The sequence below is a fragment of the Quercus robur genome, chromosome 10 (assembly GCF_932294415.1).
Source record: "Quercus robur chromosome 10, dhQueRobu3.1, whole genome shotgun sequence".
Taxonomy (NCBI): domain Eukaryota; kingdom Viridiplantae; phylum Streptophyta; class Magnoliopsida; order Fagales; family Fagaceae; genus Quercus; species Quercus robur.
Genome location: NC_065543.1, coordinates 19257374 through 19329462, shown reverse-complemented (window position 1 = coordinate 19329462; position 72089 = coordinate 19257374). Strand labels below are relative to the sequence as shown.

Genomic DNA, 72089 nt, shown 5'->3' with positions numbered 1-72089 from the left:
AAAAGTCTTACATGGCAAATGGAGAGCATTGGTGGCATGTCAGATGCTGATGTGGCTAATAAAATAATATTAAATAATGCCACGTCAATAAAACCAAATATAACATGAAGACCTAAACTGAAACCAATCCAAACAAATATCAAAAAACTTGATCATATTTAATGCACAAACTAAAAAGCTAAGAGAAAAACATAACTTAAAGACCTAAATCAAAACTACCCAAGCAAATATCAAATTCTGATCTTATTTAATGGACAACCTTAAAAGCGAAGAGAAAAAATTACTGATATATGATCATATTGTTAGTTGTTACTACTTCTAGTTATGCTTGATTAACACAATTTTGTTTATAACTTTGAAAGTAATCGAGTATATGATAATATTGTTACTACTTCTAAGTTCTACGTGAATTTGTTTTTCCATTTTACTTTTTTGTATTCAAATGACTTGATTGAATATCCTATATTTAGAATATTAATGATTATTTTTTTTACTTGTTTGAAATATATTATTTATATTTATAGTCAATTTAAATTATGAAGTAGCTTAAACATAACAACTATTATACTAATTGTTGGAAAAAAAATGATTATACTAACTATAATACTGGGATTGAAATAAATAAATTGAAACCAAGCACGGAAAGAACAAATTATAACTTCCATTTACATTATATTTTTGTAAATTAAGTAATTTTTTTCTCATATTAATAAATATTTTTCGAATGAATATTGTCTTCAATATTTTATCTTAATGTTGTACCAACTATTTTTATGGTTGTTCTTTTGATCAACAAAAGTTCATTTCGTAACATCGTTATCCATTATTTTTCACCTCTAAAATGACAATATATTTTTTTAAATCCTACAAAATACAGTGATCTTCATATTCTAATTGCCATTGACTATAATTCAACATAATTTATGCAAAAAGCTCGTACCTAAACAATTTAGTATATATTATTGTTAAGCTAGCGCATTTGACCGGAGAAGCCAGATGACTATTTCAACCTAATTCAGAAAAATAAATAAATAATGAAATCACATGACCTTTATGAGTCATGAAGGCATGAAGCTTGCCTTCTTCTTCTTCTTCTTCTCTTCTTCTTCTTCAGGCGGTGAAACTTGAACGGGTCAATTGAGAATTGAGACCAAACAACCCAGCCGAAACAATTATCAAAAGGCAATTATGTTGTATCACTTTAATTTATCCATCTTTGCAATTATTTAAGAATAATACTACGTCCATAATATTTTCCATAATATTGGGAGGGAAATAGATTGTACGTCACTTTTCCAACGTTGGACTGAATAACATACATGACCAGATAAATTTGCGTTGGGGACTTTTCATTTCTCACACCATATTATAGTCATAGATATCAATCCTGCTCTGATGACTGATCCTTGACAAAATGGGACGTGATTTAACACAGTCCGCAGACTCCGCACTAACTAAAAGTTTTCTTTTTTTTTTTTTAATAAAAAATTTAAGTATGATACACGCAGAAGATATCATATTTCGGATCTATATATACACTACCTCTCTTATAATATGTGAGGGCTCCACGTGTTGAGAGAAAGTTAAGTGTATATACCCGAAATTTGATATACACTGTTGTAAATTGTGATATATGCAAGTAATATAATAAATATATATATATATATATATATTTTTTTTTTTAATATAGAATTTAGGAGAGAATATGACTCGTCTCTGTCCGGCGTTTCATTTCTAGTATTTTTCTAGAAGCAATAGTCTCTCTTGCTTACTCTTATTACAAAAAAAAATATTATAAAGTTCTCTTTAGCTAGAGAATATTACTTGAAAAAATAAATGAAAGTAGGTGAAGAAATTTCAAGTTCAATAATACAACGCCAGCAATTTGGCAATCTCACTTTCAACAACCCATTTGTACATATACGTGGCTGAAGGTTCAAACTCGATGGCTATACTTTTGACATTGTTTCTTGCTTTTTCTTTCCCAAGGCATAACTTACTTACTATGGTCTTGTTTTGCCTGCTCTTTCACCCGTAATAAATGGTTTTTTTCTTCTTCTTTTTGCATCGAACTTTAAATGGATGAACAAACAAGATAAGAGAGAGAGAAAGAGATATCAGGAAGGGTACTATACTAGTCTAGTCTTTTACTTTGTTTGTTTTTTTCTGTGTCTCTTTCTCTCTCTCAGGTCTTTGTGTCACGAAAAGAGGAAATGTTTTTTTCAGAATGTCTATCGATTTGTCAACTAATTTGTTCAAAAAAGAGCACATTGAAAATAAGAAAAGTTGGTCCAAAATAGTTGGTCGATATCCTTTAGCTAGACATAGCCATCACGCCCGTTGATATCTAGTTGTGCGTGGATGAGGGGTTAAAGAAACTTTTACTCATTTACTACTTTTTAATAATTTATTTCTCTGTTCACAGTTTACTTTTTGATCTAATACGTTGAAAAGGAAATAAATTAAGATTGTAATTGAAGTTAAGAATCAATTTAACAAATTTAAGTTCAAATGGATCACCGCTCACTCATTATTATAGGACAAAATTACTTTGATGTTGATAATAATAATAAAAATTTGATGCTCACAAAATTATACAACAACAAGCTCTATAATCCCAAATTTTTAAGATTGGCTACATATTCTCAATAAATTAGTTAGGACCGACTTTTTTTTTTTTTTTTTGGCTAAATTAGTTAGGATCGATAATATGAATTTTTTTTCTTCCATTCTATTTTATTTTAAGTCATGCTCTTTGTTACTTTATTAATTAACAAATCATTTTTTATTACTTATACTGATACTATTTTGAGATTTTTTTTTTTTTAAACTTTAAGTTGCTCACAAATTTATAATAAGTTAAAAGCTTTAGTAAGAATAGCTTGTTTATTGAGGAGGGGGGAGAAATTTTCAACTTAGGTAAACCGAGAAAATCCTATCAAATCTGGCATGATAATTTACATTAAAAGGCCATTATATCTATATCAGATATTTCTCCAACAATATTGCATCATCTTTTTGTCGGGTTTGAAATCTTACTTTGAAAAGTATAAGGACAGAGGAAATATTTTTTTAGCACTTGCATATGTCAATTAAGTTGTTAACTTTCTTCAGAAGAATACCTTAAAAATTATACGTAGAGTTTGTCCAAAAGAGTTGGTTAATCCCGTGGCCTCCACCCCCGTTCATACCCAGTTGTGTGGATAAGAGGTTAAAGAGACTTTAATGGTTTTACCCGTGTACTCTTTAATAATTTATTTCGAACACTCTACCTACTGGGTTGAAGAGGAAATAAATTAAGATTATAAACGAGCTGAGATTCAATATGAATTGTATTATCACAACTGAATGTGACTTTTTTATCACTCGCTAACCAATCCTTGCTGGACAATATTATTGAAGATGTTAAATGTCTACTGACCGGCTTGGAATATGTATTAGTCAAATGTATTAGTAGCGAGGTGAAATAAGCCAGCTCATGTTCTTGCTAGACATGCTAAATATATTTTTTGTGATTTGTATTGGTTGGAAGAATCCCCACCGCCAACAGTAAATGCTCTGTATCATGATATTCTAAATTTGCATGAATGAAAACTTGCTGGTTTGGTTCTCAAAAAAAAAAAAAAAAAATTGTGACTTGGTAGTAGGAGTTCTCGTATTGTTTCACAGTTGAGTGATACACGTGGTATTACCCTTAATATCTAATTAAGATGCAAATTAAGAGTATATAGAATATGTAATTCAACGGTGTAATTTTCAAAATATAAATTCAATAATAAGTTATTGGGTAATGTAATATTACTTAGAATTACATTAAATGTAACCTGAACTCAACTCCAAGTGAATGAACTATTTGTAGCTCTTGGTGAATATTTTTACTTGAACATTTTGTAAAAAAAAGATGTTAAAAATGGTAGAGGTTTTATTTAGGGAAGAAAAAAAAATTGACTTAAATAAGAAAAACGTAGAAAAATTGTAGAGAAAAATGGATGACAGTAAAAGGCAGAGAAAAATGGATGATAGTAAAAAACTTAATAAGGAGAGAGAGAAAAAGACATAAGATCAAGAAGTATTTAATAAAAAGAGAGATAATGAGAATGCTATTAATTAGGCAATCATTTAATGATGTAATAGGTAATGGTGTGTTTTATTAACCGTTTAATCTTTGAAAATCTATGATTTGAAAAAATGTGTAACTTCACCAAAGTTGTAACCCAATTGTAACTCTTTACTAGATAAATTAAATTCATGGGAAGTTTTCACCAACTTTCTAGGAAACATTGTAGGAGATTAAGGGTAATAGGGTACACCATTGTTATGGTTTGATCCCACTTACAACACCATCATCTCCCACTTGATCACACTACAACAGCAGGTGATAATAGTCAACGCGATTTCTTGGTAGTTGGTACCAATACTTTGCCGTCATACTAAAAATTACCTAAAGAAAGGACTGCTTGGACCACTTTTGGGCAACCAAGTCACAAAATGACTACAAATATACCTAAATGATATAAGTGATTATCATGAAAGAAACAAAATTAGAAGATAATATTTACCATTTAATTAACAAATTCAATTGTATATAAAATCCAAAAGACAAACAATAAAGTTATTTACCATGAAAAGGAACAAAATATTATTCACATGAATCACCTATAACTTTAGTAACGGTGAATGTAACGTATATATAGTGGAATCTAAAAAAATAAGGAAAGTGATTATTTGGCCCTAAAGAAAAAATAATCTTGATTCACATGAGCTGCCTGCAACTCTAACAAACAAAGAAAGTAACGTCCACATAGACATAGTGGAATCTAAAAAAGGAAGGTAATTATTTGACACTAAAAAAAAAAAAAAAAAAACCTTGATTCACATGAACCACCTATAATCATAATAGGCAACGAAAATAATGTACGCGTCAAAATTCTGGGGTTTAATTATTCCGTTAACACCAATATAAGAAGGAGAAGAAAGAACACGCCTATTAAAATTCGTTTAAACCTGCCTATTAAAATTCGCCTATATGGGGGCTGTTATAAATTTAAACCCTAGAATTTCAGAAAAAACAAATTAAAGTTTGAAATTTTGAAAAAAAGTAACAAATTGAACCCTAAAGCCAAATGAGGTACAAGTGTTAAGTTAAGGGTTAAGTGGTATGTCATTGTTTTGAAGTTGAGTTAAAAATAAAAATAAAATAAGAAGAAGAAGAAAGAACTCAAGAGAATTATGAGATGTAAAGATTGAGAGAGAACTTGAGAGAGTTCTCCCTGTGCAGTGTTGGCATCGCTACGAAGAAGAAGCTTGTACGTTTTTAGACCCCTTAGAACACAATCAGATTAACCTAGTTAATTAGCCAATTAATTACTTAGTCAAATTATCAAATCTAGGTTAACACAAATATATCATATCATTGTAAAGTGCAGAAAATAAAGAACACAACAATATGATAACTCAGTAAAACCAAACCAGTAAAAAACCTGGGGATGATTTAACTTAACTATCCTCAAGGTAAACCAAATCCACTAGGAAAGAATTGAAGTTTACACAATAGCGACTTAGACCTCTAACATCCTATTGCCACCTCGAGTAGGAAAATTACTGCCACAACCACGTGACAGCTCCAAGTCCATTGACTACTTCTTTCTTGGATTCACAGCAAGCACAAGCACTCCCGTTTGTATATCTTTAAGCTCTTGAAACAGCAACTGAATTGATCATCAAGTTCTTGACATAATCTTGATTCTTGATAATCCTAAGTGTATGTGAAGGCAAACACCTCTAGATCTCACAGAAGATTCACACACACAGCATAAAGAGCAACCTCTAAACGTGACTAGAGTTTTCCCTTTTATATTTAAGACAAAACATAGAACCCTACACGTCAAATGGGCTTGGGTTGAGTTGGAAAATTTTGCAAAAAAATAATTTGCACGAGCTTCAATCGATCGAGCCAGGAAGATTTACACAGTAAATCCTACAGAACACTCAATTCCAACTTTACATATTAACACACTTTGAGTAAGTCTAAAACAAGACTAAAAACGTTTTGATTATGGTTTACCAACATTACAAATTGAAGTTCTAATACATTAGTTCCTATTTCCTTAGAACCTAACAAACTCCCCCTTTGGCAATCTGTGACAAAACACAAACTTAAACAAAATGCTCAAAGTTACATAAAAACAACCCATTACAAAAATATTGCTCATCATAACAAATTCAACCTAACTATTATCTATTAGTTGCAAGTGTAGACAGCAGCACGACTGAATCAACCTGTATATTCCTGAAACACTTAACAAACACATAAACACATGTGTGGAAAATACAAGTAACACACAATAAATTCTTGATTTCATATAACATAAACTACAAGACATTTTTAACATGAATAACCTCATAAATATAAATCAATAATCAATGTAGCACAATGTGAAACAAGAAACATATATAAATACATCATAATATCTCCCCCTATCATGGACAACCCAATAAAAAAAAAAAAAAATACATCATGAGCCAAAAATGTAAATACAGAATGAGCACCTAGATACAATCTAAAAGCTCCACAGCTCCAAAACATCAAAAATCTCCCCCTAACAACAAAATCTCCCTACATATGTACTCCCCCTTTATATGAAGAATTGCCAAAGGGCAGTCACTCATCACCAAAAGGAGGTGGCGGATGCGACTGTCTAAAGTGCTCCAAATCTGCTCGTAAGGCACGAAGTTCATCAAGCATGTCCACCAAAAGCTGGCCATGAGCCGCTTGAACGGTCATGACAGTCTCCAACGTATGACGAATGTTTGAATCATCCGAAGTAAAAGGTGGGGGAATAGCATCAGTAGCAACAGCAGCAGGATCAACAGATGCCTCAGCAGAAGTATCACCTGTAGAGGAGGGAGGGGGAGGTGTGATATCGGAAGACTCAACCCTAGGTCGTTTAGAGCTTGCTCTCATCTGAGCAGCCCTCTGCATAAGAAAGGTGGCACTGATAAGAGCAATGATATGAACAGGCTCAGATGCGGGAAACTGCTCTAATCCTAAATGCAAAAGAATCCGATGAATGAAAACCGAAAAGAAAAGAGCATAAGCGGTAGAACTACTCCTATGAATCTCAATCAAAGAACGAATGAATAGATGAGGAAAGCTCATAGAAGCGTCTGTGGCAAGGGCATACAAAAATGCATATCTCTCCAAAGGAATGGTGTGCAAATGAGAGATAGGCCAGATCAAATGACAAGAAATCCGAAAGAAAAGATAGTGAATCTTGGTTAACTAGTGAGAGGTGATTCGAGGATCAGAACCCCACTGGATAGAAGTACTAGTGATGTATGACATGATATCATCTAAAGGAGGAGACTCATCATAAGGGTAAACCGGATGCTGGACCAGTGGCACCCCAAGAGCAGCAGCCACTACCGAAAGAGTAATGATGTACTCATCACCCCGTATCCAACTTCTCACAAGAGTGTTGGAATCATAGGAGTGGACAAAGAGGTTCAAGTAAAACTCTCTGATCAAGGTAGCCAAAGGAGGATGATCAACATCCAACAAAGGTAACCAGCCCCTACGGTCAAAGTTTCTCCTAATCTCACCATTTAGCTCGTCTAACAAAAAATTTCCTCTCAACCCAAACATTCCTACGAAGGTTCAAATTCTCATATGCTTCCTGGTTTTTCTCACTCAAGAACCTCTCACTATCAAAGGTGGGGGAAGAAGTAGAGGTGGAAGTCCTATGGGCTCTAGTTTTCCTAACCATGATGCTAAGGATCAAAGGACAGACACAAAAGAGAAAGAGAGAAAAAGAAAAGAAAAACCAAGGGCAGACTGCAAGTTAGCACAGAAAAATATAGAAATAGCAATTCTATATGATGCGTGAACAATATCAACACATGATGCATGCTCTAATGCAGTGAGAATAAGCTCAATTGCACTTTAAAGTCACAGAATTGGCTTGAGCATAGAGTTTAAATCAAAAACTCCAAATTTGAAAACCAACTTTCAAAAATCCAACAAATTGACCAAATTGATCATTACACAAGATAGATAACATAAAATAATGATCAAAGCAATCAATCTCACAAGCCAATTTCATCAAATTAAGCTCAATTGAACAAAATCTCCAAATTGGGTAGTTTCAAGCCCTAGAAATTCCAATTTTTCACAAATCATCAAATTGATCAAATTAATTCACATAGGCCAGTTGTATATCATCCCACAACAAAAACCCATTGATCAATTTCTAAAGAAAAGGCTTAAATCAACAAAAATCCCAATTTCCCTTAGGTTCGAAATTTCCCTTTAATGCATGGCAAAAATGCATGAAAACATGAAAATAAATGAAAAAGGAGGGGTATAAAGGTCTTACTTGCCTTTGAGGACAAAAACCCTTGAAGAAATTTGAGGGAAAACAACAAAAATCTTGCTTAGAATCTTAGACCGATCGAAGAGAGAGAGAGAAAAGCTTTTGAAAAGTTTGAAAGTGATAGAACACGTGAAAAGCTTAAGGATGACCAATGAAGGTAGTAGCTCAGCAAGCACAATTATGTTTGATAACTAATATAGCGAAGCGGTTAGAGCACTAGGAAATTAAGCTATCATAGAAGGGACAAGTACAACACAAAGAGGCGACACACCAGGCAGTGCTCCAATGCAAGTGTACGCATCACGTCAATTCCAATGCATTGGAGTATTAGAGGTAACCTGAGTCCAAGGACGAAGTCAGGATTTAGAGTAAGGGGGGCGGCTTTGCTTCTAACCATGGCAGCTTTGGCCTTCATCTTTGCTATTGCTTGGTTGCTGAAGTTTTTTATTTTTATAAATAATTTTTGGTGTCTTTAATACATTCAGAGTAAGGACAAAATTATTTTGTTTAAAATTATAAAAGGTCAGGTTGTTTGTTTTATGTAAAATTGGTTGATTGGGCTTTGGGTGAGTTTGGTTCAGCTTTTTGTAAAAATGCATAATGAAAAAATGGAGTTTTCAAAAAGTGCATAATGAAAAAGTGCATTTTCAAAAAGCTGAGTGTTTAATAAAAACTGTTAAAAAGTGCTTTTTGAAAAAGCTGAGTGTTTGGCTAGCACTTATAAAAGTGGCAGTTTGAGGGATAAATTACCAAAAAGGACAATGTATATATAAGAGCATCTCTAGCAGGTTAGACAAATTTTTGTACTATTTGGACAATCAACAGTGACATTTATCTTTTGCCTAACCCACTTTTTTAATCTTTATTTTTTAATTAAATTTATTCTTTTTTAATCTTTATTTATTCTTTTTCTATTCATTCTTAACAATTATATTTTTCAACAAAAAATGTTATATCCACAATATTTTTTGCAATACTTTCACAAGAATCATAACAAAATCTTATATGGAAAGTTGTTTCTAGTTCTAATTTGAACTCATTACTGAAATTATATTTTTTACTCACCAATATTAATTAATTACTTAAAATTTATTGTAAAAATATTGTGGTATTATTTTTAAATTGTGATTTCTTCTTCTTTGCCTTTTATTTCATCCATACGTTTCCCTTTTTTTTTTTCTTTTTCTTTTTCTCTTGCATTTTGTCAACCACACATGTATACCCATATTAGTACATCCTCTCCCTTTTTTTTCCTTTACTTTCACTTGATTCTAGAAGCTCCTCACTCTTTCTTTCTCCAGCTCTCTGAGGTCTTTCTACTCCCTTTTTTTTTTCTTCTATCAGCTTCTATTTTTTTTTCTATCAGCTCCTCACTCTTTTTTTTTTTCTTCTATTGGCTTTTTTTTTTTTTTTTTTTTTTTTTTTTTTTTTTTTTTCAGAAGCTCCTCACTCTTTCTTTCTCCAACTCTCTTTTCTTATATCGGCTTCTATTTTTTTTTTTTTTCCAGAAGCTCCTCACTCTTTCTATTTGTTTTGATTTTAGATTTGTTGTTTAAATTATATCAGTTTTATGAGAGCAAGAATTTTTTTTGCTTTTATTGTTGTGGTTTGATTAATTTTATTGCGTGAGTGAGCTTCAGGTGAGATGAATTTGCTGAGGCTGTGCGTGATCTGAAGAAGACACCTTGCCCTTTATTGAAGGGCAATTTTGGTAATTGAAGTCACCCAACGGATATATATCAAACGCCCACACCAGCTTTTACAATTATGGACCGAAACACGTCCATTTTTCAAACGCGCATTTCTTCACAAATATAAAACGCAACTTTAAGCAAAAAGTTGTGTTTTATACTCACCAAACACTAAACTTGGGCTGGCTTTTTTAAAAAGCCAACTTTTGGGCTTAAAACGCCCAAACAAACAGGCCCTTAATGGCTTTTGAATTTGCTACTTGTAATTTTTGTTGGGTTGTTTGTTTCATAAATTACAGATATAGTGAGTAGTTATTGGTAAGTGGTTATTGGTAAGTAAAAAAAAAATGATGTAAGTGATGGATCTAGATGCAAATAGTAAGAATTTATTAACTCAATAGTTTGTAAAGCTATTATAAAAAAGTTTGTCAATGTAGCATTAATATTAAAAGAATCAATGATATTGTTAAGGGGGCAAAATGTAATTTTATTGAACAAAATTGCTAAAATTAGTATCTATATATATATTAGTATTTTTTATTAAAAAAATTAGGGGGGGCCATGCCCGAAATCGTAGGGTGGATAGGTAGGGTCGACAAGAGGGGGAATAGCGGAATTGTAGGGTGGATAGGTAGGGTTGACGAAGACATGATTAAGTGAAATCTCTCACTCTCTCTCTTTTACTTTTTTTTTTTTTCCTCTCTTTCTCTCAGGTCTTTGCGTTTGTGTCATGGACAGAGAAAATATTTTTTAGCACTTGCGTATGTCAATTAAGTTGTTAACTTTCTTCAGAAGAATACCTTGAAAATTATACGTAGAGTTTGTCCAAGAGAGTTGGTTAATCCTTTAGACGGACGTAGCCTCCACCGGTACCCCCGTTCATATCCAGTTGTGTGGATAAGAGGTTAAAGAGACTTTAATGGTTTTACCCGTGTACTCTTTAATAATTTATTTCGAACACTCTACCTACTGGGTTGAAGAGGAAATAAATTAAGATTATAAACGAGCTGAGATTCAATATGAATTGTATTATCACAACTGAATGTGACTTTTTTATCACTCGCTAACCAATCCTTGCTGGACAATATTATTGAAGATGTTAAATGTCTACTGACCGGCTTGGAATATGTATTAGTCAAATGTATTAGTAGCGAGGTGAAATAAGCCAGCTCATGTTCTTGCTAGACATGCTAAATATATTTTTTGTGATTTGTATTGGTTGGAAGAATCCCCACCGCCAACAGTAAATGCTCTGTATCATGATATTCTAAATTTGCATGAATGAAAACTTGCTGGTTTGGTTCTCAAAATAAAAAAAAAATTAAAAAAAAAATTGTGACTTGGTAGTAGGAGTTCTCATATCGTTTCACAGTTGAGTGATACACGTGGTATTATCCTTAATATCTAATTGAGATGCAAATTAAGAGTATATAGAATATGTAATTCAACGGTGGAATTTTCAAAATATAAATTCAATAATAAGTTATTGGGTAATGTAATATTACTTAAAATTACATCAAATGTAACCTGAACTCAACTCCAAGTGAATGAACTATTTGCAGCTCTTGGTGAATATTTTTACTTGAACATTTTGTAAAATAAAGATGTTAAAAATGGTAGAGGTTTTATTTAGGGAAGAAAAAAAAATTGACTTAAATAAGAAAAACGTAGAAAAATTGTAGAGAAAAATGGATGATAGTAAAAGGCATAGAAAAATGGATGATAGTAAAAAACTTAATAAGGAGAGAGAGAAAAAGACATAAGATCAAGAAGTATTTAATAAGGAGAGAGATAATGAGAATGCTATTAATTAGGCAATCATTTAATGATGTAGTAGGTAATGGTGTGTTTTATTAACCGGTTAATCTTTGAAAATCTATGATTTGAAAAAATGTGTAACTTCACCAAAGTTGTAAACCAATTGTAACTCTTTACTAGATAAATTAAATTCATGGGAAGTTTTCACCAACTTTCTAGGAAACATTGTAGGAGATTAAGGGTAATAGGGTACACCATTGTTATGGTTTGATCCCACTTACAACACTATCATCTCCCACTTGATCACACTACAACAGCAGGTGATAATAGTCAACGCGATTTCTTGGTAGTTGGTACCAATACTTTGCCGTCATACTAAAAATTACCTAAAGAAAGGACTGCTTGGACCACTTTTGGGCAACCAAGTCACAAAATGACTACAAATATACCTAAATGATATAAGTGATTATCATGAAAGAAACAAAATTAGAATATAATATTTACCATTTAATTAACAAATTCAATTGTATATAAAATCCAAAAGACAAACAATAAAGTTATTTACCATGAAAAGGAACAAAATATTATTCACATGAATCACCTATAACTTTAGTAACGGTGAATGTAACGTATATATAGTGGAATCTAAAAAATAAGGAAAGTGATTATTTGGCACTAAAGAAAAAAGAATCTTGATTCACATGAGCCGCCCGCAACTCTAACAAACAAAGAAAGTAACGTCCACATAGACATAGTGGAATCTAAAAAAGGAAGGTAATTATTTGACACTAAAAAAAAAAAAACTTGATTCACATGAATCACCTATAATCATAATAGGCAACAAAAATAATATACGCGTCAAAATTCTGGGGTTTAATTATTTCGTTAACACCAATATAAGAAGGAGAAGAAAGAACACGCCTATTAAAATTCGTTTAAACCTGCCTATTAAAAGTCGCCTATATGGGGGTTGTTATAAATTTAAACCCCAGAATTTCAGAAATAACAAATTAAAGTTTGAAATTTTCATAAAAAGTAACAAATTGAACCCTAAAGCCAAATGAGGTACAAGTGTTAAGTTAAGGGTTAAGTGGTATGGCATTGTTTTGAAGTTGAGTTAAAAATAAAAATAAAATAAGAAGAAGAAGAAAGAACTCAAGAGAATTATGAGATGTAAAGATTGAGAGAGAACTCGTGAGAATTCTCCCTGTGCAGTGTTGGCATCGCTATGAAGAAGAAGCTTGCACTAGGAGTGCCCATGAGTCGATCCAAGTTGTATTTGTGCTCAAGCCACACCTTGACCTGATCTAGTCAAGTGGTGGGATTCAAACAAAATTGGTAATAGTATAAATATGCAGAGTAATGGCTAAAATCCTCACCAGATCCGATTGAGATCTCATCAAATCTAGTGGATCTCCACCAAATTTGATTGGATTTGTCGATGAAATGGGTGGATCTCCATCGTAATTCATTGGAAACGTCGTTAGGCTTGGTGGAACTCGCCGGATTTGAGGTTTTTCATGATTGGATTAGGTTGATTTTGATCTCGAAAGAGGAGACCCACCACTTGACCCACCGATGTAGGTTTTTTAAGGTGGAGATCTGTCGTCAACTGCCAAAGATAACCCTAGCTTGCACCATTGGAGAGAAATGAACAAGAAGCATAAGACAAAGCCAAACTTGAAGGACCTCAAAGTTGGAGAAGATGAAAAAGGCAAGTTTTTTTTAGTTTTAGGGTTTGTTGTATTTAGGGATTTGTTTTTTAATTTGTTGATTTAAGATTATAATTGGTTAGTTTTTTGTTTCTCAAATAAAATTGAAAGGAAAAAAGTTGTAATATATCATGTCAAATTAAATACAATCCACGCTTAACACCAACATAGGTGGCAAGGATGACCAATGAAGGTAGTAGCTCAGCAAGCACAATTATGTTTGATAACTCATATAGTGAAGTGGTTAGAGCACTAGGAAATTAAGCTATCATAGAAGGGACAAGTACAACACAAAGAGGCAACACACCAAGCAGTGCTCCAATGCAAGTGTACGCATCACGTCAATTCCAATGCATTGGAGTATTATAGGTAACCTGAGTGACGAGTCCCTCTTTGTGTTGTAATTGTCTCCTTTATGATAACTTAATTGTTTGGTGCTTTAATCCATGCTATATGGGTAATGAGATAGAATTGTGATTTCTAAGTTATCTTTATTTATCATTCTTGCTACCTATGTTTTTCGCAAGTTTTTTTATCATAAAACTGCACACTGTACTGTACAGTGTGGTGCGGTTACTCCATTTTAAGGCGGTTTTGGTCGTTTTGAGTGTGGTCATGCGGTTTGAGTGGTTTGGTGAACACCTACTATTACTTTTTTTTTTTTGAACTTAAAGCAAACTGCCGAAATTTCATTGCCAAGAAGAAAAGAAATTACAACAAAGCCAGGAGAGAAAAGCTCGAGGCAATGACCGGGTTACAAACTATCTTCCTGCACAATTTGAATCAACCAAGGAGGACAAACTCCTTTCCAAACCTGAGATGATTCCTTTTGCCTCGCATACTGAGCCAACTAGTGAGCTGCCTTGTTGTATTCTCTTTTCACATGCTTGATTTTCCAGCTACTAAAAGAAGCAAGCAAACTATGAATTCCCTGATAAATATGGCCAAGACAGCCACCATTTTCAGCTGCTAAAACACTAGTGACCGCTGTTAGAGCATCAGATTCCAAAATAATTTGGGAAAGCTTTTGCTCTTTGGCAAGAAGAAGACCACATTCCATAGCCAAAGCTTCAACTTCCTCCACCAAGTATTGACCCTGAAGATATTTACAGCAAGCGGCAACAATATTACCAGCTGAATCCCTTATAACAGCTCCCACACTAGAGTTCTTTTCACAATCCGAAGTAGCACCATCAACATTGATCTTGAATACACCTGGAGGAGGCGCTAACCACTTTCCTTTTGACCGAGACAAACTTTGAGCTCAAGCTGTTGAAGCATTTTTGAATTCAAAAATATATTTCCTTACAAAACCCCAAATATGATCAGGGATTTGACTTGAGGACTCATACACAATTCTATTTCTATTGTACCAAATTGCCCATGCAGCCCCAAAGAAAATCTCCAAGTCACTGGATGAACCAGATTCCAAAATCTCCATAGCAATATCTACAATATTTCTATTTACATTCAACAACACATTCGGACAGTCCAGCCAACAACTCCAAACCCTCTTAGCTACTTCACATTTCACAAAGACATGACAATTCGTTTCAGGCTCCATACAACACCTACTATTACTAAGTATGGATTATATTTAATTTGACATGACATATTACATTTTTTCCTTTTAATTTTCCTAGTGAAATATGAAATTAACCAATTATAATCCTAAATTAACAAACCAAACAACAAATACCTCAAATACACAAACCCTAAAAACCAAAGAACTAACCTTTTTTTTGTCTTCTCAGGTTCTCAATTCGTTTTCTGACTTAGAGCTCCTTCAAGTTTGGCTTCATGTGTGTTTCTCTCCAGAAGTGCAAGGTTCTCCTTCCTCTCAACATCAACGTATACAGGGAGAACTCTCTCCTTTTTTCCTCACGACGTCGTATGGGGAGAATTCTCTCAAGTTCCTTTTCAGTCTTTGCATCGCACAACTCTCTCAATTTATTTCATCTATTATTATTATTATTTTTTTTTTTTATAAAAAAACTCAAAATCAAAACAACGGTGTACCACTTAACCCTTAAGTTGACATCATGTATCTCATTTGACTTCAAGGTTCAATTTATTAATTTTTTGAAACTGCATGGTTTTGTGTAATTTGTTACATCCGAAACTCTAGAGTTTAATTTGCTACAACCCCAAACTATAGTGTTTAAAATGTAATTTCCCCTAAGATTTTTTTATGCATAATACATTGTTTTACAAACATTTGTAATTTGAGTGGAAACATTTGTACACATTTGGTCATTTATAAATTGTAAAATTTAAAATCATGAGGTTATAATAATATTATAACAACTGAAACTTTTTGATTTAATTAACCACGGTGTATATAATTTTAAAAAATATTTATATCTAATGCTTTGAGAATTACCTTTCGTTCACACACACTCAGAGATAGAGAGAGATTAACAACCACCTGAGTAAATTTCTCAGGTAATCCTCCGAGCACAAACATTTAAATATTGGCAACAATAAGGGTAATCTACAAGAAATAAAGCAAAATTTACACAAATTGAATAAAGAAATTTTATATACAACCAACCAGCTCATAAAATCTTCCAGCACAAACCCTACCCTGCATGAGAACCTAACCAATTACAGCCCTTTCCTTTCTAAATGTAAGGTATTTCTTGTTCCCTAACAATCCTCCTTTTTCAGAAAAAAATTGAACCATGCTTAGAATTCCCCTGGGACATCTTCATCGGGTGAAATCACAGTCAAGAGAGAATACTTGACTCTTACAGAGATTTTACCCTTATCAACTGAAAGCTTTGCACCAGACACAACCCAGTACCCAGGTGAGTCCTGTGGTCCTCTTGTCATCTCTGTTGTGTCAACAAACCTTAGAAGCTTAGGTGTCTGGGTTGGCACTGGAGGGCCCCCCGGATAGACAGCAGAGTTTATGTTCACATCAGCAGGCCGAGGAGGCGGTTTTTGAGCATTTGAGAAACGAGTGCTGATCAGTGTGGAGATTATTCCAGATTTTTGTGCCAAGCCAGGGGAACCATCCCATTCAGGAGCTTTCACAGCAATGGCACCAATGACTTTAGAGAAATTAAGCCGTAAGAATAAAACTTTCTTCAATCCAGAGTCTCCTACTTCAAAGTATGCCCCAGTGACAACAGAGAGATCATCATCAGACTCAACAGGGGCTGTGCAGACATGAGAAAAGCTCTTCCACTGAACCTTCTCATAGTACCTGCGATCAGATGAGAGATAAGAGGCATTGCCATTAGGTTCATCCAGGAGTTGAAAGGTTTTTGGCTGTGAGGAAAGGTGCTGCAAGTGGATCCCTAGGCAGTTGCTTCGTTTCCCTTCCAAATAGAGTCGAAGTCCAGTCACTGGCTTCTTACCCGCATCAACCTGTCAAATAATTCATCAATAAGAGTAAAAGATAATCAATACAATATACAATTATTCCACCCCAATAGAGTAAAAGAAAATCAAGAATAATACAGCCAGAAGACATAAAAATCAGAAGGCTCCACATGAAGTGATGATTTATTTTCTTTTCATCCTTCTATTGTTCAATATAGATGTCAAAGGGCATTGAGAGGGAACTTAAAGAGTCAAGACTGCAAGACTTCTTCCAGTTTGTCAAGACTACTGCAGATGGAAACAATAGGAGGTAAACTGATATAATACTACTACCACCCAACCTATTCAAAAGCAAAGGCGTCCTATATGAGAAAAAAGTTGTATGAGAACAGAAATTCCAATTTCTGATGGTTGACATTCACTAAGCATGCATTTCTTTGTGGCCGCAGCATAAAATGGCAATCAGGAGTTTCTGAACATGAGAAAGTTGCACGTGGATATAATAACCTTGTGAGAAAGAAAGATGACTTTCATCAAACAGGCTACATTTCAGAACCTAATAAGAAACTTGAGTTTATTGAAACAGAATGCAGTATCATTGTTCCTCAGTTCAACAGAATTCATTGCTTGACCTGTCCACAACAGCCTTTTACTACATCTTAAAAAAAAAAAAAAAATTCCTAAAAAACAATATAGGAGAGATTTTCTGAACTTTAATATATGTCAATACCAAAGGTTTAAGCGGCAAGAACAAAGGAGTGAGAATGAGAAGGCAAGGGAGAGGCTTTCCTGATATAACAGGTAACTGATACACTTATGAGCCTTCTTTTGAACGCTCTAATAGCATCTCATAATAAAGTGCCACACTGGCCAAATTTTATCCAGGAGAAAATACAGGCCACTTTTCTGCAATAACCAAGCAAAGTGACACTCTACTAGCTGTTCGAACATCCAACCCAAAAGCTAAAACTGTCAGGAAGTGGACCAACAATGTCTATGGAGCTCAAACTAGTATAGTCAAAAAGGGGGAAAAAAAGACCCTCAATCCCTCAATGCTCGTCTTCAAAACCAAATTCTCTGTGAAATTCAGCCCCTCTTATAAATCCCACCTTGTCATAACCAATCACCACTACCCAAAACTTAGGCACCAAACTCTCCTTGAACACCATGGACGGTTTTTACAACCTCACCTGGTCCAAGTCCCATTAGCCCATCATAATTGCTGCTAGAACCACTCCCTAGATTCCCCAAGAAGTCCCCAAATCAGTGAAACCAATGACCAAAATGAGGTTAATGGGGTGTTTTAGGGTTTTCACTCAGGCCGCAAGTGACTTTTACATTCATTTTTTAATAGTTGTAATTCCAAGTCTTAATGGATTTAACCACAAATTGGTGGATCAAATTCGGCCTAAACCACAGGAAAATAAAATGTATTTTGTCCAATAATATATATATATATATATATATTAATTCATTAAAAAAAAAAGAAAAAAAAGACTAAGAGCATTACTGGAGTTGTGTTAACATAGAGCTTAGGACCCATGAAGCTGAACTGTAATGATGCAGTACTCTGCTTCCTATCTGGACCAAGGGGAATGTCACCAAGTACTGGTGCCCATTGCCTTGGAAGTTGAAACTCCAAAAACTGATGAAGTTCCTGAATTGGTGGTTTATCTGCATTCATAAAACATGTCAAAAAGAACAATGGTTTACATTTTCCTACATAACACAATTTTGGGCTAAAAAATATAAGCCACATTAATTTTAAAGTAGCATAGCCATTCAAAATAAGTGCTTATCTGATATCTGTACTCTTAGGAACATGGGCTACCACCTAACAGTTAAATAAGAGGCATCACCCAGAAGCCAATGGACCATGAAAATTACCTTAAAGGGCTTCAAAAATTGGGTGTTTATTCATTAATAATGTGAACAAAAAACTCTACATGACTACAGGGATATCTATAAGTACACTTCCTTGCATAAACTTAAGAAGAGTGTTTGGCAAACTACAAAATTGGGTCAGCCAGGAAAAAAAAAAGAAAATATATATATATATATATATATCTATATATATAAAAAACAGGGTATTGTCCTTGCAGCAAAGAATTTCTCAACATATCCACTGAGTTGAATACAGATGAAACTGTAAAGTATATTTATAAGATGGGCTGATGTAAAGTGAGTTATATTTAACAACTAAGCAAAACTTGTGAACAAACATGATAAAAATAAAAAATCAGAGGATGTCACCTGAAAAATAAAGGGTAAATTACACTAACCTCCCTCAAGGTTTGGGAAAATGTCAAAACCTCATCCTATTTCTAAAACTGAAACTTATCTCGTGGTTATTATTTTTATTTTACTTTTAATATATATATATTCTTATCATATAAACAATATGGTTAGTAAGCATTATTTTGAGATTATTCAAGATGAGAGAACTTAATTTGAAAAATATGTATTTTGACTTAAATTGTAATGGACATAAGTGGTCGTAAGAGGGTTTTTTTTTTTTTTTTTTTTAATATAAATCAAAACCTCAGGGAGTAGAGTGTCATTTATTAAAAAAATAGGAAGATCTTGACATTTCCCCAAACCTTGAGGCAGGTTATTGTAACTTACCCAAAAGTAAAACATGGAAAAAGAGAACATGGCCAAGGATCAAAGACTTGAAAAATCTATGAACTCACTCTTAAGAACATAAACATTTTCATGGAAATAACTGCAATATTTAATGAAATACACACATAGAATACTGCAGTTATTATTAACTCACCATGAAATTACCATTCTCATAGCAACAAGCCAACAAAACAGAAAAGTTTTAGAACTTGTACAAATTCCTTATTTGACCACCCCCCCAAAAAAAAGAAAAAAGAAAAAAGTGACAGCACAATTTCTCCAGAACCAATTCCTAGAGTTCCTGACCATCAGGCTTACTCTCCAAGGAGCTAACAAGATATATAAGAGGCTACTAGTGAAATTAGACCTCACTGAGAAAGGATTGGCTCTTATCTTCTCTAAGTTGATCTTAAAGGCCAAGGCAAATTTATATATATATAAAAATTAATCTGAGACCAGGAGTTCCATTGATGGCAAGGATTGTCTCATAGACCAACTAAAAGCTAACAAACCCCTCATTAAAAGATTATATGAAATACATGTCATCAATCTAAATGCGGCAATTTCTGAGAGGTCCAGGTTTTCAATAAAATGAAATAAATGCAAAAGGAGACTATGCTTAATACTTACAACGGAGGTACAGATTAATGGCATGGCTCAAAAAGCCGCTACCATTTATTCCATTCAACAATGACGTGATTGGGACAAATGACATTGAGATCACATCAGGTTCAAACTGAACCGTCTGACACCAGTCATTGTGGGATAGAGTTTTATTCAAGCTTCCCCCTTTCCTCTTGCAAGCGAATTTAATATCCTGCATCTGAAATAATTAAGCTGTAAGCTACTGAAAGCTGTGACAATATTTAGAAGTCAAAAACTTGACAGAGGACAGCAAAGTGCTACAACGAACATTCACCATATAAATGACTGGTTTCAATAAATATTCAAAATGTGCCCAAAGTGTCAAATGTAGATCTTTGCTGGTACAGTATAATATATTATTCAAGCCTTAGAATCAAAGAACATAGTAAGTTCACTTATAAACTGTTGTGAGAGCGAGAGTAACATGTACTGTAGAGAAGTACTTTTACTATTTGGTTTCATATAAACCATAAATACTAATGTTAGTGGGCTGAAACCAGTTTTCTGAAAACTGGACTAGACCGGATGGTTGAACCAGATTAACCCTGTGTGGAGATTGGTTCAGGCTGCCCTTGAAGCCAGCAATCCAGTAAGACTAGCCAGAACCAGTCAAATAGACAGTTCAACCACAAATTGCTCATCACAATTAAGGTCCTAAAAAACTGGCCATTTTTTCAAAAAATATTGATTACTTTTAAAAAAATAAATAATTCTGTAATAAGTTTTGTTGATGAGATGGCTTGGACCCAAGTCTATTTGAAAATAATTTGATTTAATTTCTCATATAATTTTATTTTAAATTAAACAAATAGGTCTATTTAATATTTATTATGTCATCTTGGCAACATGATTTGACTCCCGTTCGACCACGATATGAAATCTTAAGGTAAATATGATTATCTAAATAAATGCATTTAATATTATTTCAAAATTTTTATTTCAAAGACCATCGGATATCAGAACATTGGCTGAAACCAAAGCACCACTTTCCAATGTCTCATCTCTCAGTTTTCTCTCCCTTCTCTTCTGCTACTCTTTCTTACAAACCCAACATCACAACAAGGAATTACACAAACAAATTAATGTCCCATGTGTTAGCCAAAGATTCTTAATGAAAGGAAAAAAAAAAAAAAAAAAAAGTAAAAAGCAAAAATAAAAATGCAGATGGTTATTGCAAGGAAACAACAACAACAACAAAAAACTATTACAAGGAGCCAGAAGAGTTCACTTACAATCAATCTTTAGTGCTATTTAGGACCATTTTAACCACTACAAACTTAATCGTTAGTTAAGATTTTATTTGCTGAAAGTGTACCTCAGTATAGTAGTAAGAACCTGATTGAATTGTGTCCATGAAGGGAAGACCCTGTGTAAACTGAAACAAAAAGTATAATACAAATTAAGATAGCTGGATAGTTGCCTAAACTTGCATTTCATCTCAAATAGTTAACAAAATATTGGTAAAGAAATCAATCCTCATTCATGCTGCTACATTATAACCATAAGATAATATGACCAGCTGAAAGTGAAGCTTAACAAGCGGCAACTCTTTTTATCAGAAAGTACAACGGGTTCACACCTCTAAGCAATACTATGAAGTTACAGGAATTATCAAGGTATGGTTGATTTATATAAGAAATTTCAAAAAAGATTTTTCATGAAAGAGAGATTCTTTAAGAGAGCAACATTTGTGACCTTGTATTGAGGCACCTAAGATCCCTTGAAATTTGGAACACCAGGACAGCATGCAGCAGAAAACTTCAAAATGGAATCAGATTAAAATTTATGATGCAAAATGCAGCAGCCCACAGTTGATATCAACTAGACGTGGCAAAAATATATCAGCCGGTGGGAAAATTATTATAATTGACTGATCAGGAGTGCATTGGTTTGTGGTATTCTATTTCTTGATATAAAATGTTGGTTCATTCCAAATAGCTAAAGCTTTTGAGAAAATTGGCTCTTCAACACAGCTTAAATACATTCGAAAGGACAAGAATGAACCTTTCTTTCAAGCACTGGCTCAAACCAAATAATAACTAACTAAATATTAAATCCACTAGCATATATATATATATATATATATATAAAATTAGTTTTATTCAAAAGAGGAAATAGATCAAGTAAATCCACTATCCTATATTTAAACTTTAAATAGCACTCAATTATATTGTAGCTATAGACTTCATTGCAGGGGCAAAAAATGTGCTCAAACTAGCAGTTGGTTTCAAGAATATAATAAAAAATTTAAACTAATACTACAAATTCATCACTTGAAGATATGAATGTTCTAATTATTATTTTCTAATAATGACATGAATATATTAAAAATTTAAAACTAACACTACAGATTGAGCACTTGAAGATATGCGTGTTCTAATTATTACTTTCCCCTCTGCTAAAATACCTTCTTTTTATTATTTCAAAACAGGTGGGGAAAGTGCCGCATGCCTCATCATCAAAAGTGGATTTATTAGATGAGGAAAACAAAAACAGCAAACAGAGGGATAGATACTATCTTAAGAGGCATCTTCCCCCACACACACACAAAAAGATTTTTGAATTGTTAAAACTATAACTCAGAATATAAAACTCACTTTATAACAATAGAACTGAAACTAAGGTAGAAATCAGAATTGGATGCCAGTGAATACACAGGAGACCACCTTCATTCTGCTAGATGATAAGGACTAAAAGGGATACTACTGGCAGAGTCAGGTCTAAACAGATTCAACAGGGAAATTCTGAAATTGAAGAGTCTTGCTTCATTCAAGCAGCTGAGTGTTGGAAGCAAGCTATTCTCTTACTTGCTCGATCTGTTCAATTGCAACCTTATAATGCAATCATATTCTTTGTTCCAAGTGCAGTTTTTGTTTTCTGTATTTTTTATTCACTAGGGGATGGACCATAAAAGGCACCATCAGACTAGTGGAAGGACAGAAAGAACACCAGTTCTGGCTCTACAAGAACACATGTTGGCCTATTGCTAAGAAGAATGTGTAGGCTTAAAAAAAGAAGGGTATAAAATAGAATACAAGTGACCACCCTAGACTACATCCTTCCAAACATAAATATTGCTCTGCAATAAATGTTAAAATTCATGGGGAAAAGCATAGACAGAATTCCTTCAAACCTTCGGCCTCTCATTTGAATACACGTTGTACTGTCCAGTCCCATCTACAAACATTTTGTCTGCCATATCTTTTAACTTTTTCTGTACATCAGCAGGTTGGAGACTTGATGAATGCTGTTGCTTTGCATATATTAAATCCTTTCCCCCAATCTTCACACCAACTATGATATGTGTACCATACTTCTCAACAAACCTAGAATTATCAGAACACAACATTATTTTATAACATTTTCTGAACTTAGTACAATTTGATTAATAACATACAAACAATGAACATAACTTGATTATTAGGAACTGCTAAGAAACATTAATTAAAACAAATTTTACATAGAAAAAGAAGACAGATCTCCTCACTCTTAATGACATCTATGAGTACTACCTTTCTATGAAAAAAAAAGACACCTATGAAGCAACAATATATGTAAAGATTGAGTTGAAAAGTTGTATTCTACCAATAAATCAAATCCAGCAACAAGGAAAAGGAAGAAGCCTCATTAGAGGTTATCTGAAATTTATAATAATTTTTACGTTTTAGTCAATCATGGTATTTTAGGAATTTAGTAAATATCGGGAATGGGCTCACTTATGGACTTTCTTTATTATGGATTTTATGTTTCTTAATTAGGCCAGGGTTCCTTTTTCTCTTTTGGATAAGTACGTTTGGGGAGGGGGAGAAGAAGGGTTTTTTTTTTTTTCTTTTTATGGGTTTGATTAGATCCAAGATAACTTGGGGATTATAAGTAGGCGGACAGTTATAAGTAGCATGTAATAAGCAGTATGGCTTTCAACCATGAAATTATGAGTTTACTTGAAGTTCAGTACTCTTTATTGCCAATATGCTTCTCAGGAAAACCCTTTTTGATTAGGGTCATTTCTCTTCTCTTTTGGGTGTTGTCTATAATACTGAGTTCTCTATTGCAGCAACTTACTCTTTGTGATCAAAATTTCCTTTTTGCAAGTTTTCAGTTCAGTTCAGTTTTATAGAGTGGAAAAGCTATCATTTGCGGTTCACCTTTGTTTTAAGGCCCTAAAGACTTAAACCAAACAAAACCAAATTTAGTCTTCCAACATGTGGCTTACCAAAATGTTATCATAGCCCTCAAACACTTAGAACTTTGCCCAGCAACATATCACAAGTGTTGCACTTATTTTCATTCTTTGCACCACACAGCCACCTCTATTAATCTGTCACACCCTCTTCTTCCTTTATTTATCTCCAGTCAGCCCCTCCGATAAGTTGAGACTTACCCCTCTCTCTCTCAAGCACCCCACCCCCCCACCCCCCCAAAAAAAAAAAAAAATGAAAACGAAACCTTTCAATCTGAGTGATGAAGCAAATCAACTTCATTGATCATTTCCACATCTTTCGATACAACTTCAAGGACAGGATGCTTCTAAAAGAGAAAGTGATCACTGTGAATCTCCCTAGATCATTGATATTTCCTCTCCCTTTCACCTGCACCTTAGCCTTTGTGGAAAATCTCTTTTCTTTGTGGATGAAAGCAAGAGCAGTGTCAGGTGAATATTTGAATTACTACACTATTAATAGTGTGTGGGATGAAACTGAAGTGATTTTTTATCTCCTTTTTGCCGATGATACACTCATTTTCTGTGATGCAATCATGCAAACCCTGCTCAACTTTGCCATTTGAGATGTATCCTCATTAGTTAGGCAATGTCAGGCTTGAGGACTAATTTGAGCAAAGCCAAAATTGTTCCAGATGGAAAGGTGTGGAATATTGATAAATTGGCAAGTAATCTTGGATGTCATATTGCAGGTGTGGAATATTGATAAATTGGCAAGTAATCTTGGATGTCATATTGCAGCCTTCCAATGAAATATTTGGTAACCTTTGGGAGCTTGCTTCAAGCTAAGGCACATACACTATCATTGAGATGATGCATAAGAGATTGGTTGGTTGGAAGAAATTGTACTTATCAAAAGGAGGGAGACTTTGTCTAATCAAAAGTATGTTATCTAACCCTTCAACTTATGTCTAATCTTTAATCCCATTGCTTGGGGAAAAAAAGAAAAGGAATTTTCTCGGAAGTAGTTTGGGTGAGGAGTTTAAATTTCATTTAAGTCAACAGGAATGTTTGTTGCACCCCAATTTCTAATGGAGGTTTGGGGACTAAGAACCTAATGCTTTTTAATCAACCTCCTCTGGGAAAATAATTGCAGCGTTATGGGAAAGAAGAAAATGCGTCATGAAGGAAGTTGGTAGATATAAAGTAAGGCACTACTTGGGGGAGTTGGTGCTTTGATGAGATTAGGAGACCTTATGGTGTGGGCTTATAGAAAAATATTAGAAGATGGGACAGCTTCTCACTCTTTATCAGATATGTTGTAGGTAATGTATATGGAATACAGTTTTGGAATTATTTGTCAAATGACCAGACCACCCTTTAGGAGAGCTCCTAGCCTCTTCCTCATTGCCAGGTACAAAGACAATAAAGTGGTGGATTACTTAGAGAACAGGAATGGGTGCTTTTGTGGGAATTTGTTATTCATTAGAGAGGTGCAAAACTGGGAATTAGAATACATGGTTCAATTACTGGATAATGTATACACTACAAAGTTACATCACAGGGAGGAAGATAAATTGGAATGGATGCCTTCAAAGACTCAATGCTTCCAAGTGAAGAGCTATTATAAGGAATTGAGAGGAGGTAGGATCCTTTTTCCTTGACAGATTATTTGGAAAGCTCGTGTACCATCAAGGGTGGCTTTTTTCACATGGTGTGATTGTTAGGTAAAATCTTGATTACAGATAACCTTAGAAAACGAGGGTTAATCATCATAGATCAGTCCTTTATGTGCAAAGTAAGTGGCTTGTGAATTGTGGTCTCTTACTTTCTGTTTATTTGGTGTGTCCTGGGTAACGCCTTCTTCTGTATTGGAATTATTATCCTATTGGGAGGGACATGTTGATGAGAGAAGCAATGGGGAGATATGGAATGTTGTTGCTCTATGTTTAATGTGGTGCCTTGGAGAGAAAGAAATGCTCATTGCTTTGAGGGGAAAGACATGCACATGACAAAGTTGAAGCTTTTATTCTTGAAGATTTTGTATGACTGGACTTCGAATTCTCATGCTTTTTCCACTAAGGATTTTCTAGAGTTCCTGGACTCTGTATTGTTGCTGTTGTTTTTTATTTTTATTTAATTTCAATTTTATTGTTGTTTTTATTTTCTTTTGGACTTTTCCTTTGTATACTTCCCGTGTACTAGGGTTGTGCCCCATTATCTTTTTCTTTTAATTAATGGACTTTTGTTACTTATTATAAAAAAAAAAAAAGGTTGGTTGTTGGTATGGATACTCCCTTAAAAGGGTGGACACAACACATGCATCTACAGCCTGCTTAGATATGACTTTCTCATCAATTTTCTTCTATATGGGAGAAATGATGCATCAAATAATGCTGATAGATCAATAAAAAGGTTAATGAGTTGAATTAATCTGAAACATTAAGTAAACCCACTTGCAACAATTTTATCATACAAGTTTTTGTTTAATTATTTTTATGGTTTTAACGGAAATATGTCAGAGGATAGAAGAGGAAATAAAGAGTGACTCATGGAGGCCATGAAATTAAACAATATAGGTGGGGATGAAAAGAAAATAGAGAGAATTCAATATATAGCTGAAGCCATATAACTTACCTTGCCAATGCAGCAGGATCCCATGATGATGGGACAGCTTGTTTAACATGATCATGCAATACCACATGTGATTTTTCTAGTGCAATGTTGTAGAGTGTGACGGATACACCATCAAATGCAAGGGATTTAGTGTTGGCAGCATCTTTCTGCCAGCCTCCAGTGAATTCAAATGCAGCATTGAAGTGACCCGAAGGAATTTTACCAGAAAGAGACAGTTCCTGGTTAAACTGCTCAGACATCTAGAAGCATAAAACATACGATGATTAATCTTATGTAGGTTTATATACAAATGTTGATACTGAGAAACAAAGTACGTTTGCAGGAATTACTTCAATGAGATTTTACCACAGAATTGACAATACTTTTTTTTTTTTTTTTTTTTGAATTCAGTTAAAAGAAATAATATGTCAGCATGGTTAAAAAATGAAAAAGAAAATTAATCAATATCATTCCAATCTTATCAAATGGTTATATTTGTTTTTAGTTTTTGTCTAGGCACTCCTCATGCTGTTCAGTTGCAGCCAAGTCAATTTCAAGGCTGGCATGGACCTTCAGCCCCATAAAAAAAAGCTTCTCAAAACACACTATTACTTTTTCCACAGCATTTTTAATTCCAAAGTCCAAACCCATCAAATTGCTCAAAACTTCAAAAGCCATCACTAAAATTCTCTTCCTTAATTGGAATGCCATAACTCCAAATATACTTACCAAGAAAAGCCACCACTCCAAACGTTCACCTTTATTTGGTACAAAAATTATATATAGAATTTCCAACTAACTTTCATTAAAAAAAAAAAAAAAAATCAACAAGGTAATCCCATTAATAGAACCCACAAAATTAACCAAAATTGATACAAAAATAGAACCTCAAATGACCAAAAAAAAAACTTGCATAAAACCAACCCTACTTTAGTTCTTGCATTTCATTAGAGTTGAGTTGTTCATAGGATTAGTAATTCTCAAGAATTCTATCAAACGACTAACTAAATTACCCGAATTCTTGACAATTAAATTCCTAGATACCGAAAACACTGATTTTTACGAAAGAAAAAAACAAAAACAAAAACAAATAAACTCATAGACAGACAGACAGAAGTTGTGTAATAGTGCCAAGAGATACCTGTTGAAAAAAAAAAAAAAAAAAAAAACCACAATTATTTTTTTCTTTCTTTCATTTTTGAGGCAAAACGCTACAAATTTATCACTTAAAATGCAGAATTCTTGCATATTTCATGAGAATTGAGATGTTCATAGAAATACTAGTAATTCTCTACAATTAAATTCCTAGGTAACAAACACACTAAAATTTAAGGAAACACAAAAAAAAACAAAAAAAACAAAAAAAAAAAACCAAAAAAAAAACAAAACAAAACAAAACAAAACAAATAAACAGGTTGTGTAATAGTACGAGGAAGAGGTTACCACCTGTTGAAAAGAGAGAACATCAGAAGCAAACCTAAGACGCTCGCCTTTATCACACTTGACGGACTTAGGAACATTTCGAACTGCAATTCCAGCCGGGACCACCAAGTCACGAACCTGATCATCGTCGATAACGATCAACCTCGAGCTCCTCTTACAGTACTTGAGTTTCAAATCCTCCGCCAAATCGTAGCCCAACCCAACCGAATCAATCGCCGCCTTCACCGCCGCCTTCTGCGCTTCCATCTTCTTATTCTTGCTACTGCTCATTCTTCTTCTTTGATCATTCAAATCAAAAACCGCTCCTCAAAATCACGGACTAATAGTTTTTTTTTTTAGTTTCCTCTCTTTTCATATAGGTAATACAGGTAAGAAGTAAGACCAAGAGAAATGAACAAGTCTTTGTTGTCGTTGTTTGGTTTATTAATTAAATGAATAGAGAATTGGAGTTGGAGGATGACTGGTCAATACTCAAAATAGCGATGTCTTCAACGGATGCTAATCAAATGGTAAATTCTGTTTGGTACGCACCATATTTTTTGCGTATGAACTGAAATCGTGAGTTGAAGCCACGGTTAACACGGCCCTTTTTGACTACATTGTAAGAGTCTTTTTCTTTTTTTAATGTTTTGTGTTGGAGAGAGTAATGATTTTTGTGGGGTGGTAGGTGAAGGCAAGTGTGAAAGTGGATTTGGGAGGCTGAAGTCAAAGCTGGAGTGCTGGCAGCCTGGCTGCGAGTTTCGTTCTCAGAGTCTCATGCATTTGGCAAGCTCTACCCGCTTCGGCGTCCTATTCGACCATTGATTTTTTTTCTTCTTTTCTTTCATTCCAGTTTTAACTTCTAGCGCTTCGCATTTATACAAGACAAAGTCAATCACGGTTGAATCTTTAGTTCAACCATGCCTATGCCTGGGATTCGTTGATGGTTTACTGTATTTATATACCTTTTTTTTTTTTTTTGAGTTACTTTTGTATTTATATACTTGACTTCTAATTTTTGGCAATAATTCTTTTTTTTTCTTTAATTCTATAATTATATTAGGAGAGAAATTTGAACTTTGTATATTTTACACTTCGTATGTTTTGAAATAAAATATTTTTTGGAAAATATTTTCCAATTTTTAGGTATTTATTTACATGTAATGTGATCAAACTTGTAAAAGTAAAATCATTTATAAAAAGTTGTAAAACATTTTACCTTTAAATTTTGATAAAATATTTTACAAAAATAGCTTTCCCTCACCTTATTTGGTGGCTAAGTCATTGGTCTAGTGCGTGGGTAGCCGGTGACCAAAGCCTCCATTGTGCAATATTGGCCAAAGTCGTCACTCTAATGATCAGTGCCAATAGTCCAGTGGCTAGGAGTTGCCGCTTTAATAGTCAGTGCTAGCGGTCTGGTGGCTAGAGTTGTCACTTCAACGACTGATGCCAAAGCTACCGCTCTAATGACTTGTGCCGAGGGTCCGATGCAGGAGCTGACGTTCAAATGAGCAATGTCAGTGGTTCGGCGGAGACATTATTCCTACAATAGATGCCGAATGTCTTATAATCGAAGTTGTCATTCCAGCCATCGATGCTAGCTGTCATTCCAGCCCCTAATGCTAGCTGTCCAATCACTAGAGACACCACTATGGTGCGCAGTCGCTAGAACCACCATTTTGGCTAATGGTTTTGGCAGTCCAGTCATTGAACCTCTTGCACCAACGGGCCTGGTGTCTGTGCCACTGGTTTTAGTGGTTTGCTTGAAAAATTTTACTTGTCATACGAAACTCCTGAAAATGCTTTGCATGTAAAATATTTTACATTTAAGACTTCAAAATAAACGAAGAAGTAGAAACACCACGAATTACCATCCAATTGAGGTACAAGAGTCTTTATTGTTCCTTAATTCTTGAGTACTAAGCAAAAGTCTTGTAATAGTTCTTAAGCTTAGGCAAGAGTTTTTGTGAGCGAGTGAGATTATTTGATTTCCTTTATAAGGAAAACAAGTGTTATAATTTAAAAAATAAGATTAAAATTGAATTATAAAATTAATTGCAATCTTCGACCTAATTTATAGGACAATTTTAAGATGTCAAAGCCTACATCAAAAATTTAGTCAACACCTTAATTTGATATGAATTTACAATGTACACAACACCAAAGTCATTACCTACCTACAAACCAAGGGGTGACATGACACCTACCCTTAAATGTTAAAAAACAAAAAAAAAAAAAAAAAAAAAAATCACCATCCCAAAGATCAACCTTATGTGTGTGTTGTCCCCCCCATACTCATAGGATTATACGGTGTGTCAACTTGATATAAACATGCTTGTGCGCACATCCTTGTCACCATATGTTCCTTGGCCTTAGCTTCATTTCTCGCAAACCTGTCCATGACATATCACCATTCTTGACCCACTTCCAACTGATCTAGAGTCAGATTGCGACAATCATCAAAATAAGAGTTCACTTAAAAAAATGTGAATCTTACCATTGCAGTTATGGGTAAGCGGTGTACACCCTTGAGTACACCATTGAAGCACTCCAACAGGTTAGTTGTCATTGCCCCGTATCGGCGTCCGTTGTCGTGTGCAAGTGTCCACTTTTCTTTGTCCACAGCTTTAAGATATTCGTATGTCGGCTCCTTAACGTTGCAAATTAATTCCAGTGTGGCTTCGAACTTTCTGACTTGATTTACACTTGTTACCCTCCATACCAAGTTCTTTAACTCTGGAATTTTCGATTTAGTGTTAACATTATTGGCTAAAAGATGGAGATAGTACTGGTAATAGGCCTTGGGAGGCTGCAAATAAGTACGACTAGTATCATCAAAGCAAGTTTTTATTCTAAAATGTTTGTCAGATAAGATGCAAAGATGGTCTTGGTCTGTAACATATAATGTTAGGCATGCCAAGAACCATCCCCAAGTCTCCATGCTCTCTCTCTTGACAATGACAAAGGCAAGTGAATAAACCTCTTTGTTGCCATTCGTTGCTATTGCTAGTAATAGCTTCCCTTTATATTTTTCATAGAGGTGGGTTGCATCAATGCTTATCACAAGCTTGCAATGCTTGAACCCTTCAATACATGGACTAAAACCCCAAAATACATAGTTAAACATACTAGTTCTCGGCACACCACGGCTGTCCACATTTGACTTAAACATTGTACTTGAATCTGCATCTTTTAGTGCCATTAGAAATCAAGGCAATTCTGCGTATGACTCATCAAAATCCCCGTAGATAGTGGCAACGACCTTCTGTTTTGCGACCCAAATCTTGTAGTGAGATACTTAATGCTTGTGCTTCGCATGCAAAAGACTATGTAAGCATGGTACAATTCTTAAAATATCTTCCTGTATATATGTCTCAAGTGTGACAACAACGAACTTTGAATTCATCATCCTTCCATCAGGCTCTACCTAGAGCAATGAGTAAGTGTGGGGACCCTTACACGTTGTGATCTTCCACAAGTTATGCTATTTGCTGCAAATAGCTCAAATTGACCACGGATATGCATTGTGTACACAACTCATTACCAGCCTATCAAAGTCTAACTTGATGGACTTATATTTCTTATTATGCTCCATAAAGAATATAGTATGCATGTTGCACCGAAGCCTTATTTTTTAATAGCATCCCTTTAGTCGGTTGGTCCCCTTCCTGCCTACTCATCAGACGTGTTTCCATAGAAGGTGATGGGTCATGAATATTATCCCACATGTTTGCTGTGAACCATTCGGGTGTAGGGTTCAGAATGGGGCATGTGTCTACATTGTGTTCCACTTGTAGTTCATCAAAGAATTTAGGATTGTCCTTTGCACAATCATTATCAATGATCTCTTCGTACACATCTCGACCAGCATCAATATCGAATGCCTCATTCACATAGGTTTGAACATGTTCATTTCTTTGACTAGATCCCCTACCTCACGTGTGTGTATTGCTGCTAATACTTCAATTGCTTCAATATTATCCATATCAACTTCATTACATGGCTAAACGTTGTAGGGCAATGAGGTGTCTTTTATAAATGAAGAATATACATCAACCGGTACTGAATGTAGCTCTTCGACTCCACTAGTATGCTGTGAACCTTCGCCAATATTAAACTCAACAGTTACACACAAGTTGGAAGTTATGAATTGAGGTGTCCGCTTAATCATTGCTCACATCATGTCCACATCATCGTCACAAAATAAGTGAATTGAATTTTAGAAAACTTAGGTCTTCACCGGTTGTTGAGGAGCATGATATACAATAGATATGTTATGCGAATCCTTGTCCAACCCCAAAGCTATCATTATCTTCCCTTGAAATTTTTTAATGCGTATCCTACGTTTCACTTTAATAAACTTCTACTTTTGTGAAGGACCTCGGTATGACAACCCATGCGAGTCATAATGATATGCCTCCCCATCATAGTAAACATAGAAATAATGCGAACCCATAACGAACCTAATGATAAACAAATATAGTTATCAGGTAGTAGAATTGATGTGAGTTATATTGATGCAATTATAATTTTTAAGTACGTACATTCAAACTCGGTGATGTATTCTTCTTATTGAAATAAATGTGTACAACATATGCTGGGCCCATCTTGGAAATTGTGTAAATTTATCATTTCATATCTTTAGAGATATAGGGTATATCATCAATGTTGTGCTACCATGGGGATTAATTTCCAATTAGACACTGTAAACCAAATGAAAAATTAAGGAATTATAAACCAAAATTTTATTATATTGCAAGTAACATCTACTACATGAGGACCCAAAGAGACAAAATATTCCAAATACATAGCTACTAACTTCATCCCCCAACTACATAAAATTTTCTTATCATAAATTGTACTTCACGTGTCATAAGTTATTACCTGTACGAGTAGATGTTGATGCAACAATGAAGATGTGGACTCAATAGATAGAAAATTTTGCTGAAGTTGCTAACATGAAGTAGAAAGTGGCAGCAAACAATGCTCAAATGGGGACCAAGAGATAGAATGGGGTAGTTCAAAGGAGAGAGAACCTAAAAATGATCTGTACTCTTGAGCTTTGAACTACACTCAAAATTAAATAGAACTCAATTTATTAAAAATCGAGTATTGTATTTCATGTAACTCAATTTTTGTATTTTCGAGTTACATTTAATTAAAAGGATTGGGGCAGGAGGTTCTTAATTGAAACTCAATAATCCAAAAATTGAGTTCTTCATTGCATGTAACTCGATTTTTAAATTATTGAGTTTTGTATTAATACAGCGCATTCATGCAACAAGATTAAGATTGAATGGACATAGAGGGAACAGGGTCTAGTTAAGTTTTCAGGGTGAAAGCCTCTCAAAAAAGGCTTAGCCATTTCCAAGCAACACAAGGCAGGCTAGAAAACCAAAGGAATTGGAGGAATCAAAGCAAATTGCGAAATCCCAAAAAGGGGGAAAGTCACCCGCATTGCCAAAGTAAACTCCAGTTGGAAAGCTAGGATTAGAAGCAGTTCCAACACCATTTTTGGGTCAACAAGACAAGCCAAGACGTGTACGCCAGGTTGTTGTCTTAAATTCATTCTGCAAATGCGGGATGGGAACATTTTTAACTTAACTGAATTGAGAAGTTGTTGAAATAGAAGTTCAAATGATTGATTTTCTAAAAATTAAGTTCCAGCTGGATTTTTTAATTCACAAAAGGCCACGTTTGCTCGGTCCAGCGTGGCACAAATTACACTTAACTTGAAAATGTAAAAATGGAGTTACATAGAAGACTCAATTTTCTAAAAATAGAATTTCAAAACAGAAACATGATATTAAATACTTTGGTAACAAGGATAATTTGCTAGATATTTTAAAAATAAAGGACAAAAGCCCATTTTTCCCAAAAACATGACATGTATGATGTATATTGTGGCTGTCTTACTCTTGTCCCTCTTTGTGTAATGTGTTTCCCAACAAACAAATTAATTAAAGTGTGTGAGGGACAACCACTTCTTCAAATCTCACTCACCTTCTAACCAAACTGATAATTTGCTAGATATTTTAAAAATAAAGGACAAAAGCCCATTTTTCCTAAAGACATGACATGTATGATGTATACTGTGGCTATCTTACTCTTGTCCCTCTTTGTGTAATGTGTTTCCTAACAAACAAATTAATTAAAGTGTGTGAGGGACAACCACTTCTTCAAATCTCACTCCCTTTCCAACCAAACTGCACCTCCCTAGGTTGGATTTCAATGAGTTGGACCCAATGCAAGCTTGGGCCACCTCATTTAGGTTCTTGTTTGTTGGGTAGGCGTGCATGTCTGCATGTACATCTTAGGCTGTTGGTGTCAGACTTGGAGCCACTAATCTTTTCTTATAATGGCCCCTTTTTGTTCTGCTGCATTGGACCTCCATAGCATGGCCTAATTATATTACCCAAGCTTTAGTAGCTTGTAGATATAGGGGTTTACTTAAAGCCCAAGGAAAAAAAAGGATCAGCAACACTCTCAATGCCCCAGCCTAAGAGGCTATTTGGATGGCTTGTTTCCATAACTTAATTCTCTGTTTCCATAACTCATAACTCAAAAATGGTTGGACCTATAGCTAGAAGTCCGTTTGGCTGCACCATAACTCTGTTTTCAAAAATCTGTTTCCATTACTCAATTCTAGGGATGACAATTTTTCCCCACCCCTCCCTGCTTCGCCCCGGGCGAGTTTTCCCCTCCCCGCAAAGGCAGTGGGGTGGGGATGGGGCAAGATTTTAGCCCCGCACCATGGGATGGGACGGGGATGGGTTTAGACTTTTTAGACCCACCTCGCCCCGTCCGGCCCCGTCCCCGTCCCCGCCTGGCCCCGCGTTACTAAGGGTTATAATTGTAAATTTTTCATACCTTAAAACCCTACTATTTAAACAAACATATTAATATTAGCATATTTTATTCTACCCAATGTGATTCTTTGCCTTTATTTTGTTATGTGTTATACTATGAGATTTTTATTTTTATTTTTTATTTTTTATTTTTTATGATTGTCTTGTTAAGCACTTGGATATATTATTCAAATTTTTCTAAAAATTGATTTAATTTGATGGGATAAATTTAGTTGTAATTTCAAGTATATTTTTTATTAATGAAATAAGTTTCATTAAAAAAATTGTACTAGTTGTAGGACAAATTAACAAAAAATAGAGTTTTATAAGGTGGGGCGGGGCTTCACGGGGCCCCAAGGGGTGGGGATGGGGTGAGAAAATATTCCCCGTCATACGAGGTGGGCAGGGATGGGGCAAGACAAAACCGTGCGGGGCAGGGATGAAGACCCCATCCTTCGGCCTTGCCTCGCCCCATTGTCATCCCTACTCAATTCTCTAATTTTTGAGTTATGAATTATGGAAACTGAAAACATATTTTGGCTGTTTTCAGTTTCCATAACTCATAATTCAATGGCATTTTTGTAATTAAACACACATGGGACCCACTAGTCATAACTCAGCTGCAACTTTTGGCCAATCTACCTTTTTTTTTTTCCTTCTTTCTTCTTTCACTGGGTTCGATCTTCAGTTCTTTTTTTTTTTTTTTGGTTCTTCTTTCACTGGGTCAGTCTTCAATTCTGGGTTTCTTTTTTCTTTTCTTTTTTCTTCTTTCACTGGGTTCGTTTTTTTTTTTTTTTAGTAGGTTCAGCGAGTTTGGGTACTTGAAAAAAAAAAAAAAAAAAAAACTGCACCAAGTGACAGATATGGGGCCTACAAACAGTGTGAAAAATATTGAGTGATGAGTAATGAGTAATTGTGCCAAATGGATAGGGTATTTTAAGTGATGAGTGACGGAAATTGAGTGATGAAAAAAAGTGATCCAAACAACCTCTAAGTTCTTCAAGGGGATAAACTTAAAAGCCCGTTTGGTATATATGTTTAAATAACAGTTTTTAGTTTCTTTAGAAGGGTGAAAAAGTGTGTAAATATACGTGTAATATTATTTTAAAACTAAAAACATATGTTTAAACTTACGTACCAGACGTGACCTTAACCAAAAGTTGAGAGATTAAATTCAAATGACACTTCTTTCTCTCATAAAAAGCAAAATATGGGTGAAAATATGGATACTTTCGCCTGTATAACTTGTTACTAATATATTTACATATATATAGCCAATTGCAAATGTGATAAATTACCTCTACCCAACATACTCTAAAAGACGAGCCGAACAAGTTTCATAAGCCATTCAAAATATAAATTGCAAAGATGTGAACATGTTTCAATCCCCCATCTTTTTACTTTAGGGTGGGAATTAGATGAGACTTTCCATTGGGAAACAAAAGATTAGACAAAAACACAGAAACAGGACCGGGTGAAGAATAAGAAATCCTGTCACATCTTACTACCAAAATAATGATCCTTATTACTATTATTCTTTTTAACTATATTATTGCTCATGCATGAAAATGCAAGCGTCATTACACAATACACATTTATAAACAGTGCAGAGCATTAGACGCGCAAAATAATTTAATTATTTACTTCACCTAAAGCAAAAAAAAGGTGCTCTTGCATTATAACGAGGCTTGAAAAAATCGATCGTTTACTCCAGCTCTATATAACTGTAATTCTGATTCACTTTCAATGCTAATCTCAGTGTTAGCAGGTGCAAAAAGAACATCTCCTTCAGTAACTAGCTCACCTTTGAATGATCCCGCATGCATAATTCCCTCCCCAGCCATGACAAGGAAAATGGAAGGGCCTAAAACTGCTGGAAAAACTGTTGATGCCCCACGGGGAAGAATACATCGATCCACCTCAAATTCATCAAAAGGTGGCAGGTACCTTCTTACATATGAATTCAGAGGAACTCCTTGCAGGATTTCGGGAAAGCCCTGCAACATAGACAAATATCAATATTCATATATTTGTAATTTGCGTCTGATGTAGTAACATCACCAAGAGAATCCATAAAAATAACAATAAAAAAATCATTTATTAAGAAAATATTAAAATAATATCATTTTTTCTTGCACCAACAGTGATGCACAATCATTAAACTCAGTCTAAAATGGGGACCAATATATGTGTGTGTGTGTGAGACAGCATGTGAGAAGTTTATCCACTGTCAGGTCTGTCAGACCATTAATTGCTATTTATTGGTTTCATGCTATGCAACAACCAAACTTTTGGCTGAAATAAACACATAGAACCCATAAAAGACCTCACTTGGAGGTTAACAATACAGATCTCAAATTACTAGTGGAAGTGGCTAGATGAACTCCATGACTACAATGTTGCCAAAGGAAAGATGTATTTCCTTCAAAGCAAACAAAAAATCCAATAAAAACTAGATTAATACCTGAGAACATTCATTACCTGTTTGTACGTGAGCATGGAACAAAGAGTTTTGACATCACGGTGCTTGGGAGTAAGGCCAGCCCGTACAACATTGTCTGAAGTCGCCATGCATTCAATGCACTCACCAGATACATATGCATGAGGTTCATCTGCCCCAAGATACAATGCTTCACCAGGATTAAGCTTCACATAATTAAAAAAGAATGCTGATATGACACCAACATCAGCTGGATATTGCTTTTCCAACCGCAACACCAGTAGCTCCTTATCTGTTAATTTCCTCACCTGACGCAAGAGGGAAAAAAAGGTCTTATCAATCATAAAAAATATGAGGAAAAACAAAAGCAGGAACATTTTTTTTTTTTAATTGTCCTTGTGCCTGTCATGCTCAATACCAAGTTAATCAGTGACCAAATGCCATCACATATAGAGATGAAAATTTAAGTTTATTTACGTAAATTAGTGTAATTTTAAGGATCCGAGAGCTACTAGCAACAAATTGATTTTAATAATTGGCAATTTAGCACACATAAGGGATACATATGGTGTAGTTGATCCAACTGTGGGTTCATAAAAATGCATATACAATAAGCAGTAATTAAGCAGTGCATATATTGCTCAATTTAAATTGGAACAGCTTAATCCTCTCTCTCTCTCTCTCTCTCTCTTGATCTATATATATATATATATATGCGCGTGTGTGTGCGTGTGCGCGTGCACTCCATAATTTCACATTTAATCAAATCTGGGTTCTAACAGTTGAACATGACAGAAGTTTTTATTACACGGTGGCCATTATGTAGTAGGAAGCAGCATCTTCTCAAAGGCTAAATATAACAATCAAATCATCCTACAAATAAGAGCATAAAGCTCTACAAGAACAATCTTACTTATAGAACTACAAACACAAAAAGGAAAGTATTAATTGCAACTGACCTGACTTTCAATTTGCAGACGACTTTTTATGTTGGATAACACTTTCATTATCATCTCTTTGCTAGCCAACATGAGCTTGGTGAAAATTGACCGCAAAATATATTTTACTTTTTCCTCCCCATCCTGCTCATTAACATGCAAGATTTGGTTTGCATATGCACTACCAACCATATCTACAATCTCAGGAACATAACAAAGTACACCCTTAAGCTCCTGGTAAGAAAATAGCAAGTTGCTCCAAGTAAATGATACTGAATTAACAAATCATGTGAGCATGCACTGAATACAAGAAAGCTTAGCTCGGCCACTACAATTATCAAATGTTCTACCACACCAGTCACCTTGTACACTTCAAATCCATAATATAAACATCCAGTGAACCTCAAAACAGTACTTCTAAAGGAAGAAAAAAACTGTGAACCTGGCAGCAAAGAGAGGGAAATATTACCCCGTTTCTCCTGCACATGCTCAATTTATGAGAAAAGGGATGCCTTTAAAAAAGTCTAGTTTGTTTCCAGTTTTAGTTTTATTATTGTTATTATTATTAGTAAGTTACCACACACCCAATGGGTTTTACATTCATGACCTTACCCTCCATGCAATGTTGTGGGAGGAAATGCTATTTGAGCTAGATCTCATTAGCAGTTTGTTCACAATTTTCATGAATAAAACTCCATCAAAGCTGCTGCACATACCTCGATAGTTAACAAAACACAAACACACACACACATGACTAACAATCCTCAGGCAGCAGAATCCAGTTTTCAGCAAGGAGGGGAAGACTAATTTTTTATTTTCTTTTATTTGTCTCCAGACCAAAAACTACTAGGAAGTCCAACTTTCGTATATAACTGAGATCAGTCAGAGCAAAGCTGGCTGATGGTTAGGGATTAGGGATTCATCTTGTGAGCTGAAGTGTCATGAGAAAAACCCAAGGGAACTACAAAGAAGTTAATAATTCTCCATTAATCTCAACAAAGAAATTTACTAACTTTGCCATGGTAGTGTGAATAAAGGTTCAGCCAGTTGATAAACTTTTAAATCAGGAATTAAATGGGCATCACAATAGTTATGAGTTAATCATCTAATAGGTAGAGGTAAAATTAATTAAATGTGCACAAACATGAAGGTAAGAATGAATTATATAATAAAACTGGGTGCCAATCAGAATTTTAATCAATAATAAAGGTACAGTCTTATCCATTTTGAACGCAGCGACAATTTCACAGATTGCTTTCATCATCTATACTGTTTAACAAACAAGCAATTCTAAGCAACCCATTCACTTATCACACCTATATCAGATCATCCACAAAACTCAAAGTTGAGCTTGGATCCACAATACCAGTCAACAAAGAAATATCAAGTAAAAGCTTCACATATACAAAGCTACCTCAGAACTCATAATACCTCAAGACTGATAAACCCACAAAGGGCCTCAAACTCTGTTATTGCCAAAGCCATCTCAGGCTTGTGATTGTCGTCCTTATACACATCTGGTCGTGCCTTATGCAACACCCTTGCCAACTCCTTATTGGGATGAGCCTGTATTGACAAAGCTTTTGCCACAGAAAGTACCTATTTCCCACTAAAGAGTCAAAATCCCACAAAACTCTATATAACCAAAAAATAAAGATTCACACAAAACCCATCAATATATAACAAAGAAAACTCAAATTCCTGTCAAATCAAACCCATAAACTCAACCATAAGCTTACAGCAACAAAGACAAAATTGTATAAAAAAACATAAATTTACACACATAAACACATGCATCCATATGCGGGACCTTTCACAAAAGAACAGAAAATCACACTAAACCCATGAAGTATTTAACATAGAAATCTTAAATTCCAGTCAAATCAAACCCAAAAACTCAACCAGAATTTTACTACAACAAAGCAAAAAATTTACATAAAAACGTAAATTTACACACCCAAACACATATATCCATAATATAAAATTCACGAAAAACCCATCAAATATTGAACATTTAAGACTCAAATTCCAGTCAAATCAAACCAAAAACTCAACCAGAAAATAGACTACAACAAAGCAAAATTTTATAAAAACATAACTTTACACACCCAAACGCATATATCCATAACTTAAAAAATTCACACAAAACCCAATAAATATTGAACATTGAATACTCAAATTTTAGTTAAATAAAAAAAAAAAAAATTACAAAAACAGGCTCATAATATCAACATGCAGGAACATCAGTTGTACTCTCCACATAAGAATATTTTTAATAAAAAAAATTCACACTAAACCCATCAAATACTTAACATAGAAATCTCAAATTCCAGTCTAATCAAGTCCAAAAATGCCACCAGAAACGTACTAACACAAAGCAAAATTGTACCCAAAAAAGAAATTCAAATTCATAAACACAGACACATACTGGGAAAAACATTGAGCAGAATTGGTATATTGTACCTTAAACAAGAAAGGAAGATCACAACCCCAGTTGTGTAAAACCTTATCACCAAGCACATTAGGATTCTCCGAAATCCACTTCTTCAAGCTCACACCGACGTCATCGTCAACGTCAACGTCAACCGACACGCCATTGGAAGCGCGTGGGGCCTGGACCACAAACGAGGGTCCAGACTCGTGGGTGCCCATCCATAACTCCGCGTATGGGCTGTCGGGTCGGGTCTCGGACCCCGAGTTCCGGGCATAGAGCCGAGCGACCCGAGAGTCGTGACCCTTTAGACCCCAGTCGTAGTTTTGGACTGAGCATCGTAGCCTGAGAAGATTCTTCTGAGAAGGTGTGGAATCCATTAGAGAAAAATGCAGAGTTGGGGTCTAGAGTCTAGTGGTATTGGTGGCAGTGCATGTTGGCTACTCTGGTTTTATGCTTTTTGAAGCGCCACGAGAAGAGAGGGAAATAAATAGCTTCTTTTTTTTTTTTTTGGAGTGTTGAGAGAAAAAGACGAACGTAGAGACGAAGATTGTCTGAGACACACGATGTACTCATGTACTCTCTTCTTATTTTAGGAAGCTTCTGCATAAAGTTGGAAAAGGAAAAGGGAATTTGATTTTTCAGATTTGGGACCGAATAAAACGGAGGAATTACGGAATTATGTTTTACATTACGCTTTAAACTTTTTAAATGTATATTTTATATCTTAAACTATGATTTTTGTTATACTTTATACTCCGATGTTAAGTTTATCATTAACTTAGATGATAAAGTATGACACCATATAAAAAAAACCTAATTATCCCTTTTCTCAATCTCTTAAAAACAAAGAAATTACACTTTATTATCCTAAATTATACTCAAGGCTATGTTTGGTTGCCGTAAAACGTTTTCCGGAAAATATATATTTTCCGGAAATGCTAATTTCCGGAAAAGGAAAATATTTCTGTGTGTTTGGTTGCATTTCAAAAAATTTTCCGAAAAATATTTTCTGGTGTTTGGAAAAGAAGAAGGAAAAGACAAAACCCAGAAAAACACTTACAAAACCCAAAAGAACCGGCGCGATCGACGGCGGCGAAGCACCGTTCGCGAGATCGACGGCGGCGAAGCACCGTTCGCGAGATCGACGGTGAGCGAAGCACCGTTCGCGATCTCGCGAAGCGTCGCTCGACGCTCCGCGAGATCGCGATCGACGGCGCGATCTTGCGAAGCACCGTTCGCGTCGATCGCGAAGCGTCGCTCGACGCTCCGCGAGATCGCGATCGACGGCGCGATCTCGCGAAGGGTGATTCGCGCGCCGTCGATCGCGAGATCGCGCGATCTCGCGAACGGTGCTTCGCGCACCGTCGATTGCGCTGTCGATCGGACCGGTGCTTTGGATCGACGGCGCGATCGGAGCTTCACGATTGACGGCGTGTCTGTGAGCTCTCTCGTTCTCCCTTGCGCGTCCCCAGTTCCGGAAATCATTTGAAGTGAAAATAGGAACTGAAATGGATTTCCGTGGTCAAAGGGGAAATTTGTGGTCAACCGGAAATCATTTTCCGGAAAATAATGTTTTCCGTGACAGCCAAACGCATGCATTTTCCGGAAAATCATTTCCGGAATCACTTTGAAGTCAATTCAAACGCAGCCTTGATTACACTTTGCATCTTAAGTTTTAGATTTCCATCCAAATTAACAGCAAACTTAATGTCAGGGTACAAAATGTAACAAAAATCATAGTTTACGGTGCAAAACGTGTATTCAAAAAATTTATAGTGCAAAATGTAATTTAAGGTATAGTTTAGGGGGTTAAAGTGCAATTTTCCTAATAAAATGTGACCACATTTCTTGCAGTTGTAGTCTTTAGTAATATGCGTTTCTGACAGCCAAAAAAAAAATAAATAAAAAAAAATAAAAGTAATATGCGTGTCTATGTCAAATCTCACCATTTTTTGTAGCTTATTTACTAAATATAAGATTAACAAAATTAAGAATTAGTTTTTTGTTATTAAAAAAAAAAAAAAAACTGATTTTAGAGCTTTTAAAAAAAAAAAGTTAGACCAAAAAAAAAAATTACACTTTGCCAAATGAACCATTTTTCATCTCGTCCAAAATACAAAAAAGGCATAATCCCCATTACATGAGTGAAATATGTGTTACATTCAACTTAAAGGCTCCATATAAGTACCAAACACTACCACACCTAAGTATGAGAGAAATTCTTGAACACCTTCGTGCTTGATATTTCTATATTGTGAGTACTAACTTAAGTATTGGAGGAGCCCTAAGTGACATCATATTGGTGTCCCTTTGAGCTAGTGTGTTCATTTTTGACAAATCTCCTAGAGCTCATTTGGATGAGTGGCCTATTGAGATTCTTTGCATAATAAAAAAAACTAACCCATAAATTTAAAATCTAAATCATTTCTACCTCCAACTCTATTGTCACCCTAATTAAATGCCAATTCACCTACAAACTCTCTCTGTGCAAAACTCCTTTTCGACGATAACAAAGAGTTTTTCCTTCTACATTCTCTCCACCCCCACCCCCTCCTCCTCCTCTCTCCCATGTTCATTTCCTTTTGACACCTCTCCGCCATCGTAGGCCTCCTCTTTAGTCCCTTGCTCTTTGAGTCTAGGCCTTCCTCAGCCTCATTGCTTCCAACCTTAGCAAATGTTGTCATTTGCCACCATCTTTTTCACATTCACTAATGAGTTATCTAGCTCATCGTCATCTCCTCCTTCATCATCTGTGGCTTCATCAAGACTAGTTTAGGGGATAAGATTGCCACCTATTTGGTCAAGTGGTTGGGCTACGGCACCTTATTAGGATTGTCCTACGACTTGACCATCAATAAGGCTTTTATTTGCCCCTGCTACGACCACCACCACGATCAGGGCTGACAACATTAATCAAGGATTTTGACCATTTCGGGTTACTAAACCAAAAACATACAAACATAGTTGCCTTCACTTTAAAAAAAAAAAAATTATTCTTATAATTGAAAATTTTAAATTAACTATCAAAATATATTGTATTTTTTAAAAACAAAATTATACATTTTTCAATCCCTTTACACATTTTGTAATTAAGAAAATAATATCATATTGATAATGATTAATTCAAAATTTTTAATTTCTCAAAATTAATCACACACACAAGAGTGCATAGAAGAACGAGGATGAGGGCCCTTGCCTAATCAATAACAATGCATTGAGGCTCTTGAGATACAAAAGGTCATTTGATGAGTTGGAAATACCTTTTAAGGTAATTGTTGCCTTCAATACAGCAACACCACTTGAGTTTAGGGTTTTATTTTTAGTGAGGTTATATTTAGGTTATTATTAACTTTTTTTTTTTGGGTGTTTAGGAGGAGAAATTATAAGATCCTGATGGGAATGACGAGAACACATTACCTTGACGAGGTCAACCTAGTGACGAGGTCACCTCTGACGACGAACAAGCCATCACCGACGAGGAAAGGAAAGTCATTCAATGGTGCTAACAAGTAACCTGGTCAGTTACGAAACCAGCAAAACAGACTGTTGGAGCCTAATAAAAGCCCCATAATTGGGCTGGAGGCGTTACAAAAGAGAGGCATTAACACCCCAACGGCTAGCAGTCAAGATCACATATATAAAGTCCTTACATTGGCAGCATAAGGTACATAGATATTGAGACTCTAAGAAAATACCTATTACTTTCTAGTTCTGTGAATTGCTTTACTATTTTAACTTTGGCATCGGAGGCGTTGTGGTAGGCACCATACCGGTGACCCCTTTTTGAAGATACACAGGTGCTGACGGGGAGTTCCATCTGCCTACTACGACTGACGAGTTTACACTTCATCAGTTTGGCGCCGTCTGTGGGAAACGACATTCTCAAATTCATATTTGAAAATGTAGTTTCCGTCAACCCTCTACATTCAGATGGAATCCAACCCAGATTCAGCAGCCTTGGCCCAACAAGTCCAAGCCCTTGCAGCCACCATTGAAGAACTCACCAAACAGAACCAGGAAATGAAGCTACGGCTCCAGCAGGTTCAACAGGCTCAACAGGAAGAAAACCGGTCCAAGGGCAACCTGGAAGGAGAAGGAGATAGTCATCGGAGAGGAACCCCTCAGAGGCCAAATACTCCAGACGAGCAGAACTCGGATCTCTTTCAAGAAATGAGGAAGGAAATGGACGAATTGAGGAGCGCCATTAAGGAGAAGACGGACCGAAGCGTAGACAAAATGGTAAGGGCTACGGATTCACCCTTCACCGCCGCAGTACTTGAATGCCCTGTACCGTCAAAGTTTCGCTTACCTCAACTCGAGCCATTCGACGGACTAAAAGACCCATAGGATCATCTTAATACCTTCAAGACGACTCTAGGTCTTCAACAACCACCTGACGAGATACTGTGTCGTTCCTTCCCAACGACTCTCAAAGGAGCTGCAAGAGAATGGTTTATGAAGTTGCCAAACTCGTCCATAGACAACTTCGATCAGTTAAGTAGTGCCTTCTTGCGCCATTTCATAGGGGGGCAACGCCCAAGGATGCCAGTAGACTACTTACTCACCATAAGACAGGGAGAGAAGGAAACTCTGAGGTCGTATGTCAAACGATTCACCTAGGAGACTCTGGAGGTGGACGAAACTGATGACAAGGTGCAGCTGACGACCTTCAAAGCGGGGCTAGGGTCCAGAGACCTCGTGGACTCCCTCTCAAAGAACCCCCCAAAGACAATGGCGGAAATGCTCCTGAAGGCACAGAAGTACATGAATGCTGAAGATGCTTTAGCTGCCATAAAAGATGCTGAGAAGCCAGGAGACAAGGCCAAGAGGAAAGACGACCGTAGGGGGCAAAAGAGAGATCGACCAGACCGTCGGAATAATGACGGGAACAGGAGGAAGGATGATAAAAATCCTCGGACGGTAAGATTTACTCCTCTGGTTATGCCTGTTGATAAAATTTTCACGCAGATCAAAGACGAGCATTATCTCAAATGGCCCAGGCCATTACACTCATCCCCCAATGTCCGTGACAAGAACAAGTATTGCCGGTTCCACAAAGACCACGACCACCACATAGAGGATTGCAGAGACCTAAAGGAGCAAATAGAGGAGTTAATACGGAAAGGGAAGTTACAGAAATATGTGAAGAAAGGAGAATAAAGCAAGTTCAGGGACGACAATAAAATCCAGCATGAATCCTTTTCACGGGATGACGACCGTCCGTCCCAGCCTCCACACAAGGTGATTGGGGAGATAAACACGATCACAGGAGGACCGTTCTTAGGAGGATCGTTTAAATCACTCAAAAAGGCATACCAGAGACAGGTGAACAGCGTCCACGCCATACCTTCGTCCAAGCACCGACGAACATACCAGGACATATCTTTCAGTAAGCCATGGGAGTGAAGCAGCCCCACAACGATCCCCTGGTCATAATGCTGAATATAGAAGGGTTCAATACCAAAAGGATCCTCGTTGATAACGAAAGCTCCGCGGACATCATCTACTTCCCAGCCTTCCAGCAGCTGAGACTAGATCCTAAAAGACTTCGCCCTTTTAACTCTCCACTCGTCAGCTTCAGTGGAGACAGGGTCTACCCCAGAGGCATAGTGACATTGACGGTGACGGTAGGGACCTACCCAGTACAGTTGACCAGACAAGTAGACTTCCTGGTGGTAGATTGTCCCTCATCCTACAATGTCATCATTGGGAGGCCCACCCTCAACAAGTGGAAGGCGGCGATGTCAACTTACTGTTTGAAGGTGAAATTCCCAACAGATAATGACGTCGGTGAAGTGAAAGGTGATCAAGTCCTAACAAGAGAATGCTATCAAGCTGTCCTGGTTGGGAAGGAGAACCACACATGGATGATTGAAGAAAAAGAAGAAGATGGGATAGAGGCCCTGGAAATAGTGGAATTGGTAGAAGGAGAAGCGAACAAGACGACCAAGATAGGGACGACGTTGAGTCCCGAGATAAGAACAAGACTCATAAGGTTCCTTAAAGAGAATCTAGATGTCTTTGCATGGAGTCACGAGGACATGCTGGGCATATCTTCAGAAGTCATCCAGCACAGGCTGAATGTGGACCCAGAACGGAAACCCATTCAGCAATGACGAAGAACCTTCGCTCCAGAATGAGATCAGGCAGTTGCAGAGGAAGTTACCAAACTCTTGACGGCTGGATTCATCCGGGAGGTGTATTATCCTGAATGGCTCGCAAACGTCGTCCTGGTAAAGAAAGCAAACGGGAAATGGAGGATATGCATAGACTTCACCGACCTGAATAAGGCATGCCCAAAGGACAGCTTCCCTCTACCAAGAATAGACCAGCTCGTGGACTCCACAGCCGGGCACAAGTTACTGACATTCATGGACGCCTTCTCAGGGTACAACCAGATAAAGATGGCTGAGGAAGACCAGGAGAAGACCGCCTTCATCACAAGTCAAGGACTCTACTATTACAAAGTAATGCCTTTTGGGTTGAAAAATGCTGGAGCTACGTATCAGAGATTGGTGAACAAAATGTTCAGTCAACAAATTGACAGGAACATGGAGGTATACGTGGACGATATTCTCGTCAAGAGCAAGGAAGAGCTCACACATCTGGACGACTTGAGGGAAACATTTGCAACCCTCAAAAAACACCAGATGAGGTTGAATCCAAGTAAGTGTGTTTTTGGGGTTGCCTCAGGAAAATTCCTGGGATTCATGGTGTCCCAGAGAGGAATAGAAGCAAACTCAGAGAAAGTACGAGCCATCGTCGACATGGCCTCACCCAAAACCGTCAAGGACGTTCAAAAACTCACAGGAAGGATAGCGGCTTTAAACAGGTTCGTGTAATACCCCAAATTTTGATTTTATGATTATCACTGTACCTTGTCAATTTTAATATAGAGTTGAGGTACCATATGTGTGTGCACAGTAAGATGGGAGTCAACAATTTTGTGGTGCTACAAATAGATGAAAAAATTAAAGTTTTAGTGTATACGATTTAGTGGGGCAATTAAAATAAATAAATAAAAAGGAAAAGAGGAAGATGTTTTATGGACTCCTTGCAAAATAAAGTGATAAGTTCAAGTGGGTTTTAAAATCCAGCCCACTACCCCACCAAGCCCACATCTCTTTTGTGTTAAAATATAAGTTGGAGGAAAAATAATTAGGGTTTTGGGATAAGAAGAGTTTCATCACTAAGGAGGCTAGGGTTTTATCAAAGAGGCTAAGAGGTTTTTCCTTGGAGTTTAGAAGAGATACATTTGAAGAGGCAACCAATTGTTCCAGGTATGATTTTCTCACTGTTAGAAACAAGAATTAAAGGTTTAGAATTTTATCATGGAAATGTTAGTGGTGTGTAGATTGTTAAAAGGGGTATTTTCCTAGAATACGATTTACATTACTAAGTTAGTTGCCTACGGTTTGTATTCAAGAACAAAAGTCATGGTTTTAAATCTCAATTCATGTAGATGGCTTTTTACGTTTTCATTAGGATAGATATATTAAATCCAAAGCTTGCCACACCATGTATTCATGAACGAAGGTTATATATTTAGGCGTTATTCACGAAGAGATCCGATTGTTATACTCCTAAGTTTATGGTAGTTTTGTATTTAATATTGGTTACCTGTTGAAATCGAGGACCTTGGGTCTAACAAAGCATGATATATATATATATATATATATGATTAAATCTTTAATGGTCAGTACATGATCTCATTAAGTTGCCTACAGACTTCAAGATTATAACTTTTAATTTTAAAGGTGGCTCTATATCCTTACGCTTTCAATGGGAATGTTTAATCTAAGGTCTAGAATATTTCGGCTACTGCTTCTCTAATGGTAATACGAGATTTGACCCAATGCAAGGAAGCATAATTGGCCTAGAATATCAATTGTGGTTATAAAGATTTGTTTGAACTCCTTTAGTACAGATTAGTTTTGGGGATATATTGTTGCGGTGGGACTTTGATAAGGAATAATAAATTGCTTAATTCAATGGTATATATGAAAGTAGTTTTCATACCTGATTTCTGTAGGACAGTAGGAAAGGATTAGATTTCATGCTTACTGATTAAAGCATTCTTTTGTTTAGAGCTTACGGAAGATTAAAGTGTTCAACTGTGTTCAGAAGTATTAGCAAGAGAGGTAAGTAATTATGCAAAATATGTACAAGTTTTGTCATTTAGGTTCTTAGATGTCAAGTTTTTTTTCAAAAGTCATATTTTTAAGTTAAAGTTTCCTAAAGTTTATTGAAAGCATTTTTATATCATTAAAAGAGAAATTTCGAATTTTAATTAATGTTTTGAATGTCCGAATCTCATTTAAAAGATGATTTCTAAACTAAACTCTTTTTAGAAAATAATTGAGTTTCAATGTAAGTTTCCAAAATGGTGTTTGTTCTTTAAATTTGTTAAAACCAAGTGATTTCAAGGTTATATTCCTATTCTCCAAATGGTATTTAAAATGTTTCTTTTAGCAAATTTAATTTTCATATTTACTCAAGAATTGTAATATATTTACATAAACTCCTCAGTCGCTATTCGTTTCCCAAGAGAGTCAAGCATCCTTTGATTTATATTCTATTCAATATTGTGATCTTTGATATGCCTCTGTATTTGAAAATAAATTGTTAATATCAAGTAAATTATTTTATTTTGTATAAACTTTGCTTCGTGATATGTGACTTAAAATAAGTGTTTTTAGAATTGATCAGATATATCAGATATGTGTGTAAATCCACTCACAGGATTGTATGTGAGAATATGTGTTGATCCCTTACCAACAGGGGTTAGATGTTGGTATCCGCTCACAGGATTGTATGTGAGAATATGTGATGTGTATATGTGACACTGTGCTCTGATCAATTATCTATATGTGTTTTCGAATAACTTTAAGATTTGATTATATACATGTGTTTAGTGGTTCTTTATATGTTTGGAAAAACTTTATCGAATATTTTGAGTGAAATTGTGAAATCAAACTCGTGCTTTGCTTGACTCTATTCTGTTGTATATTATGTATAATTGCTTACTAGATGTGTGGCTCACCCCATCAATTACAATTTTCAGATTAAAGTTTAGTTGGGGGAACAGAACCTTTGGATTGCTTCGTAAGGTGCAAGGTAGAGCGTGGGAGTTTTAGGCAACGTTAGTATTACTTGAAGCCTTAAAGGATTTTAGTTACCCTTAATTTGTAATTCATGTTTTTGTTATGGTGGAGATTAATTTTTCGTTTGTGGAGTTTAGATTTTTTTGTAAGAGATTTTTAAAAGTACTGTTTCTTTGGAGTATTGAATTATTTTGGATTAATTATGCTTGATAAGTCATGTAAGATTAGCAAGTTAGTCATGTATCTAAATTCATGTTCCATGGATTTGGGTCGTGACAGTTCGTCTCTAGGGCTACAGACAAATGCCTGCCCTTTTTCAAGACTTTGAAGCAGGCTTTTGCCTGGACCGACGAGTGCGAAGTGGCGTTCCAAGAATTAAAGCGTTACCTGAGCAGTCCACCTCTCCTAAGCCCGTCCAAAGAAGGGGAAAACCTATACTTATACCTGGCTGTGTCAGCCTTGGCAGTAAGTGTAGCCCTGATCAGAGAAGAGGGTAAGAAACAGCTCCCGGTTTACTACGTCAACCAAGCCTTCCAAGGAGCTGAGGCCAGATACCCAAGGATCGAAAAGATTGCATTTGCGCTAGTAGTAGCCTCGCGCAAGCTAAGGCAATACTTCCAGGCAAATCCCATTCTTGTAATGACGGACCAACCAATAAAGAAATCAATGAACAAGCCCGAAGCAGCAGGCAGGATGGTCCAGTGGGCAATTGAACTTAGTCAATTTGACATCGAGTACCATCCCAGAACAGCGATCAAGGTGCAAGCTCTGGCGGACTTCATCGCAGAGTTCACTCTTCCAGACGAGGATAAGATTATCGACGAGGTAGACAGATGGACGATACAAACTGATGGTTCGTCAGCCCAGAGGAAGGGGGGAGTAGGGGTCGTCATAACCACCCCTAACGGAGAAGTACTGAAATATGGGGACCAACTAAAGTTCCCAGCCACCAACAACAAAACTGAATACGAGGGGATACTGACGAGACTGAGGCTTGGAAAGGCACTTGGTGCTAAAAACTTGTTGATCCAAAGTGATTCAAAGCTAGTGATCGGGCAAATTAGGGGAGAGTACGAAGCAAAGGAAGAAAGGATGCAGAAATACCTCAAGCTGACGAAACATCTAACTCAGGAGTTTGACATAGTGGAGTTCGTGCAGATCCCAAGAAGTCAGAATATGGGAGCTGACGAAGTATCGAAGCTAGCGTCATCAGAAGAAGGGAAGATTAGCACAAATCTGACGGTAGAAGTCCAGAAACACCCTAGTATCGAAGAAATTGCAACATTCACCATCCAGAGCATAGACAGCTGGATGACGCCTATAATATCCTACCTCTAAGACGGACGCCTCCCTCAGAACATCGAAGAAGCTAAAAAGATCAAGAAGAGGGCGGCCAGGTTCACGATCCTGAATGACGCCTTGTACAAGAGAGGCTTCTCTATGCCTTACTTGAAGTGCGTCGACGAGGAAGAGGCTAGATACATCCTGGAAGAAGTCCACAGAGGAATTTGCGGTGACCACGCTGGCTCAAGATCCCTGGTGAACAAGGTAGTACGAGTAGGATATTTTTGGCTAATCATGCAGGTGGATGCTGTTGAGATCGTCAAGAGGTGCGACAAATGCCAGCGATACGAAAATGTGCAACGGCTTCCAGCAGAGAGAATGACGACTATAGCTTCCCCATGGCCATTTGCACAGTGGGGAATTGACATCGTCAGTCCTCTGCCCCAAGGTAAAGGTCAGGTAAAGTTCCTACTTGTTACTATTGATTATTTCACGAAATGGGTTGAAGCAGAGGCCCTAGCAACGATCACTGAGGCTCGGATCCAGAGCTTTGTGTGGAAGAATATAATCTGCAGGTTCGGGATTCCCTTGACGATCATATCAGATAATGGGAGGCAGTTCGACAGCCAAGGCTTCAGGGGATTCTGTTCAAACCTTGGGATCAAGAATCAGTTCTCGTCCCCAGGGCATCCTCAGGCAAACGGGCAAACGGAAGTGACGAACCGGACGCTGCTCAAGATTATCAAGACCAGACTAGATGATGCGAAGGGTGCCTGGCCAGAAAAACTACCAAATGTCCTGTGGGCCTACAGAACCACTGCCAGAACCTCAACAGGAGAAACCCCCTTCAGGATTACCTATGGCACAGAAGCAGTAATCCCAGTCGAAGTGGGGGTAACGAGCATCAGACGAGGAACTTTCAACGAAGGGATCAACGACGACGAACTGCGACTTAACCTGGATTGTCTGTACGAAGTAAGAGACAACACATCCAGCACGATGATGAAGTATCAGAAAAAGATGGCCGAATACTACGATAAGAGGGTCAAACTTAGACGACTGGACATAGGAGACCTCGTCCTACGCAGGACCACCACAGCAACTAAAGACCCTACCCAGGGAAAGCTGGGTCCTACGTGAGAAGGTCCTTACTGAGTCATTCATTACTCAAGACAAGGAAGTTATCACTTGGAAACCATGGACGGACAAAGGCTCCCTCCACCATGGAACATTGAGCATTTAAAAAAGTACCACCAGTAGATGTAATAGACAAATGCAGTCACTCCTGAATTTAATAAAAAAACTTTATTCTCTGATGTCTTTATGCAAACAGGTCTAGCCAATTGTAAGACGAACTAACGTAACAAGATTCCGCCTTGACGGATGTAAGTTACTGACGACAACGCCAACGGGTATAAGGCAAACTAAAGTAACAAGATTCCGCCTTGACGGATGTAAGTTACTAACGACCCTTATAACGGGTACAAAATATGTGAAAGCTAAGTGATAAGATTCCGCCAAGACGGATGTAAATCACTGACGAATCCCGAAGTGACGAGATTCCTTAACCGGATGTAAGTCACCAAAAAATGGCCAAGTGATAAAATTCCGCAAAGACGGATGTAAATCATTGACGAATCCAGAAGTGACGAGATTCCTTAACCGGATGTAAGTCACCAAAAAGTGGCTAAGTAATAAGATTCCGCTTTGACGGATGTAAGTCACCAAAAAATGGCCAAGTGATAAGATTCCGCCAAGACGGATGTAAATCACTGACGAATCCAGAAGTGACGAGATTCCTTAACCGGATGTAAGTCACCAAAAAGTGGCCAAGTAATAAGATTCCGCTTTAACGGATGTAAGTCACTCATGAAGGCCCAAAAGAAAGTGAATGTCCCCAGAACGTGCTGGTGACGTAAACATAATCCTAAAGCCTACGCAAATGGCAAAGTCCCACTCGACGAACTCAGGATACTGACGAACCCGCAAGAGAAAGAACAAGGAGAAAAAGAAGAAGGACAAAAACCCTCATCAAGGATAAAGAATGACGAGCAAATCACGGCTAAAGAAATTTACGCTAAGTACCAGCTAAGTACAAGGTATGCTAAGAAGTTTATGCTAAATCACAAACATATGCATGGTCATAGACAGGAGCATAGCCACAAAAACAGGTAAGTACTAAATCATAAAAAGCCCAAAAACAGGGGGCAATTATCCTTGTTCTTCCTACAGACCCATAAAACGGAAGGCCAAGAGACATTGTTTTGAAAATAGAAAAAAAAAAAAAAATATATATATATATATATATATACATCTCCAAAAAGGCCCAAAACACAACGGGCAAATATAAAAGATAAATTTTTCCTAAGTATCAGGTTCGGGTGTCTGGAGCGTCAGTAACGGGATCGTCAGCAGCAGCGGGAACATTCTCAGCAATAGGGGCGTCATCAGCAGCAGGGGCGTCACCTTCAGGTGCAGAAGACTGGGCAGCCTCGTCAGCAGCCATCTCTTGATCTACCACTTCTAGATCCAAATTCGGCAGATCAACCCCTGTAGGGTGCTTGACGAGGTACCTGGGAAAGAGCTCGAAGCCCTTGAAGTACCAGCTGAAGAGTACTGTGGAATACTCCTCAGTTTGCTGAAAGGCCTTGACGGACCTAGCAGCGATCGTCTTCAACTTCTCCTTTGCCGCCTGAAGCTAGTCGTCCTTCTCCAGATTCAGCTGACGCTCGACCCTAAGGTCGGAATTCAGAGCCTTGACTTTCTCCTTCAATGTGGCAGCCTTGTCCATCGACTCTATGAGGTCCTTTTTCAGTGTCGAGTTCTCCTTCTCCAGAGCCTCCATCCTGGACGTCAAAGAAGCCACCTTAGCCTCTTGAGTGAGACACTCAGAAGCAAGGTGAAGGCTCTCCCCCAACACCTGACGAAGCAAGATAAGTGCGTCAGTAAAAAAAAAAAAAAAAAAAAAGAATGGGGAAATTGATGTGAAAAGAAACCAAGGAAAACGCATAAACAGCCTTACCTGCACAATCTTATGAACGTGCTGACTTGTAACCACATTGATAGGCACTCCAGAAAAGACCTTAAGGTCTTTAGCCCTCACAACGTTATGTGCCCGCTCCACAGCCACACCTTCGTCATTAAAGACGGACGAGCCAACTCTCTCCTTCTCTTTGTCTTTGGCTGACAGTCTTGGCCTCTTTGATGACGGGGTAGGGATCTCCTCAACTGAAGTGGCCGGCGAAGCCACCCGTAGACTCTCAACTCCCGAGACGATGGGAGTGGCATCTACAGAGGGGAGGACAAACGAATCCTTCCCCGTAATACGAACTCCCTTTTTGCCAATATTAGCCAAGGGTTCGTCCTTCTTGGCCCTCATCTTGGCGTACATATCTTTGTTGAACTTGTTCGTCATCTCTAAAATAAAAAAAAAAATAAATAAAAAGACTAAGAAACCCAAAGTACGCAAGTGAAGGTCAGTACTGACGAGGTAAACATTTACTCTTCTTCTCCTCGATGTTAATGCTGCGCAAAACGTAAGGAGATGGATTCGGGCCTAAGCAGTAGAAAGCAAGTGTCCATGGGTCAAGAAGATCGCCCCAACTCTCAATTGACTTTGCGTATTCGATTGCCTTCTTAACACGACCCTGGTATTTGCTCTTCAATTTGGGGCGTTTTTTAACTACAAAAGAAAGTGAACAAGTGGTTAGTGACGACCAAACATGCAAGATGAAAATAAACAGACGAGAAGAAACATGGACGCACCTAAGTTTGGGGTTCCCCACCGACGAAGTAACCTTGGGATATCACCCTAAGCCTCGCTAGAAGGGGTCTCAAAGTCATCCCCAGACACGAAAATGAAGCGTGACTTCTAGTACCTGAATGACGAGGCTAAACCCTTAATGATTCTAGTCCCCCTCGTCCAAGGGACTAGTTCATATTACCCATACTCTTTCGATTCCTTTAAACGGTAGATGTGGACGAGCTCACTCACTTTGATATATCTTCGTTGGCAGCCAGCCAAATCTCCATACAATTGATAACTATCCTCCAGGAGTTAGGCATGAGTTTCCCGGGGGCAATGCCAAAGTGATCCAGGAGCTCCATCACCAAAGGATGGACGGGTAGCCTAAGTCCAGAAGTGAAAGCAGCCTCGTAGAAGCATACTTCACCAAGAAAGAAGTGGCAGGCCCGATCCTCAGGACCAGGCCGACGAACGCGGACCCGCGCAGGAAACTGGAACCTATCCTTAAACCTAGCCACTGTGTCAGCGTCCAGCCCACACTCCTCATTAAGAGCGTAAAAAGCCCTAACCTGACGAGGGGTGGAAACGGCTATATCATCCTCGACCGGGCCGCCACTAGACGACAACCCAGTGTCTAATTCACTAGATCTCACCTCCGACATCCTCCTCGTCTCTCTCTCAAACCAAGCTAGTGACCGGCCTAAAATTGGAGATAGCTCCCCTAGAACCACACTCAACCCACTACCTTCAAAAAGATAGTCCCCAATCAAAGGAAAAAAGTCCCCGGAAACACCCAAAGCCACCCCTAAGCGAGCAAAAAAGAAAGAAACTGAGGGGCAAACTACCCAAACCTCAGAAGAACTAACCATGAAAAGGGATACCCAATCCTAAATGCCCACATAACAAACACAAAAACAACAAAAGTAAAAGACAAAGGAAAAATCAGGAATTTATAAGGGGGCCATGAAGAAAAAATCTAAGAAAAATCGAAGAAGTAGCGTACCTTGAAAAGCCAAACAGTCGAGGCCGGAGAAAATCGTCGCTGGAGCAAGGTCAAAGTCACCGGAGCAGAATCGGAATAATCGTAGAAACAAGCAAAAGAGACAAACACTCGGAGCAGGAAAAGAAAGAAAAATCAGAGTGAAGGAAAAAGAAAGGTTTTTGAAACCAAAAATCCAAGGAAACTGAAAAGTAGCGGGAAACCCAAGGGTTATGCCATCAATACCCTCAAATCAGCACGTGCCACGTGGCCACGTTCCATACTGCGCTGCCATCATACATTAAATTCGAAACGAAACCCCAAGCGTCACAAACAACTCAGGAAAAGAAACCTTTCACCTTCTATGGCCCTCATGACACATCACTGACGACCACAGAACTTGGGGGGCAACTAATGGGAATGACGAGAACACATTACCTTGACGAGGTCAACCTAGTGACGAGGTCACCTCTGACGACGAACAAGCCATCACCGACGAGGAAAGGAAAGTCATTCAATGGTGCCAACAAGTTACCTGGACAGTTACGAAACCAGCAAAACAGACCGTTGGAGCCTAATAAAAACCCCATAATTGGGCTGGAGGCGTTACAAAAGAGAGGCATTAACACCCCAACGGCTAGCAGTCAAGATCACATATATAAAGTCCTTACATTGGCAGTATAAGGTACATAGATACCGAGACTCTAAGAAAATACCTATTACTTTATAGTTCTGTGAATTGCTTTATTATTCTAACTTTGGCATCGGAGGCGTTGTGGCAGGCACCACACCGGTGACCCCTTTTTGAAGATACACAGGTGCTGACGGGGAGTTCCATCTGCCTACTACGATTGACGAGTTTACACTTCATCAGATCCACATGGTGGACAAGTGATGTGGTCCACCATTCTACTAAAAAACTTCCACCTGTTTAAAATTGCTGAGTTAGAAAATTTTTTTAAACAGAAATTAATTACTGACTCAACAATTTTAAACAAGTGAGAGTCTTTTAATGGAATGGTAGACAAATGACGTGATCTATCAGAGGACTCTATAATTTCATGTATAGGAGAGACTACACTATGGGCTAGTCGGCTATTTATATTTTTTCGATTCTATTATTGAGAGAGGGTTAGTTTCGGAAATATAAACTTCAAATTTTAAATATGAATCCTTAAAAAAAAAATAAAGGGAGGTGTTGAGGGGGGGGGGGGGGTGTTGTTTACAGTTTTGAGTTGATCCAAGTGGATCCGTCCCTGCTGGTTATAATAGTAAGATGATGTTTGATTCAACGTATTAGTTTCTGTGGATTTGCATGTATATAAGATTGTTGACGAAATGGTATAAGTTGTAGTGCTTTTGGATCGAAAGAGTGTAATTGCTTAATTGGGAGATGGATTATTGTTCAAAAATAATAATTTTTCAAGTTAGTTTTCAAAATATTAATAATATATTGTTAATAAATAGGTTAAATTTGGTCAAGTCATCCACATAAAAACAAGCATTTATGTGTACTCTCTTGAAACTTATTCAAATTATTGTTGACGGCTCAAAGTTTAGATAACTCATTTAATAGTTAATAATTAGAAAATTTAAAACTCTATTAGTGAAGTTAGTGAAAGTATTGGAGGATCTCCATTCTAATATACTAATATTTGGTTAAAACGTGACACTTTATATGTTTCGGCTAGGAATGGCTATGGATAGAGTTCGGTCAGATTGTCTACCAACCCACCATTTACCTTCAAATTTTTAAGGTCAGTTTGATTGAAGTTGCCATCCTCCTTATCGATGGTATGTTAGATTTGGGGAAGATTTCGTCAGATTTGGTGGATATCTCATCAAACCTGATAGAGATCTCAATAAATTTGGTGAAATCTTTGTTGCATCTGGTAAGATCTTAATGTTAAAGAACAACAAGAAGGTGGAGAAGGGTGAACGACAACAAGGATTGATGGGTCAATTGGAGAGGATTTTTCATAAGGGAAAGATTGCCACTCAAATTGCTGTTGATCGATTTAGATGCTCTACAGTACACCCGTCGTCGACCTCCGCATTGCTCAAATCAAGCAGTTTTCAATTCAAATGACTTCTGGTTGGTCGATTTTGTTGGGTTTGGGTTTGGGTCTGGGTTGGATAACACTTGTCTTAGCCCTATTCTTTGAGCACTTACTCAATATATACACTAAGAGCACTTCTTTCTTACTATACATAACAGTGGATTTCGTTACTTAAATTTATTGTGGAACTCATCATTCAAGTGAAATGAGAGAGCATTGCTCTCAAAGCATTAAAAATTTTCCATGTCTGATATATGTTAAAGGGAAATGCTAAGCATGACCCTATGTTAAATTATACCGTTAAATATAAAGGTGCAAATTGTGCAATTAGTAATTAGGAAAGACACACCTGTAAGTAAAGTCCCATTTTTTCTAAGCCATAATGGAGTCAAGACGTCATTATTATAAATCACTAGTCGCAGACTCGCGCGTTGCGCGTGATAATTTTTTAAATAAAATACTATTTTAGTCCCTAGACTTTATAAAGAGTTTAAAATAAAAAATAATAATTTTATCATATTTTTCATAATCTTATCTATAACATTTTTTACCATTATCATATATTTATTGGTTGATGATTTGTATAAAATAGACAGAAAATAGACATTATCATATATTCAATAATTTTTTTTTAAGTCATGGTGTATGAAGATTATGATTATATATATATATATATATATATATATATAATTTCCCTAGTTAGAGTGTGATTAGTTTTAAGTTTAAATTTTGTATTATTATATTTAATTGTTAATTTTATTACACTATAAAGTTTTTAATGTCCTCTATATAGCCATCTCTATTTTATTTCTTACTCCTCTTTACATCCTTTTTATTTTCCAAATAACAGTTATTAATTGACGTTTGATTTCATTTTTTTTTCTTCCTTCATTTATTCTTTATTACTTTGTATGTTCCCTTGCTAGTTGTAAATTTTATGGTTATTAATAAGAAATAGATATCATAGATGGCTTAAATAGTTATAGATATAGTTATGTTAGTGGTATGTCAAAGGTTTTTAAATTTTTTTTTTTTATTTAATGGGGGATGTGGTTGAATTTAAATGTTAAATAAACTGATAAGAGAAAAAAAAGTAAAAATAAAATACATAACAATAAACACTAACTTATCCAAATAATTCTATGTAATATAATAATAGTACATTCTTATATACTATTTTTATTTATTTATAATGCAATATGATAATATTTAACAATCAAAGTCATAAAAAAAATAAATAAAAAAACTTAAAACACAAAACTAAATCCCATCAACCAAAATAGAGTTCTAAAGAATACAAAACTTTATCAAGCTAAAATAGAGATGCAAGAAAAATAAAAATAAAAATCCACCAAAAAATTGAGGGAGAAAGAGTGGGAAATAACCACTTTTTTGTGAGAGAAAATTATGTAAAGAATGGAAGAGTGAATAACAAATTTATACTAAGAGGATGATAATAAAAAGAAACAAAATAAAAGAGGATAAAAGAAAAGAGGAAGAGTGATATCAAGGTAGAATGTTTGGGGAGATGAAAAGGTAAAGAGAAGGAGAAAGGTTGGAGAAAGTGTAAATGTTAAAAAAATTGAGTACAATTTGATAAGCACAATAAAAAATTACATTTTTTATTTTTTTAAACAAAAAGAGAGAGAGAGAAAATATAAATAATTTAATGATAAGGAGGATGTGGTTGAATTTCAATATTGAGTAAAATAGAAGAGAAGAAAAAATAAGAAAAATTAAAAGATATAACAATAAACACTAAATTATCCAAATTATGGTATGTAATGGAATACTATTTTATTTTTATCTACTATCTATAATTTTTTATAATGTAATCAGATAAAATGTAACAATCAAAGAACAAAAAAATAATAATAACTTAAAATATAAAAATAAATCGTATCAACCTAAATTAGAGTTCTTAAAAACACAAAAATTTATCAACCTAAAGTAGAGATGTAAAAAAAAAAAAAAATCCACCAAAACATTGAGAGAGAGAGAGAGAGAGAGAGAGAGAGAGAGAGAGAGAGAGAGAATCTTTTTGTGAGAGAAAACTATGCAAATAATGGAAAAGAGTGACAAATTTATGGTAAGAGGGAAGGGATAAGAAAAGACAAATAAAGGAAGATGATAGGGAAAGATGAATAACAATATTAAAGTAGAGGGTAGTGGGGAGATGAAAAGGTAAGGGAAGAAGAAAGGTTGAAGAAAATGTAAATATTTAAAAAATAAGTGAATGTAAAAAAAAATTATAGGAAAATTGAAAATAAAAAAGAAATATATATAGATGTTAAAACCGACAAAGATGAATATGTAAAGTCAATAATCTATTTATATATTTTTTTTTAAAAAGGAATAAATTATAAATAATAATTATGTGGCGAATGACGTGGTGATGAGGTGGCGCAATAGGAGTTCAGCAACAATAAATGCCACGCTTCAGCTTTTAGTAATATATAGATTAGATGGATAAAGTTTCACCTTTTTCTCAAGATTTAGATGTGCAAAAATTTTGACAATTGCTAACAGAGTAAACATGAGGTAGGTAAAAGCGCTACTTCCTAACTTATATGTTCGATTGAATAGATTCAATCATAATGAAAAATGTAATTCAAGTTTTATTTTCTTTTAACAACGGTCTCTAACTCTTGAAGTTATGGAGGGGAAGTCATTTATAGTCTGGTCATTTTTCATTTGTCTCCCATTTGCCTTCTTGTGAATAATTTGTTCAAATATTTTGAATGGATTCAAAAAGTAGTTTTGATTAATTTGACTTCTCAACAACAAGATGTAAGAATGAATATTTTATTTTATTTATTTATTTTTTTTTTAAGAATCATGTTTGAATAAACTTGAAATAGATTTAGGTTGGTGAAAATTGATTTCTTATCTTTCGTTGAATGAATGAAATTAAATTTTTTTTTTTAAATATCATTTTCAATCCTCTCAAGAGTTTATTCCAAGTTATTCCCTTTAATTATGAGTTTCTTTAAGACATTCTTTCCTTTTCCCGTGTGTGTGTTAAAATACTTAGGTTATATTTGGTAATAGTTTTTGTCTTCTATTTTCAAAAACTTGTTCTTGGGAATATAAAGAAAAAAAATAAATTTATTATATTTTTGAAATCAAAAACATGTTTGGCTAGTTGAAATTAAAAAGATAGTTTTTTGAAGAAAAAAATAGAAAATACTAAATATCTTGTTACTAGGATTTGAACTTTAATGCTAGCTCATTAAATGAGATAGATTTATTAAATTATGTGTGTATTTTCATTAACTTTTGAAGATTAGGAACTGAAAACAACATTTTGCATGTTTTCTGTTTCCTTCACAAATTGAGTTTTGAGAACAGTTTTTGTTTTCTGTCTATTTTGGATTGCCAAACAAGTTTTTAGTCTCAAAAATAGAAAATCATTTTTGGAAACATAAAATAAGGGAAAAAGGCAATTATCAAACATACCCTTAGTATTCTAAAAAAAAAAATATATATATATATATATATATATATATAGTTATATACAGATTTGAGCAAAAAATTGGTAAAATATTAAGAATTTTAAGGTAATTATAGAATATTTTGAAAGTACGATAAATGTTTATTCTTTTTTCTTACATAGTATATATAGTAGGTCTTACTAATTAAATTAATGTTAAGACCTACTTTTCAATTTTCATGTGAGAAAATGGAATGTGCATTTATTTTACTCTTAAATTATTCTTTAATTTTCTAGAAATGATGACGGACAAAACCTTGCACCTACCATGACCCATATTCTCCATATCCTGAAAGCTCTCTTAAAAGTTACCATAGATTTTGAATGGAGTTGTGGTATGTTTTTATGTTGGAACTCCTTTCCCTCTCCCTTGTATGTGTATGTGTGTGTTTGTTTCTCAATATATATATATATATCCTGAAAGCTCTCACCTCCTTGAATTGAGGCTTAGTTTTCTTTTTCATTTTTTTTTTTTTTTTTTTGTTTGGAGATAGATCAAAGAGCTCAAGGCTTAGTTTATTGCGATTGTAATTTTTTTTGGGGAAACATTAGAAATACCATTTGACCTAAAGAACTAAAGGTGATTGACGAGAAATCAATGCCTTGATAAATAAATAACAGTGAATAGGTATAAAGAAGACGAGATGGTCCAATTAAAGTAATAAAAAAAAATCCATAAACTAAACATAATCTCATATGTATATAACCCCATAGAAAAGAGTACAATGCCATTAGGCTATAACACCATTGACGAGTCAAAAGTTACAAATGAGTGACAAAAAGTATGAAATTGCCATTACAAAACTCTAATACAGTTTGTTCAAAAAAAAAAAAAAAAAAACTCTCATACACTAATTTGTAGGCATGTAATAGTTCAATCTGTTTCGTTGAGAGGTTAAAAAAAATGAGATGATAGAAAATGTATATGTTGTGAAAATCTCTAGCCTTGTATCATGTCCATAACTCATTTTGAAATTTTTTGCATTAATTTTGTTGGCCATTGTTTTAGGTTTCACTTGCATCATCATGCTATGACCTAAATATGTTGTAACTTATCTTAAGAATTTTTTTTAAAAGTCCAATTATATTGGTTTATACCCTACGACAGCCTTAAATTTAAATAACATGTACCCTAATCTCAAGGAATCGACTCAGTTACCTATAAGTAACTATTTTGAATTTCGAATGTAGTCCTTGACTATATAGTTGCTGTTTTGAGATTGTTTCATTGCTTCCCTATGGTTTTCCATCTCTTAAATTCTCATATTTGAGTGTTCTTTAGTTTTGAAAATAAGCTAATTTATATCTTTTTGTCTGGCCATAAGAAAGCAAGTAATAACTATAGAATACCAAAAGAGAGAGAGAGAGAGAGAGAGATATAATAATAATAAAATAATAATAATGCAAATTATGATTTCTTTTACTAAATTATTTTTGGTTGAAGCTGCTGGACACAACGAGGCTAGCAGCTAGGCTAGGATAGGAAGATGCCACGTTACAAAACGACAGCACGTGGTTGAGAGAATTTCGTGGGTCAACTAAGATATCAGCAAAAGCCAAAGGGGCTTAGGGAATTGACAGCAACAACGGAAGATTCTGCCGTTAGAAATAAGAATGGGGTGCTCGGATTTCGATTAGGTCGGTGCGGAGTAGACTCCAAGAGTGGACACAGGCTTAGGCTGCGTTTATTTCGGCTGAAAATGGATTCGGAAAAACAATTTACACCCTGCCGTGTGTTTGGTTGCACATGAAAAATATGATCAAACGGAAAATCATTTCCGTTGACCGTTAAATACCCACCCCACACCCGTAAATCATTTTACACTTTCATTTTACCTTCAAACCATTTCTCTCTTCAGAAAATTTCTCTCCTCACTCACACCAAGCCCAAGCCAAAGGACGGAGAGAGCTATCGCCGGTGAAGCCCAGATCCAGATCCAATCCCCGACCCACGGCCCCGTCGGTCTGATCGTGCCGTTCAAACCCATCGTCGATTTGATTGCGCCGCCTCAAACCCATCTCCAATGAACCCGGTCTGATCATGCTCGCCTTCGCCTCCGCCTCGCGATCTCGCCTCTAGATCGAACCCAGTCACCTCCGCAGCGCGATCTTGCCTTCGCCTCTGCCACGCGATCTTGCCTCTAGATCGAACCCAGTCGCCTCTCTCTCTTTCTTCTTCTCTTAACTTGACCGGATTTGATGAATTTTTTTTTTGGGTTTTGTTTCTTTTGTGTTTCTCTATTGAGAAATGATATTATATATTTGTTTGGAAATTGAGAAAATGTGAGCCACAAGTAGAAAATGTGTTTTCCATTGTATTTTCAAGAACACAACCAAACATTAAAAAATATTTTTCAAAGTATATTTTAAAATGCCACCAAACACCTGAAAATTTTTTTTTTTTCAAAAAATATTTTCACCTGAAAATATTTTACACTTGGAAACCATTTTACATAGAAACAAACACAGCCTTAGTCATAGTTTATGCTATATTAATTTATTAAATAACAAAGTTTAGTTACAAAATTGGTTTTTTTTTTTATTAGAAGTGAATTTTGACAAATCCATCATTAAATTATATTTTCTTCTTATATCCTTCATACTTGCAAAATTTCTAGAAAATTAAAGACCAATAGCTATGTCATCAATAAATTATTTAAATTGCAAGTTTTTGTTGTTTAAAATTATGCATAAAATATAAGCTTATAGATCATATTATAAATAATATCCAATCGACACAAAATTTGACATGTGTATTAAGAGCATAAAGAACATGTAATTTAACAGTTAAATTTTCTAAATATGTAATAATGTTTATTTTATTGAGTAAGGTTATAGCCCTCAGTTTTGTAGCTAAACTTTATCCCTTATTAAATAAAAAAATATTAAAAAGAAGTAAAAAGTGAAACGTTAAAAATGTAAAAAAATTTGTGAAGGAAATGGAGTAAGAGCACTAGCATTAGGTGTGTTAAATGCTAAATATTTAGCATTGAACACACCAAACATAAAAATCACCTTCATTAGGTGCATCAAATCCCAAATAACAAAGTGATGTTCTAAATATAGAAGTGTTTCTATAAGTATTTGTGCATTTTTTTATTCAAAATTTCTCTCTCTTCAGTGAAAATTGTGAACTATGTAAACTTTCTCTCTCTTCTTTTACCATTGGGAACAAAAAAGTAAGAATAAAATAATAATTAAAATGAATAAAGAAATAATATTTAAATAAAATGGTAAAATAATTAAAGATGTGATGTATGGTGTATTGTAAAGTATTTTGTTAAAATAGATAAAATAACTTTTCGGTGTGTCAAAATAGCATTTTTTTTTAACAACACCTAATGCTAATGCTCTAATTGCATGGTGCAGTTGTATATAGCAATTGCACTGGATCTCAATCCGTCACTGGTCACTGGTGAGTTAGAGGTAAATGCCTTTTTGGGGTGTGTAGGACCCATTATAGTTCACCATAGTCACATCTTGAATCTCTCCCAAAAAAAAAAAAAAAATGATGGAATAAAAATGCACATTATGAGTTACAACTCACATTTTTTGTTGCATAAATAAACTAATTAATTTTATTTTTTGTTATATATATTATCTAGTTGGGTAGCGGATTTGAAGTTTTAAAAGAAGATACCAATTGAGTTATAAGATTATATTTGTACATAATTTAACTTTATTTTCTTAAAAGTGTAAAAAGTATTAATTAAATATTAAATATTTCTCTAAAAAAATATTAAATGCATTTTAACTTGTGCCTAGGGGTAGCTCCACGTTGAAGCCAAGGTGGTCATTGGACCACCTAACCTAGAAAATAATAATAATATCTAAATCAAGTTCCATTCGTCCACGATGGTCGTCCATGACCAAATCATGTCCAAACTAGTCCACGAGAAAGGGAGTCCAATAAAAAGTACCATAGATAATGAATAGGATCCGTCCACAAACGTCATGAAAGTCCAAAATAACCTAGTCATCCATGTCACATAAAGGCATGGACAACCAAATTACACTAAGTAAATTTCAAAGGATTTTTCTACAAACATGAAGCAATCAAACCACGATCTATCATTCCAAAACATGAGGAGGATTCCCCGAAATCCACTCCATTTTCTCCACTAATCACACACATCTCCCATGATGGTAGTGGATTCAAACAAATAGACCCACTGAAAACTCTCTATAAAATGGATCTAACTCCATCACCAAGGTATGTTCGATTATTCACCTACTCACTATCCTTGTGTTCTAGAGAGAAAACTAACTTAACCATCGTAGGGTCCTTAGCTAGTTCACCTCGGTCACCTTTGACAGTCTTTCTTTTTCTTCAAGTTATCAAACCGTTGTCGTAGCTCACAGCATTCATCCTATTGATTTTCATGCATCATCAGTAGACGCTGTCTATGGGAAAAGTTTGCATTTTAACCACCTTGCTTTCTAAGACAAAAACAGTTGCATGGTTCGAGACTAGGTTAATGGTTACGAGTCCAGACCATTAAGAGAGTGGGAATGCTTCCAGTTACCCCAACCACGCACCACCATTAATGACAGCTCCACTGCCAACATCCATCCAGCAACAGCTACAATCTATGGTAGCTGCCATGGCAGACTTAACGCATCAAAACCAAGAGTTAACTCGAGAAGTTAACAAGCACAAGTAACGTCATCAATGGCAAATAGAAGGTCCTAGGCAAAACTCAAAGAATGGAGGGGCAAAGAACGGCGGTGAAGGAGAAGATCAGTCCAGAGGCACCATCATTCGAAGTGTGCCACATTTTGAGAAAGAAATGGACCAAATGAAGAAGGTCATGGAAGAGATAAGAGACTCCATGAGAATAGGGATGGCAATTTTTCTCCGCCCCTCCCTGCTTCACCCCGCACAGGTTTTCCCTGCTCCACAAAGGTGGTGGGGTGGGGATGGGGCAAGATTTTAGCCCCGCACCACGGGCGAGGCGGGGATGGGTTTAAACTTTTTAGACCCACCTTGCTTTGCCCCTCCCCGTCCTCACCCCACCCCGCATTACTAAGGGTTATAATTGTAAATTTTTCATACCCTAAAACCCTACTATTTAAACAAACATATCAATATTAGTTTATTTTATTCTACCCAATGTGGTTCTCTGCTTTTATTTTGTTATGTGTTATACTATGAGATTTTTTATTTTTTATGATTGCCTTGTTAAACACTTAGATATATTATTCAATTTTTTCTAAAAATTAATTGGATTTGATGGGATAAATTTAGTTGTAATTTCAAGTATATTTTTATTAATGAAATAGGTTTCATTAAAAAAATTGTACTAGTTGTAGGGCAAATTAACAAAAAGTAGAGTTTTATAGGGTAGGGCGGGGCTTCGCGGGGCCTTAAGGGGCGGGGATGGGGTGAGATAGTTTTCCTCGTTATGTGGGGCGGGGCGGGGATGGGGCAAGACAAAACCATGCGGGGCGGGGACAAAAACCCCATCTTTTAGCCCTGCCCCTCCCCATTTCCATCCCTACATGAGAAGGACCAACCACGTGGATGATCTCGTCCACAGAACTGATTCTCCTTTTAGTGCGTCCATCACTAGCCACCCTTTACCATCTAAGTTCAAAATGCCTACCCTAGACTCATATTATGGAACGCGAAATTCATGTGATCACATTGCAACGTTCTAGACGAGATAATGTGTAGAGCCTTCCTAACCACACTCAAAGGCCCAACCTGAGCATGGTTTGGTAAGATACTGCCAAATACCATAACTTCCTTCCAGGAGTTAAGTAAGCTATTCGTCAACAATTTCGTCGAAGGTCAAAGATACAAGCATTCTTCATCCAGTTTGCTAAACATAGAGCAAGGGGAGAATAAAAGTTTGCGGTCCTTTATTAGTCGTTTTAACAGAGAATCTCTGTTGGTAGATGAGATGGATGAAAAAATCTTGTTGGTAGCTTTTCATAATGGAGTAACTTCTGATCTATTCATTCACAAGCTATATGACTGAGATCCACAGATGATGGTCGAGTTGATTCACTCACCCAAAGCTTCATGAATGCAGAAGACATGATCATTGCTAAACAGAAGAAAAAGGTTGAATGAACAGATGCTGAGTATTTGCATCATCTAGAGTAAGGCCCTCGTCCAAAGAAGGCCAGGACAGGAGAAAAGAGAGACAGATGGCAAGAATGTAGGGTTGTCTTCAGGAAGAAATTCAAACTATATTCCCTTGAATGCCTTACTCGACCAAGTGTTGATGCAAATCAAGGACGACCTATCCTTGAAGTGGCCAGAGAAAATAAAGGGAAATCCTAGCAAACGGAACAAGAGCAAATATTGTTATTTTCACCAAGACCATGGGCATGATACAGACGAATGTTACGACTTGAAAGAGCAAATTGAAGCCCTATAAAGTAGGGAAAGTTAAAGAATTTCCTTGGACGAGATCATAAGGACGAAAGGTTGCCAATGAAGGGCAAAGCAGAAGAACCACTTCGTCCACCACTCAGAGAGATAAGAGTTATTGTGGGAGGAACATTGATTGGAAGTTCGTCCAAAGCCAAGAAGACCTACCTAAGAGTAGTACAGAATGTCCAACTTACTGGTCGTCCACCAAGGGTACTGGGTGATGGATAAATACATATGCACGTAGCATAAAATTAACAGATCTACTTCATTCGCAATTGATAACATGTACTAAGTAAGTTTCAGAATTTAGGAATAAGAGAGTGTACCTTGGTATGGTGAATTTCAAAACCAAAGATCAGAAGTTCTTGAGAACACTTTCAATCTTCACTCCAATTTCACTTGTGCCCAAAAAGTGTAGTCTCTCAATCAGTTTTATGTGTATGTTCTAGAGAGAATGAAAGAGTGTCAAACCCTCATAAACATACCATTTCATGTAACTTGTTGTTGTACCAAAATTCTGTATGTTTTTCTTATAATAACTAATTATCTAATTTGACTAGCCTTTTGGGCCTTTCCAATTGGGTTTTAGTATGTGGTTTGGAGTGGGACCAAAAGGGAACAAATAAGACACTAGCTCCAATGGGCCTTGGGCTTTTCTGTCAACTCTTAACAAGTCCAAAGTTACCATTAATTATATTTAATATCACTATATAAATATAATTGCATTCTAGGCCTTATTAATAAATTATATCCCAAGACTTTATTGTACATGCAACCCTTTCATAAAATATTCGTAGTAATACAAAGTCATGAATGTAGACTGTCACTTTGTAGATTACTACATCTTAATCCTTGAGTATCCGATTTAATCCTTTAAGTCATTCATCATATATTTATGAAATCCAATTTCATAAATATATACTTTAGTAATTTCTTACTAAAGTGGTTAGGCCTAACTCTTTGAATAACTGAACCCATTAAACTTATCTCAAGGAAATATTTTATATCTCCATTAAGAGACTCTGAATTCCATTTTGAGAATATATGTTTCATCAACACTAAATGTGACTGCTCAACATACTGAGGTTTTGATCGTTATATTAGATCTCACTCCTGATATATCAAAACAACCTACACTTCATGATCAGTCCATTATTCTCTCATGATTAAGAGTTCATGTAAATAGAAGTCGTGAGATTTATTATTCATTTGACAGTCATTAGGAGAATAATAAATCTCACAGCGGTCCAGTTCAATATGTCTTAACTCTTAAAACATATCAACACATCAACTAGAAGTCTCCACTTCCATGATCAAGACAAATCATCTTAGTTGATATGTTATAGTCTTCGTAAATGAAATGCCTAATTTCATCACCAACTACGAACTAAAAATTCTGAGTTTACAAAAAACTTGTGACTTATATCTTCTGTGACTAATTTACATAAATCACATACTATGCATCTCATGGACTATATGATAATGTCTGAATATTCATATTACCATTATTTCAGATAATAATAAAACAACTTTATTAATCACAACATTAAGTCATACATAATGCCATATATAGCATCATACAATAGGATTTAAGGGCATTAATCCTAACAATGGGGGCAAATGAACCAATCATTTCCTTCACTGACGAGGTTACAAGGAGATTGCATCATCCTCATGAAGAGGCAATTGTTATCACTTTGATGATTGCAAATTACACAACGAGAGGGGTGTTAGTTGATAATGGGAATTGCTTCGTCCAGTGAATGTGCCTTTAATTGGATTTGGAGGAATGAAAATTCTACCAGTAGGCACCATCTTCCTAATAGTTGTGGTTGACTCTTACCCACGACAGATAACCAAGGAAGTAAATTTCCTCGTCATTGATTGCTTGTCCTTATACAATGCCATCATAGGACGACCAACCCTAAATAGCTGGAAAGCTGCAACGTCTACTTATTATCTATCTGTTAAGTTTTTAACGAAGTATGGAATAGGAGAAGTACAGGTTGACCAGCTGGCGGCCAGAGAGTGCTATTTGGCCATGTTAGCAATGGATGAGCAAATGTAGATGATGAATATCGAGGAAAGGAGGACAGTTGCAGAGTTGGTGGAAGTACTAGAAGACGTCTCCTTAGACGAATCCAACCCAGAGAAGTTTACCAGGATCGAAACAAGCATGGGGGAGAAAACGAAGCAGGATCTCGTCCAATTCCTCAAGAGAAGCACTGATGTTTTTGCTTGGAGTCATGAAGATATGTCCCGGATTGATCCAAGTGTTATTACCCATCATTTAAATGTATCCTTGTCCTACAAGCCCGTCTGCCAAAAGAGAAGAGTGTTCGCCCCAGAGTGAGATAATGTCATTAAGGAAGAAGTCTAGAAGCTAATTATAGCAAAGTTCGTCCGGGAAGTTTACTACTCGGACTAGCTGGCAAATGTAGTGATGGTTAAGAAGGCTAATGACACAAGGAGGATGTGCATAGATTTCACTGATTTGAACAGAGCGTGCCCCAAGGACAGCTATCCTTTGCCACGTATTGATAAGTTGGTAGATTCAACAGCGGGGCACCAACTGCTGAGCTTCGTGGATGCATTCTTAAGGTACAACCAGATTAAAATAGATGAGGTAGATAAGGAGAAAACATCTTTCATCACCAGCCAAGGTTTGTTTTGCGACAAAGTGATACCTTTTGGTTTGAAAAATGTAGGGGTGACCTACTAGTGGTTGGTCAATCATATGTTCCTTCCTCAAATAGGGCGGAATGTGGAGGTATATGTGGATGACATGTTGGTCAAAAGCACAAAGAAGGCACTTCACTTAGACGACCTTTAGGAGAGTTTCGACACGCTTAAACGATACAACATGAAGCTGAACCCGAACAAATGTGCATTCAGAGTTTTGTTAGGAAAATTTCTTGGATTCATGGTCTCACAAGAGGGAATCAAAGCAAATCCTGACAAAATCCAAGCAATACTAAGCATAGAGCCACCAAAGAATGTCAAAGAAGTGCAGAGCCTAACTGGACGAGTAGTTGCCCCTAATAGGTTTATGTCAAAAGCTACTGACAAGTGTTTACCATTTTTCAAGGTGTTAAGGAAAGCATTTAAGTGGATTGATGAGTGTCAACGAGCATTTGAAGATCCCAAGCTACCCCACAACGCCATGTAGAAAACTCATCAATGAGTGAAAAATTGCCACGTGTAAAATAAAAATAATAATAATGATTTCAATAGTGATATGGACAACACAAGGACAAGGGAGCAACTGATGGTGGGCTAAATCAAGCTCCATTCATCCATGATGTTCGTCCATGACCAAACCATGTCCTGACTAGTCCATGAGAAAGGGAGCCCAATAAAAAGTACCACAGATAATGAATAGGATCTGTTCACAAACGTCATGGCCGTCCAAAATAACCTAGTCGTCCATGTCACACAAAGGCATGGATGACCAAATGACACTTAGTAAATTTCAAAGGATTTTTCTACAAACACCAAGCAATCAAACCACAATCTATCATTCCAAAACGTGAGGAGGATTCCCTGAAATCCGCTCCATTTTCTCCACTAATCATACACATCTCCCATGATGGTAGTAGATCCGAACAAGTAGACCCACTAAAAACTCACTATAAAAGGGATCTAACTCCATCTGCCCAAGGTATGTTCAATTATTCACCTACTTACTATCATTGCGTTCTAGAGAGAAAACTAACTTAACTGTCAGGGGGTCTTTGGCCGGTTCACCTCGGTCACCCTTGACAGTCTTTCTTTCTCTTCAGGTCATCAAACCGTTGCAGTAGCCTGGAGCATCCAGCCTACTGATTTTTTTGCATTATTAATTATTATTATTATTATTATTATTATTATTATTATTATTTGTTGTTACCCACTTTTGTTAAAAGAGGCCCAACGGCAAAAAAGCCCAGAAACAAGTTAAAGGAAAGAATGAAAAGATTAGGAAATAATGGCAAGAACATTTAAGCTATGAAAGCCCAAAGAGAAGGCATACCCATGAAGAGCAAGGAGTGGAACACATCGGCCCATGG

General features: G+C 36.1%; 2 protein-coding genes and 2 long non-coding RNA genes across 4 annotated transcripts; 1 reads left to right on the top strand and 3 right to left on the bottom strand.

Annotated features, from left to right (window-relative positions):
- Positions 1–14547: 14547 nt before the first annotated feature.
- Positions 14548–15486, bottom strand: LOC126703343 (uncharacterized). The gene is made up of 2 exons (XR_007648018.1): positions 15269–15486; positions 14548–14802 (listed from the first exon to the last, which is right to left on the bottom strand). It is a non-coding gene; the product is annotated as an uncharacterized LOC126703343 (long non-coding RNA).
- A 464-nt stretch (positions 15487–15950) lies between these two features.
- Positions 15951–29102, bottom strand: LOC126703721 (MACPF domain-containing protein At4g24290-like). Its single transcript, XM_050402801.1, has 7 exons — positions 28355–29102; positions 26930–27168; positions 23267–23459; positions 21449–21508; positions 20119–20311; positions 18374–18537; positions 15951–16908 (listed from the first exon to the last, which is right to left on the bottom strand). The coding sequence occupies exons 1-7, from the start codon at positions 28619–28621 to the stop codon at positions 16222–16224; spliced, it is 1803 nt and encodes a 600-aa protein (XP_050258758.1). The 5' UTR covers positions 28622–29102; the 3' UTR covers positions 15951–16221.
- A 7551-nt stretch (positions 29103–36653) lies between these two features.
- LOC126702424 (mannose-6-phosphate isomerase 1-like) lies at positions 36654–41601 on the bottom strand. Its single transcript, XM_050401121.1, has 5 exons — positions 41020–41601; positions 39988–40155; positions 38578–38790; positions 37660–37926; positions 36654–37175 (listed from the first exon to the last, which is right to left on the bottom strand). Exons 1-5 carry the CDS (start codon positions 41365–41367, stop codon positions 36855–36857), a joined length of 1317 nt encoding a protein of 438 aa, XP_050257078.1. The 5' UTR covers positions 41368–41601; the 3' UTR covers positions 36654–36854.
- A 6457-nt stretch (positions 41602–48058) lies between these two features.
- Positions 48059–50369, top strand: LOC126703540 (uncharacterized). Its single transcript, XR_007648120.1, has 3 exons — positions 48059–48270; positions 49079–49131; positions 50055–50369. It is a non-coding gene; the product is annotated as an uncharacterized LOC126703540 (long non-coding RNA).
- The last annotated feature ends 21720 nt before the right edge of the window (positions 50370–72089 follow it).

Excerpts from the sequence above, each read along its gene's own strand:
- LOC126703721 (XM_050402801.1), bottom strand. The coding sequence starts at position 28,621 with ATGAGCAGTAGCAAGAATAAGAAGATGGAAGCGCAGAAGGCGGCGGTG. Across the intron at positions 27,169-28,354 it reads ATGTTCTCTCTTTTCAACAG|ATGTCTGAGCAGTTTAACCA; the intron begins GTGGTAACCTCT and ends TTATGCTTCTAG. Across the intron at positions 18,538-20,118 it reads CATTAATCTGTACCTCCGTT|ATAAACCACCAATTCAGGAA; the intron begins GTAAGTATTAAG and ends TTATGAATGCAG.
- LOC126702424 (XM_050401121.1), bottom strand. The coding sequence starts at position 41,367 with ATGGATTCCACACCTTCTCAGAAGAATCTTCTCAGGCTACGATGCTCA. Across the intron at positions 37,927-38,577 it reads GTCTGCAAATTGAAAGTCAG|GTGAGGAAATTAACAGATAA; the intron begins GTCAGTTGCAAT and ends CTCTTGCGTCAG. Across the intron at positions 37,176-37,659 it reads CCATGCTCACGTACAAACAG|GGCTTTCCCGAAATCCTGCA; the intron begins GTAATGAATGTT and ends TCTATGTTGCAG.